This window comes from Mus musculus, chromosome 4, assembly GCF_000001635.26.
Source record: "Mus musculus strain C57BL/6J chromosome 4, GRCm38.p6 C57BL/6J".
NCBI lineage: Eukaryota > Metazoa > Chordata > Mammalia > Rodentia > Muridae > Mus > Mus musculus.
This window is the reverse complement of record NC_000070.6, coordinates 33,597,434-33,669,522: the sequence shown is the minus strand read 5'-3', so window position 1 is coordinate 33,669,522 and position 72,089 is coordinate 33,597,434. Positions and strand designations below refer to the sequence as shown.

Genomic DNA, 72,089 nt, shown 5'->3' with positions numbered 1-72,089 from the left:
TTACACTTCATGTTACAGAGGATGGGAAAGAGACATTTTAGCTACTGACAAATAATTTTATCAAAATCGCAGCAAGTGCCAAGAACTCACTCTGAGGTAGACTTCTGTCAAATGTATAAAGCCATTGTGTCCCAATCTTTATCCTCAGCCCCCATCTCTGTCGTCTCTGAAGAGAGGCTGTATTATCTCCAGATGTGTTGCCAGCCGAACTTCATGTTCCTCTTGATCCTGTGTCTCACTCTGATCTTAGCTTTTGAAGAAACTTTAAGCAAATAGTGCTTTGGCCTGGTAGACACCTAGAATGAGTTAGCAGGCCCATGCATTTGTTTTCTTTAACGGATCCACCCCTTACAAACTACATTGCAGTGATATGTCTCCAGGTCTCCTGAAACACAAGGCTCCCATTCTAAGTTAATGATAAAACTCAGTACGAATAGAATGGCTCTACCAAAATCCTAAGCACAGGGGCCTAATTAGAGGTAGGAGTAGTGTGGTCCTCCAGTTTTTAACTGGAGCCTTTAGAAGTATGAGGATTCCAGAAGTTTCTTTTATGTGCAGAGCCCTGCGTGGGTCCTGAGAGGAGAACAGAATTTCCAATGGAAGCAGAAACCGTGTGACCACAGCAGAGCCCTGAAGATCCAGGAGTCAAAGCCCACAGCAGAAAAGGCACTCCAAAGGCAACGCAAAAGCTTAATCCAAGTCTCTGAATCCCCCAGTAGGGCTGAGAGAGTGGCTGCTTCCCTGAGCTTTGAAAACCCTTTTAATCCTCTTCTGAAAACTATTTAAATTTGCCTCAGTCCGTTGCCCAAGCTCCTCTCCCGGTGGGCACATGAGCAGTCAAGGATATCTTCCAGCTCCGAAGACTCCAGGCTCTGGAACTTGGCAGAGCAGCCTTTGCCACCAGGGATGTCTTGTTACAATTAGAATCCAGGTCACCAAGTTGGCATCCTACAGTTACCAACAGGAGTTTCCTACAGAAGTAACCTGGGTGGTTACATCAGACAAAGGCCTAGAAGGTTTCCTCTTGTTTGTTTGTTTGTTTGACTTCTGATTTTCACTGATCATAAACCCAGAAATGTGTACCAGAATACCAACTTAACTATGAATTTTATTAATGGCCTTTCTCCTAATTCTTTGGCTACAAGAAAAATTTTTTCTTCAGCTCCTGGTGCTATCAAACTGGGATGCTCCTACCAAGTTTGGTTCAAAGAAAAAGTTGGGTTTCATAATTTACCTGAAACAGTATTGGAAAATTTGTCTAGATTCACATACTAGAACAGGAAGAGAGATGACTTCTGGAAGAACTTCTACTCCTCCCCTATTTGGCCAGGTGAAGCTGTAGCAAAAGCAGAACAGAGCCCCCCACCCCCACCCCCTCTGGGGGGACCTGAAGGCTGAATAGAGAGTCCTCTGGCAGGACTTTGTGATGAGGGCACGTTCAGATTTCCCCTCGTAAAGCTCATTGATGTTGTGCTTAGACTTCACATACCCCTCCGTTTCCCTGGTCACATGAGCACTAATGCTGTAAAGATGCGAATGAGCAGAAGCAGGAGCCAAGCAACATTAACTGCAATGGCTCGCCTGTGCTGAGAAAGGAAGGACACGCCATTCGTCCACCGGCGTGATGAGACACAAACACCCCTGCTCCACTACTCTGGAAACTAAAAGCAGCCATGTATAACTGGAGCCTTCCTACTCAGAGGAAGTTTAAGGAGTGAGACCCCAGCTTACCTTGGGCAAGCAGCACCAGAACCAAGCCCCTTCCATCCCTTAGTCCGCAGCTCCACCCCCACCTCCACCCCAGAAGCTGAGAGGCAGAGAAAAAAGGCGCAGCCCTGCCTAGTCAACAGCTGTTTGCCTTCTAGAGGAAGGGGATGCTGTACCAATGGGAGACTAAAGAGAAAGTGAATTGGGACAAGAAATGCCAACTGTGGAAAAACTGTGTTTAACTGACTGGTCAGATTCAGGTCTGGGGGGGGAGCGGGGTGGAGGGCGGGGGACGGGGGGAGGGGGAGGCCTGCCAGGAACTTTTGTAATGATTTCTCTCAGAATGGTTAGGACTGGTGTGTAGTGTGAATATGAGTGCTTTCATATGTATGTGTTTGGAGACTTTCACACATTATACATATTTCATGTTCAGGAACATTTTTGGGAAGCATCCCAAACACATTATGTATGTACAAGCTTCCCCCACCCTCACCCCCCCACACACACACACACATACGCACCCCCAGACATGGAAGACACCACTTTGAGAAACAGTCCTTTAGAGATAAGGAAAACCAAGACGGTTGCCTATCACCAAGCTGAAGGAACTGGCTCAAAGCCGTGTGGAAGGGTTCTACAGCTGCATCCCAGCCAGGAGAGCAGGGGTACAGGCAGTGCAGAGGACTATGGGCTCAGACATCTGTGGAGACCGCACAGTGACTGCTGAAACGAGAGGACATGTGCTTTGGGTTGCTTGAGTTTCAATGGTGCCAACCTGAAAGTCTCTCTGCTCTCAGCAAAGCTCTGATGATTTAGGCTAGCACAGTTCCCTGCTGCAAGGCTCCACGGTGTTTCTACCCTGGAATCACAGGAGCTGGAAACCCAGCTAGGCAGCTTTCATACCTCAGTGCCTCTGGAGGTGGTTGTCATGAATGAAGTATGTTTTGTTCCCAGGCTTGAACACACAGGGGACACACAGGGGTCGCTGCTGTGGGCCCAAGTCCAGGGAGCAGAACTTCTGGGACAATGTGAAGAGACACAGAGTTGTACATGAGAGTGGGCTCTGCCACTATCTGGCTGCAGAACCTTGGGTTGTTCTCTGGTCCAAACAGGGCTCAGATCTTCCACTCCCAGCCCAATGTGACCATGATCTTGTAGTATTATTCTCTGGGTGACCTCAACCCGCCCTAAGCCTCTGCTCAGCATAGCCATGTTTGCTCAGTTAATATGCAGAGCACCTTTATGTTATTCCTGACCTCATCCAGTTAGTCCAAAGTGTCCCATTGAATGTTCTGTGGATAGAAGAGGTGGTGATCAGTCACATCAACCCCTGGTGCCTCTTCCTGGGTCCCTGCAGGGAGAACCAGCAATGGGAAGCACAAGGAGGAGGAAGCAGACATGCTGACCACAGGACCTTGACACGGACCCCGAGACAGCTCTGTTCCCTGACACTGATACGAGGCCATTAGCAGCCTCCAGTCAGCGTAAATCCCCTGTCTATGGCAAAGTCAACAATGGTCACCAAACGCTCTGTTTGCTCTTCTACACTTGGCAGCCATTTCCAGGAAGCCCATCTCTGTCATCAGTGTTCCATTGGACTGTGAAAAGACGCTGTGTGTCACTGGGTAGACAGTGGCAAGCCCTGAGTGGACCTCATTCTCTCTGCCTCAGTCTCCAGGGTCATTCTAACCTTCCAGAGCCAAAGTGGCAATGATAAGCAGAACCCACTAACCAGCACCACCCTAGTTCACAGTGGATAAGTAATACATACAAGAATGACCCCTGCCAGTTTGGAGTCATTTAGTGACACAGCCTGTCTTCGGCACAATTAGCCTCAGTGGTCAACCTCACACATCTGGGAAGAAATAACCTCAACTGAGAGATTGGCTCCATCAGATCGGCTTGTGGGCATGTCCGTGGGGATATTTTCTTGATTGCCCAATGATACAGGAGGGCCCAGCCTGCTGTCGGACAGTGCCATCCCTGGGGGAGGTGGGGCTGGGCCACATAAAGAAGCTAGCTGAACAATTGCCGGGGAGTGAGCAGTGAGCAGCAGTGAGCAGCAGTGAACAGCAGTGAGCAGCAGCGAGCAGCTTCCTCTGGTTCTCTGGCTCTGCTCCACCGTGAGCTCCTATCCTAACTTCCCTGATGACTGACTGGACTCGAGACATGTCAGCTGACGAAGCCCCTTCCTCCCCAGTTGGCTTCTGGTCAGTGTTTTATCACAGCAACACAAAGCAAACTAGAACACGCCCTAAAACTCTGTCTCATCTTCTCAATCCAAACGCAGAGAATTTCCTTATTCTCACAAGTCTAAGCCACCCACCCATAAATATGAGATGACAGTCACAACAACACAAAGGGAACATTTGACCAAAATGTAGTCTGCCTCCGTCTTCACATCGCCTCCCCCGTGCCGTGTCTGTCTCAAAGCTCCCTCTGCCTCTCTTGGATGCAAACCATGATATTTAGGGTCCACCCGATAAACTCCCCCTCTGAAGAATCCTAACTCCATCACATCTCGGTCACATAAAGAACTCTTTACAGGTTCTGCAGATTAGGATGTGGGCACCATCCTGGCCCAACATCTCAGAGAAAATGAAATCTCCATTCTGTAATATTTGTTAAATAGATCAGGAAACCATGAGTGAGTCCCTTAAAGGCTTGACCACATCTGTAATCTCTAGCTCTGCCCCAGGCTCCCTATCACACCCACTGGCTGAATGTAGGTTCCTCTGCTACACCTCTAGGTCCCACCCATCACCTCCGTCACTCCTCAGTACCAACTGTGAGCAAAACATCCTGACTGCGCTGCTCCCAGGCCTCCGCTAACTCTCTGGCACAAAATTCAATGTTCCTGGAATAAATATGTGAGTTCATCCCAAATTAACGACAGGAAGTAAGAAAAGCACGGAATTACTGCAGTGTGTACCCCTGTACATTTTCCTGGATTGCAAGCACTACACTGGGTTGGTTGTAGTGCAGAAAGATGTTCCTCCATGTCTAGGAAAAGCTGCACTTGGCCCCGAGCCTGTGGCTGCTGGCTCAAATATGGACAATATGATTTCTTTCCCCTTTGTCCAGCCATATTCTTGAAGCCTGTGGGGTCCAAGACCTTGCTCAGGCAGAGAGGAGGAGTAACTGACACTCAGGAGGCTTCTTTTCCTTCCACGGTCAACAAAAGCTGGGGCTCAGAGTGAGGCTTACCAGATGGAAGGAAGGCTGGGATCCAGGCGCCACCCCACACAGAATCAACACTTAATTATTATTCACATTAAGAATGAGCATAACTGAGCAGAGAGGCCAGCTCTGAGATCGGTGTGGCAGTAACGGAGGATGCAATCTCTGAGTTGACCCCTACAGATGCATCTGAGATGCCCCGTTCTGCTCTTATAGGTGAATCCTGCAGAACCCATCTTCCTCTGATACATACGTGAGGGCTAAGTCTCGCGCATTATTCGAGGTCTGCATTCTTAGTCAAGCAGGCCCCTGGTTGCTGCTAATGTTAGGACAGACTGGCTTAAAGAGCAATCAGCTCTCGGCTTCTGATTGCTGTGGGCTCTTCCCATTACCAAGACATTTGCTGCCAGCCAAGAATGTTCGGGAAATGCACAGAATTGGGAGCCCACTCCTTGAGCAATCTTCAGTGGAGATTGCCCAAAGTGGCATGCTGACACCAACAGTTCTGCCAGCGCTCTGCTTAACCAGACAGTCCTGACACAAGTAAGTATTCACTACCAATGCCTGGGCTCCCTGCAGAGCCCTGGGCTTGTAGATCAAAGCTGAGACCAGCATGTCAGGGGGACCAGAATGGCCATAAGAGAAACGAGACAAAATGACCTTTTAGCAAGAAGGCAGCTAGAAAGAGCTGGGGCTCTTCTTGTAAGGTGTGGAGGCCAGGCCTGCAGACAAAGGGATGTTCATGTTCCTACACACCCTGGCCTTGCCACCCACTGTCAGGGTGGAGCCATGAAAGCACTCCATGTCTGTAAACACGAGCGTGCACACCCCTCCCCCCTCCCCAGTCATTTTACAGTGCCTCTCCTGGCTTTCACACACTCTGTTGTTTAAAGCTGCTGCAGCTTCTCTGACTAGCTGCTTCTTACTTCACCCATCACAGCAGCAAACCTGGAGCTGCCAAGAGGAAGAAAGCAGCCTCCATTAACCCTGTCTTCACACCAGTCAAGTGCATTAGCCTGGAGTCTTAAACATGAAGGCAAGTATCCTTTTGTGTACAAACAGAAAACTTCTGGGGAATGTATAACAAAATCTATAAGACGGTGCTCTGATGTGGAAGAGAGGGAGAAAGAAAACAGGCTTTCACTCCTTTTTTTGTTTTGTTTTGTTTTGTTGGATTTTTTTTTTCTGCAGTGATCTCACACATACACACACACACACACACACACACACATTGTGGTCAGAGGAAATCAATGTGGATATTTTCTATTTTAAAGAGGAGGAGAATGAGTTCATCTTTTGCTTCTTCCTTTGCCAGAGAAATGCAGGAAGATCGTTGTGCAGTTTACAGAGACATAGGCGTGTCTGGGAGGGGTGTGCTTGCACTCGAACATCTAATAACGGCGAAGCGTGCATACGTGTGACTGAGAGCAAGGGGAACAGCGACAATCTCCGACAATCTCCGCTCTGCCTTCCATCTGCATCCTCCTACTGAGTGAAGGCGCCATCTGCATTCTCCTGACTGCTGAGAAATACTCAGCACCTCACCCTCCTCTCACAGCCAGTAGAGTAGCAGGGACCTGTCTGCCACCCAGGACTAAGCTCCTCTAGGTCTTCCTGGAAAAGCTGCTGCATGGTGCTTGAGTAGCCAGTACCATCAAACTGGCAGGAACACGAAAACACAGTCAATGAACCAAGCAAATGGAAAACATTTGGGCAAATGAACAAGAAAGCAAAGGAAACCTGGAAAGAGGCAAATAGGAGTGTTAACTGCTTATCACTGAACTGAGAAGGGGAGGGCCTTTCAATTCTGGATATTTACCTGTGGCAACGACTTCACCGTGGATGGTGGCACAGACACAGGAATCCATGGGGGATAAGAATTCTTAGCTAGGTCTCTGGGCTATTCAGCATCAGGTTCCTGGCCCTCCAGGCAGTGCCAGGCATGGGCCCCCTCTCATGGCATGGGTCTCAAGCTGGACCAGTCATTGGTGGGCCACTCCCACAAGTTCTGTGCCACCTTTACCCCAACTGGTCTTGCAGACGGGACAAATTGTAGGTCAAAGGTTTTGTGACTGGGTTGGTGTCCCAGTTCCTCCCCTGAAAGCCTTGCCTGGATACAGAAGATGGCCAGTGTTGTGTTTATAAAAAGATAAAGAGAGGAGGGGATATGTCCTATGGAGGTGTGGGGCAAGGGGGTGTCTCAGCGGGCCCATGCTGAGGCATCCCTTCCCCCTGAGGGACCAGCCACATGATGATACAGTATAGAAGTATAGTATAGAATAGAATTTATTCAGGGCATGGGGAGGGGAGTTAAGAGAGTAGCAGAGGCAGAGAAAGGCAGAGAGAGAGAGAGAGAGAGAGAGAGAGAGAGAGAGAGAGAGAGAGAGGTAGAGGCCATCCACGAGCCGGAGAGAGGGGGAAAGGGAATGGGGAAGGGGTGAGGGGACAGAGCGGAAGCAAGAAGGGAAGAGCAAGAAAGGAACAAGAGAGAGAGAGAGAGAGAGAGAGCACCTTTTATAGTGGGTCAAGCCTATCTAGCTGTTGCCAGGTAACTGTGGGGTGGAGTTTATCTGGCTGTTGCAGGGTAACTGTGGGGTGGAGCTTAGACAGAATGCAACAGCCAGTTCTGGTTCCATATCCCCTGTTACTAGGAGTCTTACTTAGGGGGTCACCCTCTTAGATTCCTAGGAATTTCCATTGCATTAGATTGCTACCTTACCCCCAAATTGGCCCCCAATTCCAATCATCTCTTCCAGGATTCTCTCCCTCTATCTCCCCACCTGACCCCTCTGTTCCTGTTCCCACACACCCCAGTCCACGGGTGACATTTACTCTACTTCCCCTTCCCAGGGAGATGTATGTCTCCGCCCTATCCCCATTGAGACCCCCTTGTTACCTCTCTGGTCTGTGGATTGTTGCATAGTTGTCATTAACTTTGCAGCTAGTGTCCACTTACGAGTGAGACCAGAGTATGTTTGTCTTCTGTTCTGGGTCTAAGTTGCCTCACTCAGGATGATTTTTTTTCTAGTTCTATCCATTTTGCCTGAATTTTTCATGATGTTATTTTTTTTAACAGCTGAGTAATACTCCATTGTGTAAATGCACAGCATTTTCTTTATCCATTTTTCAGTTGAGGAACATCTAGGTTGTTTCCAGATAGAACCAAACACTACCAGAGGGGGGCCAGGGGTGGGGGGGAATGGTAAATGAAATGACTCCTAATGATACCTTGCTATACTCGAGACAGAAGCCTGGCAGAATCATCATCAGAGAGACTTCATCCAGCAACTGATGAGAGGGAATGCAGAGACCCATATCCAAATATTAGGCAGTGCTCAGGGAATCCTGCAGAAAGGGAGGAAAGATTGTAGGAGCCAGAGGGGGTCAAGGATACCACAAGAAAATTAACCAGGGCTCATAAGGTCTCATGGAGAGTCTGTGTGGGTCTGACCTAGGCCCTCTGCATGTGTCATATGGTTGTGTAGCTTGCTCTTCTTGTAGGACTCCTAACAGTGGAAGCAGAGGTGTCTCTGACTCTTTTGTCTGCTGTTGGGACCCTTTTCCTCCTACTGGGTTGCCTTGTCCAGCTTACTATGAGAGAAGGTACTTAGTGTTATTCCAACTTGATATACCATGTGTGGTTAATAGCCCTGGGAGGACTGCCTTTTTCCAAAGGTGGAATGGATCTTGGAGAGTAGGTAAGTTGTGGGGAGGTAAGTGGAGGGAAAGGGGGGAGGGAAAACTGCCGATTTAATTAATTAATTCTTAGCTAGGCAGGAAGCATGAGAGGGTAGGAGGAACAGGGTTCAAGTCCGTGAGTGTTAACCTAGGTCCAGGAAGAACTGCCCAAGTTCAGTCCTGCCTGTAGTATTGACAACGACCTAATGACCAGGCCCCACCCAACCTCCAACACGAGGGCCTGTGGGAGTTTATGACATCTAAACCATAACTGTGGAAATTGCAAAATACCTGGGGGAACAGAGCTAATTAAAGGTTCCTTTGCACTGAGAAACATGAGCCCACAAGGAAAAGGTGATACAGGCAATCCCAGCTTAGAAACAAACTATCAAAGAAGAACGCATATTCACCTATTTCTGTTCCCCCTCTAAAGGAGAGGACACTGTGGCCACACATACAGCAGGAAAACTGCAACAAAATACAGGTTATCTACTTTCAGACACCTAGACTCACCAGACAAACATCTGACAGAAAATAAAGAGAATGAGGCACATGTGGTGGGGTGGGACAGCCACACGCACATTTGGCAAATGGTGTCAAATACCAGTCCAATGATTCGGTTTCATTTGAGTCTTAAAGAGTTAAAGGCTGGTGTGACTCCTGCTTCCCACAGACATGTGGGCAGGATCTGCCCTGAGCTTCACTCTACAAACCCAGCCAGATACTTACTGGGAAAATCAGAGAAGAAATCCCTAGAAGTCCATGGAGCAGCAGAGACATTGCTACAACTCCATCAGACCCATCTTCCTGAATTTCACATGGAGGGCTTCTCTTCCCAGGGAGAGATCTACTGTGCCAGCGAGATGGAAGCAGACTTTGTTAGACCTCGACCTCGACCCACTGAGAAAGGTGGGGTCATACTCGAGGACAACCAATACTCCAGAAATCAGGAGCACTTGTGAGAGCCACAGCTCCAAGACCCGGGCTTCCAAGGCCTGCCTAAGACTGAAGCTAAATCAGAACACCTGAGAACGGCACCCCCAACAGCCACGCATAGACGAATATCCTGTCATCAGACCGTGGAAGAAGACATGATGTTGGGAGAGGCTTATGGGAGGAGTCCGAGAAATGACAGAAAGAAACGGGATACTAAGGTCGAACCAGAGTCTTCTCCGCTTATCATGCACTCGGTCTAAAAGAATCAACATAAAGGTTAAAGCAAAATAGAAAATAAAGCTTGTGAGAATTTCTCCCTAGGGAGAATCAAACTTGAGGATCATGAGGCGAAAGGATGAAATCCGTGATTGTCTAATTGAAGCAGCCCCTGCTGGCCTCTTGAAGTCCCTTTAATATGAGAAATAAGATGTGCACAGTAGCTAAAGAGTCAGCAGTTATCTATTATTAGAAAGATACAATGAAAGGGAAGGGACAGGGGTAAGGATTACATCATGTGAATGGGGTCACTAGTATAGGTTGAAAAACATATTTTTCAGTTTATATCAGATCTAAGAAACAAGAACTTACTCTTAATTACAAATAGAAATCTTAACTTGTAAGGACGTCACAAATCAAACAGAAACTTTTTTGTTGTTTTTGTTTTTTGTTTGTTTTTGTTTTGTTTCGTTTTTTGAGACAAGGTTTCTCTGTGTAGCCTTGGCTGTCCTGGAACTCTGTAGACCATGCTGGTTTTGAACTCAGTGATCTGCCTATCTCTATCTCTGCCTCCCAAGGTTTGGGACTAAAAGTAGGAACCTACTCTTAACTGTCTTAACTGCAAACTGAACCCTTAACCTGTAAGGTATATATTTTCTTGTTTTAGTATATTGTTCTTGTTTTGATCTCACAGAAGGAAAAGCAGAAATCCTCTGGTAGAGTAGTGACCACATCCTCCAAGTGGGGAATCATTGAAGAAATCCAAAGCCTGCGGTACACTCTCGGTGACTCAAGATGATGAGAAATTTCACTCAGCCCACCACCTCCTGCTTAGACCTGTAATACCTGACACTCAAGCCTGAGAGAAAAAGGTGGGGAGAGGGGGGGGGAGAGAAAGGCTCATCTCCACGCATTAAAAACATTACTTGAGTATCTTTTGTGTTCGAAGCATTCAGATATGTATACTGAAACACACATACACACACACAAGCACACACACACTCACATTTACTACACAGCAGTAGAGAAGGATGGGTATATTCTAAGGAGATAAAATGATCACCAGCCATGGATCTGGACTTCCTAAAAGAAGAGAACAGAACAAGACAGATGAGAGTCTTCAAAGAATGATGGCTAAGAATTCTCTAAAAACTAATGAGATTCACGAAACACAAATCAAAACCACAGAAAACATGTGGCAAAGCAAATGCAAACACCCATGAGGTACATACGCATATCTGAAAACCAAAGGAAAACAAGTAAAATAAACAGCCAGGCAGAAGGTGACATCAGTGACAAGAGAAACAGAAGAAAACCATGTGAAATGTCACCATGCACCCGGTAGGGTCACTCATCAGCGTGGCACGGTCGAGTGTTGGTGAAGATGTGAAGAAACTGAGAACACAGGGTTTTGTGACACAACATGAAGTGGCTACACGAGAGCAAGTGTCTGGTTATATACGAAGATGAATAGGCTCTGACTGTGACCCAGCAATCCTAAACCTAGATATTTATCCTAGAGAACTGAAATGCATCTGTATAAATGTTTGCTGTGAGCCTATTCCAATTTCCAAAACCTGCCAACGATTCAAGCATCCTTCAGTGGGAAATGAGCAGCCAAATGTGGAATTGCTCAGCCACGAGGAAGGAATAATCTATCAGTGCACAGAGTAGAGACACGTCCCTCTCCGAGTGTGCTGACTAAGAAACAATCTCAAATGACCAGGTGCTCTTTGATGACAGTTATATGTTACTCGGTACAAGGCAAAGCTATGGAAAGGCGCCATGTCTCATTGGTCATCTGGCTTTGATGAGGACGGATGAGATGCGGTATGCGTGTTGGGATCCAGCTTCTCACTCCTGTGTCCAGATGCCTCTGCACACTGGGCTGAAGGATGAATCAGAGAATGTAGAACAGTTGGGGTCTGCAGGACGCTGGTCCAGCCGGGATTGAGTGCAGTGGAGGGCAGGGAAGGAGGCCTTCTCCAAGGACCTTAGTGGTCCAGCTCTTTTAGACGGTCTTAGCTTATACGCATACCTTTATTTGGGATAGGCTTGTATTCATATACTCTATTCAGGGTGAATTGGGGCTATATATGGACCTTGGAGAATGGGAAGGAGTTTTCAGGGTAAATGAAAATCATTGGCTAGACTCTAACATTCTGTGAATGCCTCATTTGTAGGGAGAGACATTCCAGGAACCTCAGGGCCTTGCTGGGCAGGTTCTTACTGGGGAAGAAGAAGTTGTAGGTTTGCCAAGAACTACTCAACCTTTCCCAGGTACAGGTTGTAGGAGGGTCAGGATCCCCAAACAAGGTCTGAGAAGGGGAAACCCTTCGAGAAAAGGGAGCCCTTCATTTTGAGCCTAGCTCAGAGGAGCTATCATGGTAGCTTAATTAGCAGGGTTTCCCCACAAGCAGGTACCCAACTGGCAGCATGAAGAATTTTTGGATAATAAAACACTTTTGTTTCCAAAATATGGTTTTTATCCAAAGAGATATGCATTTAAATTTATACAACTGTATCTTCTGAGGACTGGTCTTACAGTGTGTCTACTTTTGAAAAGGCTTTAAGACAAAGGAACCAGAAGACGGAGATTGATTTTATAACCAGGAACCTTGTAGTCTAGCTAATGAGCTTGCTCTTCGGTGACCTTTGGATTAATTAATTCAAGTCCTGACTTTTTAATTATGTGAGACTACCTTGAGTCTTAGCAGGCTTCTATTTACATGGCAGCATAGTCCCCTTTGCCTAGAAACCAGGAGCTATGCAGTTTGCAGCCATTTGGGGTTTGCCCAGCAAAAGGACTGACAATGAAAGGTGTGAGGGGATTAACAGCAACTTGCCGAATGTATATAACACAAAGCTACAATGTCTGGTTCATCCTGGTTTCACTGCAGAATCGCTGTTGAGTTTCTGTTTTAGTCTTTTGATAATTTTTTTTCCTCCTGCCTCCAAGCGAAAATGGTATCTGGCCTTTTATTAGCCTTCCCTTCAGAGGACCTTGGAGAGGTAGATTCAAGTCAGCGATTCTTTTTGGCTTTCCTTTATGAAAATCTGAACTAACAAAAGGTACGATATTTAGGATTAAGGATGATGGGGAGTCACTAGAAAACCTCTCAGGGTAGGTCCATAACTCAGAGGCAGGGAAGGGAGAAACTTTCCAGATTCTAACAACTGACCACACATAGCCAAGTGCTTTTTCCAGTGCTCTGAGTAAATCTGGGGCTGGAGAAAGCACATTGTGCGGAAAGAGACGAAGCCTTGGTGCTTAAACTCTCAGGCATAGTGTGAACAAGTGCGCTTGCATGGAGGAAAAGGGGGGTTGGGAGAATGGGATAGTGGAACATATGGGGGGTGTGGGACGGGGACAATGGCAGGATGGCTGGACCTGGCAGGCTCATGCCAAGGTATCCCCATGAGAAATCACACCGTGCAACACACCTGGTATAAAGGTTTATTTGCGGGAAGGGGAAGAAGTAGGGGTCTGGAGAAGGAATAGAGGCAGACAGACGGGAACAGAGCCACGAAGTGAGAAGGTGGGACAGAGGAGGACAGAAAGAAAGACTGAAAGGAGGAAAGAGACCGGCTAGGCATGTGTGGGAACAGAGAGGGAACTGGGGTGGCAAGCATTCCTTTTATAAGCCACCCACACCTGGTGGCAGCAAGTAACGGCTGCAGGTGATGAGAAAAGCCATTGCTAGGTCCCTGGGAGGAGCCTAGTGGGATCGCGTGTAAGCTAACACCCTATCCCTACACCTACAGGACTCACCAGTTTCTAACTGCTGAAACCTCCCAGAGGGTGCATGCCTAAGGGAGATCAGGCTCCTGGCTAGGTTCCACCTATAGAAAGGCTAGCCAAGAACTTCCTGCCATTGCCTTCCTTTCCTTCATCTCACTTCAACAGTGACTTCCTAGTCCTGATGTCATTTCCTGCGTCAGTTTCTCATCACTTTGACAAAATACCTGACATAGAAATTTAAAGGAGGAAACACTTCTTTTGGCTCATGGTTTCAGAGGCCTCAGCCTTGGTGGGCTGGACCCATTGCTGTAAGCCTGAGACAGCTTGAGCATCATGGCAGGGAGCAGATAATGAGGCAGAGCAACTCACTCATCATGAACAGGAAAACAGGACAAAGGGTGAAAGACAAGATACAGCTCTTCACACACAGATCTTCTACTTCTAACTAGCCCCACCTCCTACTCTCATAGCCTATGACTAATGCCATCATTTTATGATTCCATCAACAGATTAATTCATTGATGAGGTTAGAGACCTCAAGATCCAGTCACTTTCCCAAAGTGCATCAGCTCTCAGTTAAGTTCCCAAACCACAGATGTCACTGGACATCTCAGGTCTAACAGTAAGGCGTCTATATAAACTGCTTAGACCTAAATCCCTGACCCCCGCTCTGCTTTTGAACAAAGTGAGCATCCCAAGGTCTTGGCTGCAAAATAGAATCTACTATACGCTGTGTTTTTAAATAATTTTACTGACTGCTCTTGGAGAAACCATAATTTCCCCCATAATTCCACTATCCCTGGGGGGAAGGATATTTAATCACTTTCAGATTTTCATTGTTCAGTTACTTCTCCATCAGAAAAGTTAATTATCTTTCCTGACCTTATCTAGGTTCCAGAAAATGAGTTGAGAACATTTTGCTCAGCTCAGCCTATCTGGGCTCATATTCAATTCAGACCTGTGAGGAGAAAGAGAGAGAGAGAGAGAGAGAGAGAGAGAGAGAGAGAGAGAGAGAGAGAGAGAGAGAGAGAGAGAGAGAGAAGAGAGAGCCTTCTGCCTCCAACCCTGTGCCCTGTGGCAGGACCAAGATGAGGTATATCTATTACTGTTCAAGTAGATTGTCTCACTCAGAGGTTCATGGTTCCTCTTAACCCAATGAAATCAGTGGTCTAAGCAAGTTTCCAATTCTTTAATCAACTTCATCAATAGTAGACTACTATTGATCTGTTTCTCATAGGTTATTTCTTAATTGATTCCAAATTTAGAAGGAAAAGAAGAAGGGAAATTGATCCTAGTTTTGATATTACTCATATCTTCTCAAGATCAAGCTCATGTGTTGTTTGCTGATTAGCAACTTCTCACTCAACATGGTGTGTTCTTTAAGCTCTTCAGCAACGTCTTTTTACCATCTTGTTTCTGGGGAGAGGATTCTGATATTGTTTTTTCTTTTGCATCTGACACACGTTCTCTTCTGCCCACTTTCAGCATTTTCTTTATCACTGGCTCTGAACATTTAGAGAACCACAGGCCTTTATTAGATTTTTTTCTCACATTTATATGGTTGGCATTTGCTGGCTGGAGCTACAGGTTTACAGTTGTGGAGCATAAACACTTTTCAACCATGATGTATTCAAATGTCTTCTGTTCTCAACTCCCCTCCAGCACTATACACACACACACACACACACACACACACACACACACACACACACACACACACACATTTGGCGTTTGGTGTTTGGTGCTGTCTCACAGCTCCCTTGCAATCTCATATTTTCATAAGTATTCTTGATCAGCTTTGCTCAGAAATACAGTTAAGTTCACTGAAAAGTGTATCAACTTTTTGGCTCCAGCCAGCAAATAAGACTTGTTTTTAGACTTCTTAAGTGGATAGAGCACCATGTTTAATCTAGAGCTAATAAATGTTCATGGATACAGCTAGACCTTCTGAGGACTTTTTCCAATCCTCAAAGAACTATAAGATCTTAAAATCCAGTTTATAGACACAAGATTGTTCACACAATTACTCTAGACATTTTTGGGGGGTGGGGGTGTGAGACAGGGTTTCTCTGTGTAGCCCTGGCTGTTCTGGAACTCACTCTGTTGACCAGGCTGGCCTCAAACTTAGAAATCCCCTTGCCTCTGCCTCCCAAGTGCTGGGATTAAAGGCATGCACCACCACTGCCCGGCTACTCTGGACTTTAATTCTTAAGTTTCTTCAAATACATGTGCTGATCAGTGATTTGATGAAGACTGAATGGAATCTTTATGCTTCTTTAGGATCCCTCCACAAGCTGGGTGTGGTATCATATGCCTTTAATCCCAGCACTTGGTAACTAGAGACAGGCAGATCTCACACTGACTTGAAGGTCAGCTTGATCTACAAATTAAGTTCCAGGATAACCAGGGCTACACAGACAAACCCTGTCTAGAAAAACCAAAGGAGGAGGAGGAGAAGAAAGAGAGAGAAAGAAAGAGAGAGAGAGAGAGAGAGAGAGAGAGAGAGAGAGAGAGAGAGAGAGGGAGGGGGAGGGAAGGAGGGAGGGGGAGGGAAGGAGAGAGAGAGAGAGAGAGAGAGAGAGAGAGAGAAAACACTGACTCCCTGGGCTTTATCTTAAGGACTCCATACATGCTGATCCCACTTGGCTTCAACTGGAAAATCTTCAGTAGCTATACATCTGACTGAGAATTAATGTATAGACCAGCAGCTCTCAACCTTTGAGATCGTATATCAGAATGTTTACATTGTGATTCCAAAGAGCAAAAAATTTTCACTTATGAGGTAGCAATCGAATAACTTTGTAATTGGGGGTCACCACAACATGAGGAACTGTACTAAAGGGTTGCAGCATTAGGAAAGTTGAGAACCACTGATATACAATAAACAGAGCTAAAAAAAAATAAAAAATTAAAAAAATTAAAAATAAAAAATAAAAAACCTAAACAAGAACTCAAATAACCCAATCTATAACTGGACTAATGAAATTAATATACAATTCTCCAAGGAAGAAATGGCCACTAAACATAGCCACTTAACTTCACTAGCCACTAGAGAGATATAACTAAAACCATAGTGACATATCTCCCCCCAGTCAGAAGTATAGTCACTGAGAGACCTATACTGTCTGGGACATGCACTAATCAGTGTACCCTTATATGCTGCTGGTGCAAGTGTAAACTAGTTCAGCCACAGTGGAAGTCAGCATGGAGGTTTCTCATTCCTGTGACACAGCTACATCAGTCCTAGGTGTTTACTCAAAGGAGTCTAAGCCTACATATCACAGAGACACGCTGCAGCACATTTCACATATCACAAAGGAATGACTCAAGAAACTGTATTATACAATCGATTTTTTTCAGCCATTCAGATGAAGCTGTGTAATTTGCAAGAAAATAGATGCATCTGCAGATAATCACGTTAAACAAGTCAGTCTTAAAGAGTCAGATGTTTGCTTTTTAAATGTTTTTGGTCCCTAGAGCTTAAGATTTAATGCGTACTTTATTTATGTGTGTGTATGATGCATGTATGTGGGTACATGTGGAGCCCAGAAGAGAGTGTTAGTTGAATCCCTTACAGGTGGTTATAACTCACTCAGTATACTGGAACTAAACCCAGGTCCTCTGGAAGAGCCACAAATGATTTTAATCTCTGGGCTGTCTCTCCAGCCCCACTTAGATTCTATATAGGTACATAAAACCATGCATGTCTATATAAGGAAGGTGTCAATAGGAACACAGAGGACTGGCAAGAGGGGGAGCAGAAGAAAAGGCAAGAATATCTAGAGTTATATACTTGGGATGGTTTGTATATGCTTGGCCCAGGGAGTGGCACTGTTGGGAGGTGTGGCCTTGTTGGAGTAGGTGTGGCCTTGTTAAAGTAGGTGTGTTACTATGGACATGGACTTTAAGATTCTCCTCCTAGCTGCCTGGAAGCTGGTCTTCTATCAGCCTTCAGATGAAGATCAGAACTCTCAGCTCCTCCTGCACCATACCTTCGTGGATGCTGCCATGTCCCTGTCTTGATGATAATAGACTGAACCTCTGAGCCTGTAAGTCAACCCCAATTAAATGTTGTCCATTTTAAGAGTTGCCTTGGTCATGGTGTCTGTTCATAGCAGTCAACCCTAAGACAGATACATGATCGGTTCTTATGTAACAGAAATGTCCTTTATGCGATAATATCATGTACGATGAATATACATAATGAAAAACTCAATAGCTTTAATGTTTTTATTTAAAATATATTTGACAGGGCTAAAACAACACAATTACTATCAAGAAATGTCATAAAATTAAATAATTGCCTTATTATTGATGAAAATAAAAGGGAACGTACAAGAAAACAACATTTCCCTCTGAATTTTCCCATGTTTAGTTTACACTTTAATCTTAAAAGTTAATGTGTCTGTTACCTCATGAAAAAACATGAGTTTCTGTTGGGATTCTGACTAACATGGTAATACCAACATAGAACTGTAAGCTCCCTGTTTAACAGTTAACCGGCAGCGTGTTTCCATGACATACATGGCTCGCTAACAAAAGAGCTGAGAGGCACAGGAGGTTCTGGGAACCAGCCGAGACACTGGCAGCTCCTGACATTACTCAGCAAGTGCCTTGTTGGACTCTGATTGGTGGGAAGACTCTACTGAAGGGGGAGCACCCGATATCAGCTGAGGGGAGGGGAGGGAAGAAGAATACAGGTACAGAACAATAAATCTGGCTTACCTGACTTGGGACTCTCTCCTGAAAAGGCATAGCTCCTTTTGGAGAGTGACTTCATTTTCAAAAGCTCATCAAAGGGAGAACTGGGAGGAGAGTTGGTGTAGCTGAAGTAGTGTACACATACAGGCAGCTGGTGAGAAGTCTTCAGCCTTGCAGGGCACTGGCCCGCCCGGGGCTCCGCCCTTCTTTTGTGCATGCCACTTAGCATTCTCAAAGTAAAGGTAAAAGAAGAATGTCACCATACTTTTCAAATGACATAAAAATACAAAAGTGTCAAGGAAGCTTGAAAATAATAGGTAAAATATTACAGAGTCTGAGGGATAATTTTCGCTCAGGGGAGGCTTTTTGAGTGGGCTCTGTTGCAGTAAACCCATAGGGTAGGCTACCTCCCATCTTCTCACGAGTGGGAGTTTACTGTAAGGGTGAGATCTAGGTGGGAGGCAAGAACTGCTGGGCTCTGATCTGCCCAAGGCCAGCTGTAGCTGTGCTCCCCACTAATGGCAAGGGAGTCCCTGGAAACACATACACCTCCCTTATTCTTAAATCTACTGAGAGCTCGCGGTTCTCTGCCCTAAAATGGTTGTACTTCGCAGTCGAAGGTCTACACTGTGAAGTCTCTGAGATAAAAGCTCATAGCACTCAAATATAAATGTGCTCACATTTTGCTCAAACCCTTTCATATAAGAATTTCAGAACAGTGTAAAACTATATGTCACGGTCCTCACATCCCGGTCTCTCACATGTGAGGCACAGAGGGGTGGAGAGAGTACTGAGGGCTTTTTGAACTGGAGGGTGGCTGGAAGTACAGTGGAAGTGGTGGGTACCCTTAGAGTACTTCACTGACTGGGTCAGAGGTCATTCCAGTTCAGGACTATGCCTGGGAGAGAGTCTGTTAACCACGGATGTGACACACTTAGCAATGATTTCTTCAACTAAGTCCTCATCCTTACAGCATCTACCAGGCAGGTTCAAAGGAAGGATGAGAGAAGTCTTTGATGCCAAGGGGCTATTATCAGCTCAGAAGGAAAAACAGATAGACTCGATGTAGGCAAAAGCATGAAATCCTTGCAGATAAAGGCCTGATTTCATCAATTTTGTGTTCCCCAAGCCTGACTATTGAAAAGAGAAAAGGCTAAGCTAAACGTTTACACAAAGGGCAGTGTGGGTTATCAGCATGAGACAGTGGCTCAGGACAGAGTGGTTTTGATGGGCAAAGTGGAGTGGGAATATATCCTGCCAGAAGGATTTGGCCTGGGTGCCAAATCCCTTGAGATTGAGTCTCTAAATGACACTTGACCTCAATGACTTCTTTCTCACTCTATGCCATGTAACCTAAGAAGGAACAAAAAAAAGATAATCAAATAATCCAAGCAGTTGTTGTCTTTATGCAGTAAGGACTAGCTCAGCCATCCCGTGCTTCTCAGCCCATGGCAGTCTTTATAACCCAAGGACCCGGGGTCATAAAGGTGAAGAAGTTAAGGAGTCCTTGCCCTGTTAGTCCAGAAAGTTCTGAAGGACATCTTCTCTTGCCTCTACCTCTCATTTGGGTTCTAAGATATTTTCTGTGTCAGAAGCTAATATGTGTTTCCCTCTCCCTTTTGACCTGAAGAAAACAGGCAAACATTCACCTCATTCTATCACTGTGAAGGGAAAGTTAGCAGTGACTGTGAGCAGGTTACTCCCAAGCCCTCAGGCAATCGTGGATGAAAAAAAAAATCTATCGCACTCAAATTCTCCTGGGACGGTTGCTTTGGGATATTCCCTTGGGGAACATTGACCAGAAGCAATGCACTTCTGTGCTGATCATAGCTCATCACTCTTGGGGTAAGAGTGAGATTGGAAATGGTTCTCCTGTATGCCATGGTTAGCGACAGGGTTCAGTTCTCATAGCACAGCGGAAATCAGAGAGGGAATCTGATCCCTGCAACCTGCCCCATGTCTCATGCCTTCCTACTTTTAGACTTTAGTGCCATTTCTTTTAATTTACTTAATTTTATTTTATGTACATTGGTGTTTTGCCTGTGTGTATGTGAGAGGGTGTCAAATCTTGAAGTTACAGACAATTGTGAGTCGCCACATGATTGCTGGGATCTGAACCTGGGTCCTCTGAAAGAGTAGTCAGTGCTCTTAGCAGCTGAGCCATCTCTCCAACCCCTTTAGTTCTATTTTTAAAGTTCCTCTCTGAGGCAAAATACAGACTGCCTCCCACAGATATCCGCTCTAGCAGACTTGATGTGCCCTGGTGACATTTCTGGCATTATTGCTTGTGTACCTGTTCTCTGGCATTATCTGAGAATCTTTACTCTTTAGCAGAAATTGGGGATCCACTGCCCACATACTCAAGCTAGCCCACTACCTGTTTTTGTAAATAAAGTATTAACGAGTCAGAGCTCTACCCATGCACTTACATTACCCCCAGGACTGCCTCCCTAATACAACAAAAACATTGAGTAATTATTACAGAGACTGTGCTGCCATCAAAGCCTACTAGATAGATAGATGATGATGATGATGATGATGATGATGATAGATAGATAGATATAGATAGATAGATAGATAGATAGATAGATAGATGATAGGTAGATGATAGATAGATAGATAGATAGATAGATAGATAGATAGATAGATGATAGGTAGATGATAGATAGATAGATAGATAGATAGATAGATAGATAGATAGATGATGGGTAGATGATAGATAGATAGATAGATAGATAGATAGATAGATAGATGATGGGTAGATGATAGATAGATAGATAGATAGATAGATAGATAGATAGATAGATAGATAGATAGTAGATAGATTACACACACACACACACACACAATCTAGCCTCTCACAGAAAGCCTGCTCACTTTCAATACAAAATAAAAGAAATTGTGTGCATTTCTATTTTTAAGATTTATTTGTTTATTTGTATTTCATGTATCCTGGCATTTTGCCTGCATGTATATCTGTGTACTACATGCATGCAGTATCTACAGAAGCAAGAAGAGGGCATCAGATCCGTGGGAACCAAAGTTACACACAGTTGCTAACCCATACACCATGCAGGTGATGGGAATGAAACCTGGGTCCTCTGAAATAGCCGGTAGTGCTCTTAACCACAAAGCCATCTTTCTAGACCTCAAATCTGTGGTTTTTTCATAGTACCCAAAGTGCAATTATATGTGTAAATAAAATTTATTAATACCTATTGTCTTCATATAACATACATTTTATATGTTTATAGGTCGTTTGTCTTTGCTCTAAAGAATCCAATAGGATATTGTCCCTGTTTCTGATTTATTGGCTCCCTGTGTGGCTATGGCTTCAAAGCATGGTTGATAAATGTAGAAGTAGAAAACTGTGGGATACCCTGATGTGAAGTTTCTCAAGACAAGATGATAACACTAGAATTTGGTGACATGTCTCGTTTTGACATGTATCATTCTTCCTTGAATCAAACTATTATGCAAAATAGGTGGTGGCAAATAACCTCGGTGTCATGTTTAGTTAGGGGGAAAGAAGGTAATCTCAAAAGATTTGAAAGAGAACTAAGGCCTGCCTAGAAAGCTGGGGTTGGAGATTCATGACAATCTTTCCCACTTAAACTCTTAGCTTTAACAGGTGCGATCTGGAGTGATGGATGGTTCAGTGGTTAAGAGCACTGACTGCTCTTCCGAAGGTCCTGAGTTCAAATCCCAGCAACCACATGGTGGCTCACAACCATCCGTAATGAGATCTGACACCCTCTTCTGGAGTGTCTGAAGACAGCTACAGTGTGCTTACATATAATAATAAACAAATCTTTGGGCCAGAGGGAGCAGGGCCAGAGCGTACAGACGTCCTGAGTTCAATTCCCAGCAACCACATGATGGCTCAGAGAGACAGAGACAGAGACAGACAGAGAGAGAGAGATGCACTGAGGAACTGCACACAAACAAGTGGCCACTTTGGCTCCTCAAATAGGAGCAACCTGTATCCTCTCAGCTAGTTGATGGCTTCTACATTTTCTGAAACGTACTAGTTTATTTTTTTTAGTTAGGAGGAAGGTTTGCTCAATTACCAAACATCTCACAGAGCAGCAGAGTACTGAATAAAAGATCTGCTTCTTAGAAGACCCAATGGGGCTATAGAGAGCGCCAGGAGGAGATCCCACACAGGCAGCCTCCGTTGGCGGCAGCTATGTGGAAAGTATGAAACTTACTTACAAGTACTATAATTTACTTAACTAACTAAATAAATAAATAAATAAATAAGCTGTCAAACGTTTTCAAATAAAGAAAGGAACCTGTCAATGCAGTTGAAAAGAAGATGATACCCAAGTATGGCAGGCCTTTCTTTATAGTCAGAGATTTTACTGAAAATGAAGAATAGCTCCATTCACATTTGCTGTGAAAATGTATGGGGGTAAAGGGGGTCCTCTTCTCCAAGATCACGAATCTGACAGCTTCATGTCAGATTCCCACTCTTGTGGGACTCTCAAGACTAAGCTGTCCCATGTACCTATTCGGTTCCTATCAGCAGTTTGTGTGGGGCAATTCAGACTGCACTGAACATGGTCTAAATACGTCTACTTGTCCGCCTCGCCCTCCTCCCTAATTCTTTCACTGAGCTCTTTACATTCTCGCCCTGAGATCAGAAATCCTAATCTCTGAACAGTTACTCACAGAAAATGCCTCCCCTCCAGGCCCTCAGACAAGCAAGCTACTTTCATTTCCTTCCACAGGTCATGTTTCTCAGGACCAGGAAAGGTAAACACTGGTGATGTACCATCTACCACCGCTACTTCTGACTCAGAGACCAGTACGGCCTTCTCTTTCTTCAAAATTCTTACTCCTTACCCCCAAACTCCCATTTGATTATGTTATCTTATTGTCAACTGACAGAATAAAAGCAATCACTGAAGAGCCCTCCTTTCTAGTGTAAATATATGGATTGACGACTCTCAGGCAAGGGATAGTTTGACCTTCAGCTGATGTCTGGCTATGTCTATAGACATTTAAGGATCACATCGTAGGTAGAGGGCAGGGATACGAGAAGCAGAACAAATACACTCCCGAATGCCAGTGGTGTCAAGATCTAAATCAGCTTGTACAAATATCTCTTCCTTCTGTTGTTCTGATGGAATAGCTCAGCTCCCACCAATTATCTAGGTCCAGAGAGAGAGCTAAAGGCACTCACTGTACAAGCCTGGAAACCTGAGTTCAGTACCCAGAACCCATGTTAAAAAGTGGAAGAAAAGAAAGAATTCCACAAAGTCGCCTTCTGAGCTCGGTATACACACCATGTTATACACACAAACACACATACACACACACATACACACACATATGCACACACACATAGACATGCACATGCACAAACATTGGCAAGCATGCATATGCATACACAGGCACACAGCATGTGGATACATACTAATATAAATCAAATTGGGCCAGTGAGATACTTCAGTGAGTAATGCCACCTGATGCTGAGTCTGACAACCTGAGTTTGAATCTCTCAGTTTTAATCCACAGGATCTAATACAAGGACCCACTCTTACAAGTTGCTCTCTGAAGCCGGGCGTGGTGGCGCACGCCTTTAATCCCAGCACTTGGAAGGCAGAGGCAGGTGGATTTCTGAGTTCGAGGCCAGCCTGGTCTACAGAGTGAGTTCCAGGACAGCTAAGGCTACACAGAGAAACCCTGTCTCGAAAAAACCAAAAAAACAAAAAACAAAAAACAAAAACAAAAAACAAGTTGCTCTCTGACATCCACACATATATGCACCCACACACATTCATGCAAAATGGATAAATGTAATAACATATTTGAATTTTCAAAACCAATTCTTTCTCACATTCAAGGACTTTCCTCCAAGAACATCTTCCACTGTACATAGCCAATGTTCCAGGAGCTAAATAAACTCTCAGAGAAAACTGACTCTCCTCCTCCTCCCAGCAGCTGACTGTTGCCAAGAGCTCCTATGATGATGCTGAAACTTCTTCCCCAACTCCACCCTCACTGATGGGAGTTGGTCTGATGTAGACACGGACAGGTCTTATGCACTCTGTCCTAACCTCTGTGCACTCATATGTGTAGCTGTCCTGCTCACACCAGAGTCAGCTTCCTACTCATCCCTGCCTCCAGCCGTCACATTTGTTCTCCCCTCTCCTCTGCTGTGATCCCTGGGACTTTGAGAGGAGTGCAGTACCCATGCTCAATTTAGGGATAAACAGTCTTCAGTCTTTTCCTCTCTACCTTGGCTACGTATGGGTCTCTATATTGATCACCAGCTACTGCAAACAGAAGCTTCTCTAATGACAGTTAAGAGGTGCCTTGATCTGTGGGTATAATGGTAACTTACTGGGAGTTGGTTTAATCTGATGTCCATTTAGCAGAATAATAGTAATAGACTCTCTCCTAGGATCTGTGATTTGTCTGGCTAGTGGTTCTTGTCCTAACAATGGTCCCAGGTATGGATTTCATCTTGTGGAGCAGGCCTTAAATTGAATCAGAAAGCGATTGGCTAGTCCCACAGAATTCATGCAGCTATTGCACTGGTGGCCACATCTTGCCAGGTCGGCCATTATTCAGTGCGCGGGATTCATAGCTGGGGAAGACTGATGATCGCTTTTCTCCTTTGCTAGTGTGCACAGCACCTTCAAGTGCTATGAAAGCTAGCCAGGGGGGATGAAGCTTCCAGGTCACTGCCAGCTTGATTGGTCCATGTTCTGGACTCAGGCATATGGTGTCCTCACTGTGAATCTCTGAAGGGTAACTAAGAGCATTGACAATAGCCTGTAATGTTTGGGAGACTGTGGTTCCTCACTGGCCAACAGTTCCAAGAAATGTAACCCATTCCTGGAAGTATGTTTTTATTTGTCTGTCTCTGGCATGTAGTGGGAGCATTACTATCCCATTTAGAATAATCCGTTTTAACTACTTTATACGTGCATATAGACTTAGAATGTTTCTACAGTGAACTTTTCATGTGACTTTGTGGGAAAGTCCTGAGTGTTGTTTACCCCTACCAGTTTCTGCCTTCTACCCTGCCTTCCCCTCCCCCCATCACAATTATCCCTTCTTTGTCCTGTAACTCCTTTTGAACCCTTCTATACGATGAATCCCAAATGCTCTTGGTGATGAGGGCACAAGACAGACGAAAATCCCTGCCTCTGAACAACTCACATTTTGGGAGGGAAAATGAGCACAGCACTGGGATAAGTTAGAGAGGGAGGAAATGGGCGAGTGGAGTAAAAGAGTGGCGGGGTCAAAGAGGGTGGCCGAGGGAAGCCTACTACTATGCCAAGAGTGAAGGAAGATGTGGAAGGAAGACAGAACAATGGGACCTACACAAAAGTGGGGGAAGAAAATCTTAGGTTAAGATAGACCCAACCACAAGGAGTCTAACACATGGAGCAAACCCAAGACTGTGAGATGAAGCATGAACATAGGTTATCTTGGTGGGTGGAGATGGCTCTAAAGAGGAGTAGAGAGAGATGTTTCAAAGTCTTTTTTTTTAATGTGTATATTGTAATCAAGGAGCATTACTTAAACATTTTTAATAGGCTAGTGCAGAAAAGGACGAGAAACCCACGAGGGATGGACTGGGAGTGACCTTTCTCTTTGTTATTCCCTACGGTGTGTTTGGGTACAGGTAGAAGTGAGCTCAGTGGCACAAATAAATTCTCTCCCAGATCACTAGTCTCCACCGTCTCTTCTCCCACATCCACACATGCTGCCCTTCAGCAGCCCTTCATAGCCCACTGAAGTCGGGCACACTGGCTTCCTGTGCCTATGTGTGGATCTTGCTGCCCATGGATCTCCTTGTTTTCCTTTGTCCATTGATAGTCACCATAGAAGGTTCTGATGGTCACCACTATCCTACCACTGCTTAATTACCACACAGGGCCTTCCCATCTGTGAAACCCACATCATATCAGCCTTCATCCTGAAGCCCCGAGGAAGGTCTCATGGATTCTTTTTCATCCCTGAACAAAGATGTACTCTGCAAAGTCTAGCCACCAATTAAGAGGGTGTCTCTCTCTAAATCTGACCATTAGCTACAGCTCTAAAGTTTAAGTTTCAATCCTCACTGTCTTCCAGTGGGTAAAGTAATACTTAAAGTCCAGGTGATAGTCTCCGTAGACAAGAATAAGCAAGGTGGGGCTCATCATCCCATCTGGGCTGACCCCATGGTGCCAGGTTGACTATTGTTGTTGAATGGCTAAAGGTCCAGGAGGTTCTAGGGAACAGAGAAGTAGGGGATACTAAATGCATAGGGAAATAGGTACCTCATAACCAATCCAGAGACATGGAGTCTAACAGCAGCCTAGGCCATTCCTTGCCCAACAGCTGAATACGGACCCTGTCTACTGCTATTTATCACTTTACAGAAACCACTCTGCTCTCTGTCTAACCTCTTAGCCTTACAGTTACAGCCATGGGCTCCTCTAGCAGCCCATGAAGAACAGCTAACCCATCCTCTTTTGTCGGTGATTCAACACGCGCTATCAGCACAGCCCTCACGGAAAGAGCAGGAGTCTCCCTCAAATCATCAGGCTGTACAGGAAGTCGAGCAAGTCGATGAGCTTCATCCTCCTCCAGTTGTTTGGTGATGACTTGCCTGAGTGGACCACAGGCAGTAGCTGTTCCTTACGCATCAGGCATTCAAGGCACGTCCACAGTCACTGAACCGACAGCATGCAGGCCTACGGAGAGCTTGCACGCCCAGCAACATCACGGACACTAACACAAGCTCATTTGTGACCCTGACAAGTGAACTTGAAGGAGACTGCCTCCATGTTCTCCTGCCTCACACTCGTTGCATATAAAACTGCAGCCACTTCCTGGACTATGCCTTTGCCAGGCAGTTGTCTCTAAAGCCTTGGCCTCTGCTAAAGATTTTGTATTTTGCTAGCATCTAGCACAAAGGCTGAGTAAAGAGAGTGGTAAAAAGCGAACCCTCAAAAAAGGGGGTTGCAGGGAGATGGGGTCTGTGTGAGAACACCTCATATTAACTTTCTGGTGTTCTGTTCTGCTCTGCTGCCACGAGAGAATTCATTCAATTCTCCTTGTCTGGGAGGCACCATCACTGGACATGTGTGGAGGTTTCCATCTGTCTGTCATGCTACCCTGTCAGCTGAAAATGCTGGCAGAGACTCTTGACTCGTGGTGGCAAGACAGGCAGGCGTATCTGCCTGCTGTGAATGTCGAGACCTCTCTCCGCCAAAATGTAAATGTGGCGTGCCCCTTTTCAGAAGCCCTCAGCCCTGTGCCCTGCGAAATAGACAGAGCAAGGGCAGAGTCTAGTGCTGAAGGGCACTTAGTTAGAGAGCATGGTGGGAGGAAGGGGGGAGGGTAGTGAAATGGGCTGGGGACTTAGGGATATGAGAGTGTGCAGAGGCTCACAGAAGATACAGCAGCTAGCACTAAAGTATCCAGAGCTTTAGCCTAAGTTTCCTGTCATGGATTTGGTTTAGTTCATCTATTGTTCAAGTTATGAAGCTACCATTCATTTTTAAAAGAAAAATATTAAGATTTATTCATTTAATTTGTATATGAAGGCCAGAGGACACTTGTGGGAATCAGTTCTCTCCACCATGTGGGAATCCAACTGAAGACATCAGTGGAGGTAGGCACCCTTACCAATGGACACACACACACACACACACACACACCAGCTCCATGGTTACTGCTTTTCAAATATAAAGATAAATGAACCACATCAAGAGAGAGTACAGAAATGTGGATTCATCCGTGAACAAGAAATGAAAGCAAGTTTCTAAAAAGCAAAATGCCAATAAAACTGTCTGATAGATGAATAGACAGAAAGAGATAACCTAGAATATCCTGGGAGAGAGTTCTAAGAAGGGGCTACCTTTGTATGAGAGGCCAAGCACACAACGTTGACAGTTATGGGCCTATGTGCTTCCACCCTAGGAATGCGACTCCCGACAGCATCTCATTTAGCATCCTCATGATGGCAGATGCTAAGAGAATGCATGAAAACGCATGTGAAGAGGGAGAAGGTACAAGGAGGTAGACGAACAATTCCAGCCGCCCACATCCAAACAGCACACCACATTACCTCCGCTGGACTCTAAAGTGGCACACAAGGCTGGCAGCAGGCTAGGCAACATGTCCATAAATACAAGTTAAAGCTCGAGGGATTCAGAGAGCCTGGACCACAGAAGAACAAACTCAGAGAGAGAGGAGGGCAGCAGAGGCATGGAGCACATGGCATTGCTGTCAGGCAGTAAAAGGTTGGGAACCAGGCCGAAGCAACGAGCCAATGATGACAAGACTCCCTGATCAGAGGGAGTGGCGCCAAGACAGTGCAAGGACGGAGCCTCCGTTACAGCTCTGACTGAACCAAAAAGCCAAGCAGTGGAGCGTGACCTGGACCCAGAGGCTCAGTGGGCCAGGTGTGTACTATATTTACTTGCGTATTTATATTCGGCTTGGTTCTAAGAAGAGCAGAAGGCCCCTTACAAGGACACAGAGAGAACAAAGAAATAAAAGCTGTGTGTGAGAAAAGGAAAGTCAGATTCTAGGGAGAGAGAGAGCTCCAACACACCAGGCAAAGCAGGCACATGGCCCTCTAAGCTCTCTAGAAGCCAGCTTTAAATTACCCACACCCTGGTGAGTATGTGCCTGCACACACACACACACACACACACACACACACACACACACAGAAAAAAAAAAAAAAAAAAAAAAACTGGTACTAAAGCCAGAAAAGAATACATCCTTTTGTTCTTCCTCATAGAGACGACAGCGTATGCATCCTTGGAAACAGCCTTGTGAAGCACTCACCACAAGCCACCTCTACCCCAAGCCCAATTCTGGTCTCTGAGCTTAGGGATCTGTCTTGATTGCAAGAACAAGGCCAGATCCCAGGCCTTCCTGACAGAGCCTCCAGGGAAAGTCAAGCCCCGTACACTCTCCAAGGCCCAGTCCAGACTAGACCAAATTCAATTTTCCCAATTTATTTTTGCATGTAGTTACTGCCATCCATTGGTGGAGGAGGCAAGTAGAAGAAAAAACAAAACAAAACAAAACAAACCAGGCAAGAACTCGGAAGAGGAAACTGAGCCCCGCTGCTTACAAGAACATGCCCCACTCCTGTGTCTATGCATAGAGACACCACTGGGGTCCTCCAGTCTCCTCCCACACCCCTTTCTGTCACTCTTCATGGCAGAGGTGCCCTGACTGCCAGGTGACACCACAGTGAGGGTCTCCAGATTGTAGAGATCTCACCTTGTAGAGATGGCAAAGAGACCATGTTGGTATAGACTCTGACTTCTTTCCGTCCCTTGTCACCCTGAGCCCTCTTGGGAAAGTGCCTCTGGCTGCCCACTGCAACCTTCCCCAGGCAAGGCAATCCAAAGGGCTGAACTTGCACCAGTGAGAAGCCAGGACCAGCCCACCCCCCACCCCCCCAGCTGCGCTGCAAATTCAGGCCATACATCAGACCTTGCTGTTGTCATTTGAACTTGCAGGTGCCTGGTTCCCATGCCTCCATCTTAACACTATACTTGAGCAAGGAAGAGAGCAGCTGCTGTGACTTTAGAAAAGTCCTGTGGAAAGATACATTGGACCTCTGCATCTGAAGGAGGCTACAAACTAGAACACACCATTTGCTCTGACTTGAGCGGTCATGTCTCTATGAAATGCATATGGAATTTAAGCCTCATTACCATAGGTTGCTGCCCTCTCTGGTGGGAAGTAACACCATTACAAGAGATTTCAGACAGCACAGAGCTCAGTGATAGACAATTACATAGTGTGCATGAAGTCCTGGGTTTGACATCCAAAGTACATGCACACAGGGGCCTGGCAAGCAGGTAGTCCAGAGAGCATCCTGGTTCATGTACCATGTAAAGATGCAGCAAGACACACCATATAAGCTGATACCAAATCTGCCAGCACTTTCACATTAAACTTCCCAGCCTCTGTAACTTTAAGGATAGAAGACTCATGTTTCTAAGTAATTCAGACTAAGGTAATAACAAATAGTAGCAGGAACAGTCTGTCTTAGTTAGGGTTTTACTGCTGTGAACAGACACCATGACCAAGGCGAGTCTTATAAAAAACAACATTTAATTGGGGCTGCCTTACAGGTTCAGAGGTTCAGTCCATTATCATCAAGGTGGGAGCATGGCAGCATCCAGGCAGGCATGGCACAGGCAGAGGTGAGAGTTCTATGTCTCCATCCAAAGGATGCTAGTGAAAAACTGACTTCCAGGCAGCTAGGGTGAGGGTCTTAAGCCCCCACCCACAGTAACACACCTACTCCAACCAAATCACACCTATTCCAACAAGGCCACACCTCAAAATGGTGCCACTCCCTGGTCCAAGAATATACAAACCATACATCACACAGACTTAGATATCGTTCAAGGGCAGGGCAAGCCACATGTTCTAACTTTGTATCAATAGTGGTTATCACAAGCCCTCGTAACGAGTGGTCTTTCAATTTTTGTTTATTTAAAATTTTCTGTGATTTTTTTAATGAAAAAATGTTCAGTTTTCATCAGCAAAATCTTTTTTTGTTGTTAAGTTTTATTCCTGATTATTTCTAGTAAAAGTGTTAGAGAAAGATGCAGTGGGCAGTGAGGAGCTGGTCCTGAGGCTATGGTCAGATCCTAAACTACAAGGCTCCCACTATGCTGACAATTTTCTCTGAGGTCTGACTCAGTGGTTTGAGCATTTCCTGGAGCATGTGGGCCCTGTGCTGATGATCTGCAGGGAAAGGACTCTGTAGCTCCTAAGAATGAAGGGAGTCCTCTCTCCCACTGCTTTCCTTGAGGGAACTCGGAGGTCCTTATGTGACCCGAGTTTCAATCTATTTCTGGCTCTATGTAGAACAGCAAACCTGCTAATGGGAGCATTATCATCATGATATTTTTAATGTTATTCCCTGACTAATCAATTATTTCCAGCTCAGCTAAGCCTTCCACCTCAGGCTGTCCTGCCTCTCCCAGCTCCTCCTAACTCAGAGCCTCGGGGCCTACAGAAGCAGCAGGGGTGGTGGGAAGCTCTGAAGGAGTCTAACAAACCCGAGAGCGGAGGTGAATCCTGGAGGACATTTTAGGACACTTAGGCACAGCTTTCTTCAAGTTTGTTTCTTAGCTAGCACCTCTCTCAAAAGGTTTATGGTGGCACAGGCCTTTAATCCCAGCACTTGGAAGGCAGAGGCAGGCGGATTTCTGAGTTCAAGGCCAGCCTGGTCTACAGAGTAAGCTCCAGGATAGCCAGGGCTATACAGAGAAACCCTGTTTTGAAAAACAAAACAAAACAAACAAAAAAAACAGGTTTCCAAAGTGAAGCCACTTTAATGAATTGCTGTGGTTATTATTCAGGAAAACTGCCAGATGCTGAAGTCTAGTCCCTCTGTCCATGTTTCCATGAACATAACAAACACATGTACTCTGCTCAGTGGTTGAGTTAGCCAGCTTTCATGAAGGAGACATGTGAAGATAGAAGTGCTTATCCCAGTAACAATGAAGAAAATGCCTGGTTAAATAATCTTGGGTTATCATTGCACGTGGATTTAAACAGCTGCCAGGCACTGCAGGCATGTCTGCTCATGAGAATTTCTTACATACTTCAGGAGAGTGAACCATCATCATATACAGAAGTATGATGTTCTGGTGCAATCTAATGCCACCTTATGGGTTTCCTATAAGCAAAAAATAATAATAATGTATATGAATGCTCACTGTACTGCTGTTTGTAGTAATAAGAATTCTCAAAACCTTATTCTTGGCAATGGGAGAGTGTCTGTTGATCTTGGGTCCCGGGTCCCTTGGAGACCAGTCTGCGCAGGTCAGGGTGAGCAAGCAGACTGAAGAAGTGACACAGCTTCTGGGACAGACCCCATTTTGGGCTCCAGACATCCAGGCACCTTCCCCGCTAGAGGAGAGGTGTCCACCCGGGAGGGCTCTACCAGAGCACCTGGGGGAGCCATCTTGGGTCCCGGATCCCTCAGAGACTAGTCTGCTCAGGTGAGAGTGCGCTACAGAAACTTCACAGCTTCTGGGACAGGCAGAAGTGACACAGCTTCTGGGACAGACCCCGTTTTGGGCTCCAGACATCTGGGCACCTTCCCCGCCAGAAGAGAGGTGTCTGCCTGGGAGGGCTCTGACCACCAGAGCAGGTGAGAGAGCCATCTTGTGTCCCACGTCCCTCAGAGACCAGTCTCTGCAGGTGGGCGTGCAGACTGCAGAGGCAACACATCTTCTGGGACAGGCCCTGTTTCAGGGCTTCATCTTCAGTCAGGAGGCAGGTCTGAACACCAGATATCTGTGCACCTTCCCTGCAAGACGAGAGCTTGCCTGAAGAGAGTACTCTGACCACTGAGACTCAGGAGAGAGCTAGACTCCCAGGACTGCTGAGAGAGGCTAACAGAATCACAGGAGGAACAAGCTCCAACCAGAGACAACTATACCAACTAACTCCAGAGATTACCAGATGGCAAAGGCAAACGTAAGAATCTTACTAACAGAAACCAAGACCACTCACCATCATCAGAACCCAGCACTCCCACCTCAGTCAGTCCTGGATACCCCAACACACCAGAAAAGCAAGACTCAGATTTAAAATCATATCTCATGATGCTGGTAGAGGACATCAAGAAGGGCATTAATAACTCACTTAAAGAAATACAGGAGAACACTGCTAAACAGGTAGAAGTCCTTAAAGAATTACAGGAAAACACAACCAAACAGGTGATGGAATTGAACAAAACCATCCAAGACCTAAAAAGGGAAGTAGAAACAATAAAGAAAACCCAAAGTGAGACAACTCTGAAGATAGAAAACCTAGGAAAGAAATCTGGAACCATAGATGTGAGCATCAGAAACAGAAGAAACCTTCCCAAACCTAAAGAAAGAGATGCCCATGGACATACAAGAAGCCTACAGAACTCCAAATAGTCTGGACCAGAAAAGAAATTCCTCCTGACACATAGTAATCAGAACAACAAATGCACTAAATATAGAATATTAAAAGCAGTAAGGGAAAAAGGTCAAGTAACATACAAAGGAAGGCCTATTAGAATTACACCAGACTTCTCACCATAGACTATGAAAGCCAGAAGATCCTGGGCAGGTATTATGCAGACCCTAAGAGAACACAAATGCCAGCCCAGACTACTATACCGAGCAAAACTCTCAATTACCATAGATGGAGAAACCAAAGTATTCCATGATAAAACCAAATTCACACAATATCTTTCCATGAATCCAATCCTTCAAGGGATAATAAAGGGAAAACACTAACACAAGGACAGAAACTACACCCTAGAAAATGCAAGAAAGTAATCTTTCAGCAAACCTAAAAGAAGACAGCTGCAAGAACAAAATCCCAAATTTAACAACAAATAATAACAGGAAGCAACAATTACTTTTCTTTCATTTCTCTTAACATCAATGGACTCAATTCCCCAATAAAAAGACATAGACTAATAGACTGGCTACACAAACAGGACCCAACATTTTGTTGCTTACAGGAAACCCACCTCAGGGAAAAGGACAGACACTACCTTAGAGTGAAAGGCTGGAAAACAATTTTCCAAGCAAATGGTCCGAAGAAACAAGCTGGAGTAGCCATTCTAATATCGAATAAAATTGACTTCCAACCCAAAGTTATCAAAAAAGACAAGGAGGGGCACTTCATACTCAACAAATGTAAAATCTACCAAGATGAACTCTCAATTCTGAATATCTATGCTCCAAACACAAGGGCAGCCACATTTGCTACATCCACTCCAGTAGTGACAAGCGCGACAGGCCCCAAAAACCTGGGCACTGTCCCGAGGCAAAAAGTTCACAGAAACTTAGTCTCCAGGAATTGTGGCATCCTGTATAAAGAATGCTCCAATGTCCTTGCTTTAGTTGGTAAATGCATCTGTGTGCTTTCCCTTAATACTGCTTTATTACAAGTGCTCCTAAGAATTGATATTTTGACATATAGCTAAGTTAGATTCTAGGCAGCCCTTGATCTGCAGTCCTTGATCCCACCTTGGGCATGGATAGCTAAGTCACTACCCTACACAGAAATTTACCGTTATCTAGGAAGAAGGAAGTTTGTGACCTAAAGAGGAACGAGAGTAGATACTTAGAACTATAGATTGCTGAGTTACACCCATACACAAGTATTTACAATGGCCTAGGGGGAAGGTGGACTATACAATAGACTAGAGTAGGAACTATGGCAAGGGCATGAAGCCCTTGCCCCTGACTTCTAAGATTAAGTGGACCTTAGGTGGAGCTGTTTTTGATCCCAGTTGTTAACACTGAATTTAATCCCAGTTGGTTCCTGCCAGTTCTTCCGTGTTTGCATTCCTCTGTTTTGTATAAGAATCCAGTAACCTCTTTGTACCTTGCTGGTGTGTCACCCAACTTCCCTATTTTCTTCTGTATTAAAAGTTTGATGCTCGATTTGACAAATTACATTCAGATCCAGCACACTCTCTCATGTCTGAGTCTGTCAATTCCTACCAACTCCTTGTCCACCTGTGACCAGAGACCCGTGCCATGCAGACTAGGGACCAAGAGGGTCTGCGGCGCACATTCATCAAATAAACTTTAACAAAGCTCAAAGCACACATTGCACCTCACACAATAACAGTGGGAAACTTCAACACCCCACTCTCGCCAATGGACAGATCCTGGAAACAAAAACTAAAGAGAGACACATGGACACTAATAGTAGTTATGAAACAAATGGATTTAATAGATATCTACAGAACATTTTATCCTAAAAGAAAAGGATATACATTTTTCTCAGTGCCACATGGTACCTCCTCCAAAATTGACCATATAATTGGTCAGAAAACAGGCCTCCACAGATACAAAAATATTGAAATTATCCCATATATCCTATTTGATCACCATAGATTAAGGCTGATCTTCTATAACAACATAAATAATAGAAAGCCAACATTCACATGGACACTGAACAACAATCTCCTCAATGATACCTTGGTCAAGAATGAAATAAAGACTTTTTAGAGTTTAATGAAAATGAAGCCACAACATACCCAAACTTATGGGACACAGTGAAGGCATTCCTAAGAGGAAAACTCATAGCCCTGAGTGCCTCCAAAAAGAAACTAGAGAGAGTATACACTAGCAGCCTGACAGCACACCTAGAAGCTTTAGAACTAAAGGAAGCAAATTCACCCAAGAGGAGTAGAGGGCAGGAAATATTCAAACTCAGGGCTGAAATCAACCAATGGAAACAAAAAGAACTATTCAAAGAATCAACCAAACCAGGAGCTGGTTCTTTGAGAAAATCAACAAGATAGATAAAACCTTAGCCAGACTAACTAGAGGGCACAGGGACAGTATCCTAATTAACAAAATCAGAAATGAAAGAGGAGACATAGCAACAGAACCTGAGGAAATCCAAAACTTCATCAGATCCTACTACAAAAGACTATACTCAACAAACCTAGAAAACCTGGATGAAATGGACAACTTCCTAGACAGACACCAGGTACCAAAGTTAAATCAGGATCAGATTAACGATCTAAACAATCCCATTTCCCCTAAAGAAATAGAAGCAGTCATCAATAGTCTCCCAACCAAAAAAAGCCCAGGACCAGATGGGTTTAGTGAAGAGTTCTAGCAGACCTTCAAAGAAGACCTAATTCCAACTCTTCTCTTTGTGGAAACAAAATAGAAACAGAAGGTACAGAAGGTACTCTACCCAATTCATTCTCTGAAGCCACAATTACTCTGATACCTAAACCACACAAAGATCCAACAAAGAAAGAGAACTTCAGACCAATTTCCCTTATGAATATCGATGCAAAAATTCTCAATAAAATCCTCGCAAACCAAATCCAAGAACACATCAAAACGATTTCCAGTTTGCATGTTCTTAAAAGATGGGTGACTAAGCCCAGCTATGGTCACTTGATCTTTGACAAGGGAGCTAAAACCATCCAGTGGAAAAAAGACAGCATTTTCAACAAATGGTGCTGGCTTAACTGGAGGTTATCATGTAGAAGAATGCGAATTGATCCATTCTTATCTCCTTGTACAAATCTCAACTCTAAGTGGATCAAAGAACTCCACATAAAATCAAAGACACTGAAACTTATAGAGGAGAAAGTGGGGAAAAGTCTCAAAGCTATGGGCACTGGGGAAAAATTCCTAAACAGAACAGCAATGGCTTGTGCTGTAAAATCAAGAATTGACAAATGGTACCTCATGAAATAGCAAAGTTTCTGTAAGGCAAAGGACACTGTCAATAAGACAAAAAGGCCACCAACAAATTGGGAAAGGATTTTTACCAATCCTAAATCTAATAGGGGACTAATATCCAATATATACAAAGAGCTCAAGAAGCTGGACTCCAGAAAATCAAATAACCCTATTAAAAAATGGGGTACAGAGCTAAACAAAGAATTCTCAACTGAGGAATACTGAAGGGCTGAGAAGCACCTGAAAAAATGTTCAACATCCTTAATCATTAGGGAAATGCAAATCAAAACAACCTTGAGATTCTACCTCACTCCAGTCAGAATGGCTAAGATCAAAAATTCAGGTGACAGCAGATGCTGGCGAGGATGTGGAGAAAGAGGGACACTCCTCCATTGTTGGTGGGATTGCAAGCTTGTACAACCACTCTGGAATCAGTCTTGTGGTTCCTCAGAAAATTGGACATAGTACTACCAGAAGATCCAGCAATACCTCTCCTGAGCGTATATCCAGAAGATATTCCATCTGGTAATAAGAACACATGCTCCGCTATGTTCATAGCAGCCATATTTATAATAGCCAGAAGCTGGAAAGAACCCAGATGTCCCTCAACAGAGGAATGGATACAGAAAATGTGGTACATTTACACAATGGAGTACTACTCAGCTGTTACAAACAATGAATTTATGAAATTCTTGGTCAAATAGATGTATCTGGAGGATATCATCCTTAGTGAGGTAACCCAATCACAAAAGAAGTCATTAGATATGCACTCACTGATAAGTGGATTTTAGCCCAGAAAGTTAGAACACCCAAGATACAATTTGCAAAATACAAGAAAATCAAGAATAGGGAAGACCAACCTGTGGATACTTCATTCCTCCTTATTATCCTTAGTGAGGTAACCCAATCACAAAAGAAGTCATTAGATATGCATTCACTGATAAGTGGATTTTAGCCCAGAAAGTTAGAACACCCAAGATACAGTTTGCAAAACACAAGAAAATCAAGAAGAGGGAAGACCAATGGGTGGATACATCATTCCTCAGAATAGGGAACAAAATACCCATGAAAGAAGTCACAGAGACAAAGTTTGGAGCTAAGATGAAAGGATGGTCTATCCAGAGACTACTCCACCTGGGATCTATCCCATAATCAGCCACCAAACCCAGACACTATTGCATATGCCAGCAAGATTTTGATGAAGGGGCCCTGGTATAGCTGTCTCATATGAGGCTATGCCAGTGCCTGGCAAATACAGAAGTGGATGCTCATAGTCATCTATAAGATGGAACACAGGGCCCCCAATGGAGAAGCTAGAGAAAGCACCCAAGGAGCTGAAGGGGTCTGCAAGCATATAGGTGTAACAAAAAAATGAACTAACCAGTACCCCCTGAGCTCGTGTCTCTAGCTGCATATGTAGCAGAAGATGGCCTAGTCATCTAGAGAAGAGAGGCCCCTTGGTATTGCAAACTTTATATGCCCCAGTACAGGGGAATGTCAGGGCCAAGAAGTGGGAGTGGGTGGGTAGGGGAGCAGGGTGGGGGGAGGGTATAGGGAACTTTCGGGAAAGCATTTGAAATGTTTATAAAGAAAATATCTAATAAAAAATAAAGAAAGAAAGAAAGTCTGTTAACTTGGTGCTGTTTGGCTACCCAGTAGCTTCTCTTTAGAAATGAGTTCTTGTTCAATTCACACTTAACACTCTTATTGAAACAATCCCCCCATGCCCCAGGTCTTGCCATCTTTCTGTTCCTTTTACTGTCTCTCTTTATATTAAATAAACAAGTATGCCTTAGGGTTTAATTTTAATCCTTCTGTTGATTTTTGGTTATATATTTAAAGATATCTTCTCACAGGTTTCTCTAGGAACCACAATGTAAATATTTACTTTATCATATTAACCTCAGGTTTAGCTTCAGAAGAATACAGTTGTTCAATTCCAATGTAGCTCCATCCCCCAATATTGATGCTATTATAGCTATATGAATCCTGCATTGTAGATCGTATTTACTTGTGTGTCTTAGATGATCATAGAAACGGTAAGATTTCATATAACATACATAGTACACCATGTCAGACATCATATCTCCTACGTTGTACATCCAATAACACTGTGTCATTAATTCTCTTTTTGAAAAATTGAGGGGTCAAAACTAAAATATATAAACCTATTTTATAATCTGGTCACTTTCATTTCTTTCTGTAGACGAGTTACCATCTGCTGAGGCATCTCAGTTGAAGTAGCTACCTCACTTTAGTGCATTCTCTAAGGCAGCACTCTCTCATTTTCTGGTTCTGGGGATGTCTTTATTTCATCTTTATTTTTGAAGTACATTTCTGTTTGATGTAGAGTCCTTGGTGGACAGCCTTTTTCTTTCAGCACCTTGGCTATACCAGTCCACTGCCTTTGGGCTGCCGATCTTTTTGAAAAAGAATCTCTAATGCTTTCCATTTAATATTGTTTTTGTTTTCACCATATTCAAACGTGTTCATTCACTTCAGTATTACAAATTGTCTTATCTAGGTAAATTTGTTTGACCCATATATCAGCTAACATATGCACTTTGCTTTCAGATTTTGCAATGTTTTGGGGATGTTTTCTTTTGTTTTGTTTTTCTGCCCACTTACCTTTCCAGTTTGCATGTTCTTAAAAGATGGGTGACTGAGCCCAGGCTCATTCTCCTACAAAGATACGACTTTGTGTCAAGTCCCGATTAACTGAAGACAAAGATAAATCAGAGCCGGTGCACTGGAAACCGGCAGCACCTGGACAAGGAGAGACCCAGAGGAAGGTCTAGCAAGCATGATAGGGTGAGTGACGGGTAAAGCAGTCAACAGAGAGGAAGATATGCCATCAAGGGTGTCTGTGAAGAAGGTCACGATACCATTCAGGTGAATGGAATCAAAGAAAGACTCAGTGTGGCTCTAGGAGCACAGCTCACTCCTGCTTGTGTAACCTTGAGTGACATACCACCTTCTCTGAGCCTTATTTCCCATTGCTTCAATAGGGCTAAAGGCTCCACTGTTATAAGGTTAATGTGCTGCCTGGAATTATTATGCATACATTTTTCCACACAGTACATGGAACATAGCTGTTGTAATGATCTACATGGTTAGAAATGCAGGTGCTGATACTTTAACAGACTGTTGCACTTACAGGCCAGTCAAAGCTTAGGTCCAAAAGTCACCTACATAGACTGCTCTTATTTCTACCTCAAGTGTCCTGAGACAATGATATGACATGAACACTGTTCAACCGTCCATGGCGTTTCTTTATCAACAATGGATCCATGCTGTTCTCCAGTTCCCACGAATCAGTAACAAATAACATAATTAAAATAGTGAAAGCATTTCTTTTGCTTGGACTTCTTCCACATGGGTGGGTCTTAGCAAGATAGCTGATGCAGGTGGAAAGCTGGGGATAGAAGCCGGGCGTGGTGGCACATGCCTTTAATCCCAGCACTCGGGAGGCAGAGGCAGGTGGATTTCTGAGTTCGAGGCCAGCCTGGTCTACAAAGTGAGTTCCAGGACAGCCAGGGCTATAGAGAAACCCTGTCTCGAAAAACCAAAAAAAAAAAAGAAAAAGAAAGCTGGGGATAGCCATCATCAGAGGATTTGTCACTCACAGCTGGCTGCCAGCTAAGACCTCGGGAACTGTGGTCATCTAGCCATGGCATCTCAATCTCACAGGCTGGTTCCTCGCCTTTTCAAAGGGCAGCAGTTCTAAGGGAGAAGAAAGCATCAATCCATGTTTGAAGAAAGAAGGTCGAAATTTCCATTGAAAGCAGGCTTGTGTGGGATGTAATGTTGACTTCATCTCTAGAGAGAGAAAAAAATCTGTAACTAAGCAAGTTTTTAAAAAGCACGTAATCAAAATGAAAGGAAAACCCAGGCTTCTCGTGTCCTCCTCCAGGGTCTAGCCTGGGACTCTCCCTTACCTCCTGTAGTGGCTATTCCTGGTTGTCAACTTGACAATATTTGGAATGAACTACAATCCGGAATTGGAAGGCTCACCAGTGACCCTTATCTGGAGGCTTGGAGATCCTTATCTGGATCTTGGTTTGAAGATCTTGAGCCATAGTGGCTATGGATTCCACTATGAATCTCCGAGTTTAAGGAACACACCTTTAATCTGGGCTACGCCTTTCATCTGGGATTAAAGGTGTGGTGGAACACACCTTTAATCTGGGCTACACCTTCTGCTGGAGACAATATAAGGACATTGGAAGAAGGGAGTCTAGCTCTTGCTCCTTCGCCTGCTTGCTGCGTGAGACTGAGTAACTGCTAGATCCTTGGACTTCCATTCACAGCTGCGACTGAACAATTGTTGGGAATTGGGCTGCCGACTGTAAGTCATCAATAAATTCCTTTACTATCTAGAGACTATCCATAAGTTCTGTGACTCTAGAGAACCCTGACTAATACACCTCCCTATCCATACTTTCTCCACAGCCAGCAAATTTAGCCCTGGTCCCATGTTTCATTCCCTAGCCTGGTCTGACCATATCCACACACCTGCACTGTAGCCAACCTCCAAGCCAGCCCACCTGCAACCACCCACAGGTCGCTTTTGCTATACTTCCATCCACACCACCCACCCAGGCTTCTCAAAGGTTTCTCCAGGGTCTAGCCTGGGAAATTTCCTGACATCTACATGTATACCTCCTCCCCAACTTGCCAGGTCTAACCTGGAGCCCATATATACTGCCTTGGCCTAGAATGGCCTTTCCTACCAATACCACAAATGAGCTTTAGTCTTTATCCAGGATACTCCATACCTCTCTCCCAAGCAGTAGGTTGTCTCTGCCCCACCTCCCCCACCATATCCAATATTTCCACCCAGACAGATCTATTCCCATACTCCAGGCTTGAGCCAGGAAGCACATCCTGTATACCAGTCCAGTCCCTTCCATCCACCTGTCTTTTTTCCAACTTCTAGGCCCAAATTGTCCACACATCCTCTCTTCTGCCAAAGCTGTAGAGATAGCTATCTCTTTAATAGACTCCAAACTAACAAAATATGCCAAGATATCATGGCAAAAATACTGACAATATGAAAGATCAAACCAGTATATTCTTTCCAAAACCTATTGCCCTTTGTTGATCCCCAGAAGTGAATATCCCTACTGCAGAATGTTCTTCACACTCAGGGCTCAGAGTAGCCAGAGCTGGAACTGACCCAAATGCCTCCTCCCTAAGGACCGAGAAATGTTTGTCAATGAGAATTACCTACATGCAGCCCAGGAAATAGAATGTAGCAGAATAGCCATATGCGTCAGAGAAAAATCCAATGAGTTTAAAGAAGACACAAACTGCTCAGTGAAATGAAGAAGAAACACCTAAGTCATACCAAGGAGAAACAGACACAGGCTTTTAGGAACAATGGCAACAGCCCAGGGCTGGAGAACAGAATTCAATAAGGAAAGAGAAACACTGAAGAGGACTCAGGCTGAAAATGTAATTGAAAACCCCAATAATTTAACTCAAAGGAAAGCCTCACAAATAGAACAAACCAGGGCGACAATGGAATATGAGGACTTGAAAATGAGTGTCTAGATCAAATAAGCAAAACACACAGAAAAAAAAATAAACACAGAAAAAGCACATACAGAAAATGTGTGACATTGTGAAAACCAAACCATTAAATTATAGGCATAGATGAGGAGAAAAGAATCTTAAATAAATCCTAAATAAAGAATCTGGCATACATGAGATCTTCAACAAGATCCCCAAACTAAAAAAAGACACAGGTCATCTGGAAAAAATAAACAGAGGAATATCAGTACCAGTTGACATCCTATATCAGATGGAAATAATGCACATCTATAGGAAGTCTGTCCAAACGCCAAAGAATGCATATTATATTCAGCAACACATGGAAGCTTTTCTAAAGAATCCTGGGACATAAAACAAATCTCACAAATTCAAAAAGATTGAAAGCACTTCTTGTTTCTTATCTGACAGTGCTGTAAGTCTTAAAACTGACAGCAAAGAAATCTCTAGTAAAAACACAAACTCACAGAGTGTCTAAGTTAGGGTTTTACTGCTGTGAACAGACACCATGACCAAGGCAACTTATAATGGACAACATTTAATTTGGGCTGACTTATAGGTTCAGAGATTCAGTCCATTATCATCAAGGCAAGAGCATGGCAGCGTCCAGGCAGGCATGGTTCAGGAGGAGCTGAGAGTTCTACATCTTCATCTGAAGGCCTCTAGGAAAGACTGTCTCCCACATGGTTAGGAGGAGAGTCTCATTGACCACCCCCACAGTGACACACTTCCTCCAACAAGGCCACACTTCCTAATAGTGCCATTCCCTGGGCCAAACATATACAAACCACCACATGGAGATTAGGCAATTCCTTACTAAATGATGAATGAGTCCAAGAAGAAATCAGGAAAAACGTTTCTGGAAATAAATGAAAATAAAAACAAAGTACTACAAAACATCTGCCACACATTGGAAGCAGTTACATGGGAAAGACTAACAGCTTTAAGTGCCTATCCTAAAACATTAGAAAGAGCACAATAAATTGACTCAATGACCCAACTCAAAAACCTAGAAAAACAAGAAAACAAATTCAAACCTGGTTAACAGTAAGAAATTACAACTATCAAAGCCAAAAATCAGTGAAATAGAAACACAGAAAACACTGTAATCAAAAACAAAAACAAAAAACAAAACACAAAACAAAACAAAACAAACCCAAGAACTGATTCTTTAACAAAATAAATAGGAATGACAGACCTTTGGCCCAACTAATTGAAAGACAGAGAACCTGAATCATAAATAAATAGGGAAATATTACAACAGACACCAAAGAAATTCATAATATTAGAAGAAGATTAACAAATCAATACCACCTAAAACCTGTTCTCTATTATGCTGAAAAACCTAAAGAAAATAGATAAAACACTAAACCACCAAAATTAAGCCAAAAAGAAGTCAGCATATTCTCTTCTCAGAGGCATCTAGCTCCACATCTTCAAATGTAAGCCCATAGCCTGGAGTAACTGAAGCATCCAAAAAGCAAAATGGGACCACTGCAAAGATGAGAGTTGGGGAGCACTGAGAGGGGACTATCAGGATACAACTGATCTTACTGGGGAAATGGGAAAGAAGGGTTCTTTAGGGAGGTGGAGGAAGTTAAATACAAAAGAAGGTGAGAAGGGGGTAAAATAGCAGTAAGGATGCTTAAAAAGTCATAAGGAATAATGCTAATAATTATCTAAAAACTTACGACACACATAGTTCTGTATATAAGTATACATAAACAGTTTAAATGAAAATTTCTTATTTAATTTAGCAGTGCTTTCTCCAAGAGCCAAAACCACCTAACAAAAACATGGATAGCAGACATGAGAATCTCTCTTTTGAGTTGTTCAGGGCTGTCTGATAGACTTCCAAAACACACAGCCTATTGCTAGTGCCCTTCGTTGACCCCCCAGAGGTGGAAGTCCCTATTGCAGAAGACACCATGTACTTCACAATCAGGGCCCAGAGTACCCTGAACTGCAACTGGACTGAATGCTTCCTCCCTAAGGACTAGCTCTCATGGTACCAAAAGGCAACAAACAAACTTCCAAAGGAGGACCTATAATATCCATGAAACCCATCAACGCCCAGCAGGGCATGACAATCCTAAGGATATGTTAGTATGGCACACAGACCTCAGCAGTAGCCAGCAGCTCTCAATTCTTAATTCTTAATTGAACCTAAGAGCCACTCAACAAGAAGGATATTGTGTGCTAGAAACCTAGATAACTACTCAGTGCTAATAAGATCATGGTTATTGGAGGACACTCTATGATCACACATTTACTGAACCAGAATAATCCCTAAAGGCCATCTATAAACATTTGTCCTGATACCCACAGGCAAGTGTAGTTAGTCTTCACCCCTCCTCAAGGAAACCCCTCTTGCAACAGACAGAGACTATACAGCAAGCAACAACCAGCCAATAAGTACAGTTGTGGAGCCAAGTCCCAATGGATGCATCTATAAAATATTTCCACACCTAAAGCACAAGGAAACATTGAGAAAGTAGGGATGGAAAGACTGTAAGAGCCAGAAGGTCAGGAGGTTTGCTATGAGATTGTATCTCCTAGGAATGTCAGAAGCAACACCCATAAAGTCTCACCAACATGACTGCCTAAGCATGAGCTGAGTAAGGACAATGACAATAGCCATGTCAAAGTGGACAGAGGCAAAGCCCACAAGACCTAACCCCCACACAAGGAAATACAGGCATGGAAGGAATACTGAGAGTGGAAGAAACAGTCATCTCCAGGGAAGAGCACACGGAATGGTCGGTTACGGAATGGTAATCCAAAGATCAGCCCTGAAAATAATATCATACAGACTGAGCAGGTTATATTTAGGAATATACATGTATATAAACATATGCATGGAAAAATAATTTTTGAAAAAGAGCCCATCAATTTGAAAGATAGTAAAGATGGGTATGTGAGAGGGTTTTGATGGAAGAAAGGGAGAGAGAAAGATATTTTAAGTAAAAGAAATTGATTTAGTGCTAAGTAAAAGGTGGGGAGGTGGAATGTGTCCCTTCAGCTGTACACGGGAACTCCCTGTTTTCACAAACATTTTCCCCAAAAACAAATGCTGGGTTCTGCAGGAGATTCCAGCACTTCTTCAGAAAAGTTTTCTCCCATCTTCCTGTACTCAATTACATCAGGGAAGTCTCTCTTTTAAAAAAATTATTTATTTTTATTTATATGAGTACACTGTAGCTGTCTTTGGACACACCAGAAGAGGGCATCAGATCTCATTACAGATGGTTGTGAGCCACCATGTGGTTGCTGAGACTTGAACTCAGGATCTCTGGAAGAGGAGTCAGCGCTCTTAACCACTGAGCCATCTCTCCAGCCCCCAGGGCAGTCTCTTGTGGCAGATACTTACAGAAGTAATTTGATGTAAGTCACACACTCATCACCAGCATTCCGAAGATGCAAAAACTCGGTATTTCATGAAAAACAAACTTGCTTTTTGGTCTCATTGTCAGTGAAAGAGAGTATTAAAACATCAACAAGGAATCCCAAGTCATAAAATAAGTTGGATAATTCCACCCAATAGAATATTACTCTGCCTTAAAAGGGATGGAAAGTCTAACACACTACAGCATGGGTGGAATGTAGAACACTGCGGGTAGTACAGTAAGTCAGAGGTACAGGGTGAGCGTCCATGGCATACAGACCACCTAAAACAGTGACTGTGGAGGAAGCCAACGCTGGGAGTCTAGCGCTGGGGAAAAGAGGAGCGAGGAGTCAGTGTTGATTAGACTCAGTGTTTGACTTGGGGACGGCAACAAGGTCAGACAGTGGGGGATGACTCTGGATATTAACATGTTAACTGCCACGAAACTGTACACTGAAAATTGTTACGTGTGAAGCTTGTGTGTAATAGACATGGCATAATAAGAAAACTAAGAACAAATAATGGATGCGTTATTTGGATCTACCTGTTATCTACCAAGCCCATGACCGGGCAGTCTAGAGACTATTTTGTGAGCTGTACTGAAAGGCTGCTCTGTCTTCATAGCTTACTATGCAAACAATACTGCTTCCAATTGACCCTCACTGATCTCAACAGTGAGCAGCTTCAGCCAGATGGTTTGCCTAAGTAGTCAGTAGGTCACCCAGTCATCAGCTAGGAGGTGATAGCAATGACGTCATCTGAAAGGGAAAGATGTAGCTATTACAAAGCCTGGGTGAAGGCTCTCTCAAGAACATCTCCTCCTGCTCAGGGCATGTGGCTAGGGAGACGCATCCGCTCAGGGTGAAGGAGGAAAGAGGTCCATATTTGAAATCCTAAAGCAAGAACTATGCTCACTGCACGTGTGCACAGACCAATGCAGAGACAGGAAGGACTCTGTGGGTGTGCATTAACCATCCCATACTGTTTTAGCGCAATCATTAATAATGCTGTCATTCAAACTGAAAACATCTAGGAGAGAGAAATAGAAAAGGTGAGCCCTGGGGCAATAGCAGAAAGAAAGACTGCCTGGGTATATGAGCCGTTATAGGAGTGGGGCCTGTGTCCTCACAAAGCAGAGTCTTACAAGAAGAGTCATTGCAAGCATTAGATGATATGATTATGAAAGCATTTCATATGATCTAGTGTTGTAGAAATAGATTTGTATATCGATCCGTACATGACTCCTTGGCCACAGATTATTTCCAAATGAGTTTCACTATTCTAAATTTCCATAAAGTATCTTGCTGTGATCTTAATAGGCATTGCAGTAAATTGATACACTCATCTGGGGAGTCTTCCCCACTATTTTTAGTCTTCCAGATAAATAGTATGGTGTGGCTCCCTTAATGGTTCTCATTAAAGTGTTATAGATTCTTTTAATAAATCCCTTTGTCCTGAATTATATTAGTAGCCAAGGAGTTAATGTTCCATTGCTGTTTTAGCACAGTTGTGCTTTGATCACGTCACCCGGCCTTATATCTCCATGTGCCTGGAGACTGTCTGTGTACCAAGGTAAGCGTACACCCTCTCTCCACACATTTGTCCCATTTCACCCCCTTGCCTCCCGGCTTCCATTCCAAATTGTGTACCCCGAGAATTCCACCCCACGAAGGGTCATGCTTGTCTACAGAGGCACCTCAAAGTCAACATAACAAGAGGAAACTCCCTCTTCCTCCAGGAACTTCTTCTCTGCTGTACAACAGATATGTGGAGGCAGCCTCGAGCCTGCCTTTCCTCTCACTTGCAGCTCATCAGATTCCAAGTCACATACACACTCCTCTCCAACCCCATGGCTTTTCTAGCTTCAGCTTCTGGGCAAGAAATAGACAAGATTTTGGATTGGGTTTTGAATTTTTGACAGTTCTGTTTTACCTCCTGTCTTAGTCAGGATTTCTATTCCTGCACAAACATCATGACCAAGAAGCAAGTTGGGGAGGAAAGGGTTTATTTGGCTTACACTTCCATACTGCTGTTCATCACCAAAGGAAGTCAGGACTGGAGCTCAAGCAGGTCAGGAAGCAGGAGCTGATGCAGAGGCCATGGAGGGATGTCCTTTACTGGCTTGCTTCCTCTGGCTTGCTCAGTCTGCTCTCTTATAGAACCCAAGACTACCAGCCCAGAGATGGCCCCACCCACAAGGGGCCTTTCCCACCTTGATCACTAATTGAGAAAATGCCTTACAGTTGGATCTCATGGAGGCATTTCCCCAACTGAGGCTCCTTTCTCTGTGATAACTCCAGCTGTGTCAAGTTGACACAAAACTAGCCAATACACCTCCCCTCCCCCAATTCTTCCCCTATCCTTAAACACATGCAAGCTATTGTCATACTATACCCAAAAGGATCTTTCTTTTTGCTAATGCTCCTCCACTTAGAATCCTTCCAAAGCTACCCATAACTTTTAGAATAAAAATAAGCTTCATCCTCTATGAGGATATGCTCAGAGCCCATGACTCAGTCTACCTACATCCACAGCCCCGTGTCTCAACATTGAGCCACCTGCCTACCCTTTACCCCCTTTATTGCAGATGTGCTGACACGTCTGTTGCTATCTAAACCAGCTGCCTTGGCCTCTGAACTCTGTATTACCCTTTTTTTTCCCACTCAGGATTATGCTAAATTCTTTCACCTGTAACAGATTCTTAGCTCCCCCAAAGCCTTCTCTCACCTCCTTGGAGTTTGATTGACAGATGGAAGTTCATATACGTCAGAGGTGGGCATCCTTGTAGTAACTGGTTTCTCCTGAGGACAATATAAAGCATTTCTTGTTCTCGGAGTCTCAATGTCCCATAAAAAAAAATAAAAAAAATAAAAAAAAGTAGGTAGGAACTTGAAACAGAGCAGTACTGGAGGCTTGGTGGTACATGAAAACAGCTGCCTGAAGTGAGAAGGAAAACTTCTATTTGTTCATCATGAGTGTTAAACACATCAAAATCATAGTCACAACCGACTCATATCCAGGACATTCACAGAGATAACTGTTACTCTGTCCAGGTGATGGTTTGCAGCTTGTGCTAGGACTGCTGACAAAGGACACAGGTGGTCATTAAAACAAGGTTGTAAGGTAGGAAATTCATGGGGCTGAGCCACTGCCTTACTTACAAGGGAAACCCTTGTTTGCTGCTTATATCACATTTTAAATTACCAGTTATAAATAAAGGGCACACTGTTTACGTGCTAAAGCCCCAAGAAATAGAATGACCAGGGATGGTGCCATAGCCCAGGAAATGGCCTGCTAGGTTCTGGACAAATCTATAGCAAAAGGGGGGAGTAGTAAACAGATATCAGTAGATATTTACTATTTAATTTTGTAGTTAATATCTATCATTTAGTTTGTTTAAAATGCCATGTACAACAACTTAGATGTCCCTCAACCAAAGAATGGATACAGAAAATGTGGTACATTGACACAATGGGGCATTAATCAGCCATTTAAAAAATAAAATCATGAAATTCACAAATGGAACTAAAAGAAAAAAATTCATCCTGTGTGAGGTAATCCAATCCCCGAGAGAAAAATTTGGTATGGATTTGATTGTATGTGGATATTTGTTGTTAAATCAATGATAACAAAGATGCATTCCCTGGAAACACAGAGGTTAGGTATAGAGGAAGGAATGAGGGATGAGGGAGGCAGAGAAGTCTCCATAGGGAAAAGAAACAGAATAGATAGTGTTCTATCTGGACAGAGTAGCAGTTATCTCTGTGAATGTCCTGAATATGAGGCGATTGTGACAATGATTTTGATGTGTTTAACACACATGCTGAACAAATAGAAGTTTTCATGGATAGATGGGGAGTGTACTGAAATGAGAGGATCTGGTGGAGAAGGGGAGAAGGGAAGAAATACAGAGAGAGAGAGCACACTAAAATTTGAAGGGTAGTGTAGAAACCTAACAGAGTAGAAGCTTCCTAACATATACACATATACGAAGGCAATCTAAATGAAATCACCAAATAACGGGGAAAGCAAAGCCCCAACTGCCATCACTTGTCAATAAACGAAGCTTCCTGTGTGGACACTGGGTAGCATCTAATTAAGTTATTGACCATAGGAGTCCCATGGGAATCTCCAAACAACCCAGCCTGTTGCCAAGACTATAGATTGCTCTCTGCAAACTGACGGTAAAACCCCATTGCAGAAGACAACACCTACACAACTCCCTGGAGAAGCGTTGCTGATACACATGTAGATCCTGCACCACTATATGCTAGCACTTTGCTTTCCTATACCAAAGGGAAATGTAAACACCAAGCCATCCACAAGCCCTTTGATCTACAATGCTGTCCTGATTGCAAGATATGTTATGGCAAATGGTGGCACAGAACTTGTGGGACTAACTGACCAATACCTGATTTGACAATTAATATCTGATTTGACTTAAGGCCTAATCCATGAGATGAAACCTATACCCAACACTGCTTGAGTCACCAAAAACCTGAGACTAGATAGCTCAGGGACTTAGAGTCAAGCCACATACTAATGTTCTTACAACAGCAGTGCAATAAAATGAATCCTAATGACAATCTGCTATACTTATAGATCAGTGCCTTGCTCAGCCATCATCAGAGAAGCTTCCTTCTGCTGCAGATGGAAACAAACACAGAGACTTACAGCAAGAAATTATGCAGGAACTCAGCCCTGAACAAGATGTTTCTATCAAATCCCTCCCCCCACCCCAGGGTTCAGGAACCCCAAGGAAGAAGAGACAGAGTGTAAATGCCACAGGAGGAGAAGGGCCCAAGAAAACACACCCCCTAAACCAACAAGATCAGCACGCATGAACTCACAGAGATGGAGAGCACACACAGAACCTACATGGGTCCGCACCAGATGTGGTCTTAGAGATGAAAGGAGAAGTGGGCACATGCCTGCATCCCTAACTCAGAAGCTCTTTCCCCTGGATAACAACTTGCAAATGAAAATTAAGAATAAATTTTCATAGAAAACAAACTACTCTTAAGAGTAGGCTGCACGCCCAGTGGTAGATGGCAGAATGAACTCAATGGCATCTTGGGAGGTTCCCGTCTCATAATGTTGTGTCAGGGCTTTTTCTGTGTGTGTGTGTGTGTGTGTGTGTGTGTGTGTCTGGTTCTTGTGCCTTCTCTTGGGCTCCTTCTGTTTGTTTGTTTTATCCAATTACAATGTGTCAGCTTTTGTTTAATCTTATATCATATCATGTCATATCATGTCATATCATACTATACTTTTGTATCATATTCCCTTAGAAACCTTTTCATTTTCTAAAGAGAGACAGAAAGGGTGTGGATGAGGAGGGGAGGAACAAGGAAGAGTAGGGAGAAGGGAAACTGTAACCAGAATCTATTATGTAAGAAAAAAATCTATTTTCAATAAAAAAAAGAAATAAAATAAAGAAATAACTTCACTTTTGGATGAAGTTTTTTTTTTTTTTTTTAATGAGGCACCAGTATTCAATGTATCACTGCTGCTGTAAGGTTCACTACAACTTTAAAACTGTTTACCATGTAACCTCAAAGCACAGAAAATATATTGGACTTTGTTTATTCTGAAACAAAAGTGAGTAGCACCAACTGCACCTGTAGTCTAGGAAATCAACAGTCAGGCTTTGTGGCTATTGTTTATTTTAAACCACATAATTCTAAATAACCTATAATGAAAAGGTTAAAAGAAGCCATGTAGGTACAACCTTTAGCTTGACTCATTACTGATCTGCTTTCTATATGTTTTTACATGCTATGAGGGAAGAACACCCCTGGACACTATGTTCCCAGAAGACCACTTCTTTCTCTTTGTCACCAACCTCTGCTAGGCTAACCCATGGTCACCTTGGTGCTGCTACACTGTCTTCACCCCAGAATTTGTACCCACTGAAACTTCATGCTAACCTCTCTCTTTAGCTGTTGTTTTCAAAATTTTCATGTAACTGCATGTCTGATTCTGAGTCATTATTTTCCTATTGCTTAAAGCAAAATCAACACTTCTTTTATTAAACTAATAAAATTTATTTTTAAATATACAACTCAGTATTGACATTTATTTAAGTCATCAAAATAATTTATATTAGTTAAATGTCTCTTAAATATACATGATATCTTCTGAAGCTAAAAGTGATATGCACTCAACCAGTTTTTAAAATCTATTTGGAATTTTAAACATGATAGAAGTAGGAAAAAAATCTCATATGAAGTCCTCTATGAAAGAAAATTGTGACAAGTTTCTGATTAGACAAAAACCATTCCATGTCCAAGGGAAAATATGCAGAATTGGGTAGAGTTCCTTCTGTTTCTATTTTGTAGAATAGTTTGAAGAGCATTGGTATTAGGTCTTCTTTGAAGGTCAGATAGAATTCTGCACCCTGGGCTTTTGGGTTGTTTGTTTGTTTGTTTGTTTTCGGTTTTTGTTTGTTTGTTTGTTTTGGGTTTTTGTTTGTTTGTTTGTTTGTTTTGGGTTTTTGTTTGTTTGTTTGTTTGTTTTGGGTTTTTTCTTTTTCTTTTTTTCTTTTTTTTTTTTTTTTGGTTGGGATACTTTTAATGACTGCTTCTATTTCTTTAGGGGTTATGGGACTGTGTAGAGGGTTTATCTGATCCTGATTTAACTTTGGTACCTGGTATCTGTCTAGAAAATTGTCAAGTTCACCCAGGTTTTCCAGTTTTGTTGAGTATAAGCTTTTGTAGTAGGATCTGATGATATTTTTAATTTACTCGGTTTCTGTTGTTATATCTCCCTTTTCATTTCTGATTTTGTTAATTTCAATGCAGTCTCTGTGCCCTCTGGTTACACTGGCTAAGGATTTACTTATCTTGTTGATTTTCTCTAAGAACCAGCTCCTGGTTTGATTGATTCTTTGTATAGTTCTTTTCGTTTTTACTTGATTGATTTGAACCATGAGTGTGATTATTTCCTGTCTTTTACTCCTATTGGGTGTATTTGCTTCTTTTTGTTCTAGAGCTTTCAGGTGTGCTGTTAAGATGCTAGTGTGTGCTCTCTCCAGTTTCTTTTTGGAGGCACTCAGAGCTATGAGGTTTCCTCTTAGCACAGTTTTCATTGTGTCCCATAAGTTTGGGTATGTTGTGCCTTCATTTTTGTTAAATTCTAAAGTCTTTAATTTCTTTATTTCTTCCTTGACCAAGTTATCATTGAGTAGTTCAGCTTCCATGTATATTGGGCTTTCTGTTGCTTTTGTTGTTATTGAAGAGCAAGCAGCCTTAGTCTGTGGTGATCTGGTAGGATGCATGGGGTTATTTCAATCTTCTACCTGTTGAGACCTTTTTTGTAACCGATTATATGGTCAGTTTTGGAGAAGGTACCAGGAGGTGCTGAGAATAAGGTATATTTTTTTGTTTTAGGATGAAATGTTCTATAGATATCTGTTAATCCATTTGGTCCATAACTTCTGTTAGTTTCACTGTGTCTCTGTCTAGTTTGTGTTTCCGTGATCTGTCCATTGATGAGAGTGGGGTGTTGAAGTCTCCCACTGCTACTGGGTGAGGTACAATGTGTGCTTTGAGCTTTAGTAAAGTTTCTTTTATGAATGGGGGTGTCCTTGAATTTTGAGAATAGATGTTCAGAATTAAGAGTTCTTCTTGGTAGATTTTTCCTTTGATGAGAATGAAGTGTCCTTCCTTATCCTTTTTGTAAACTTTTGATTAAAAGTTGATCCAATATCAGAATGGCTACTCCAGCTTGTTTCTTGGGACCATTTGCTTGGAAATTTGTTTTCCAGCCCTTTACACTGAGGTAGTGTCTGTCTTTGTAACTGAGGTGCGTTTCCTGTATGCAGCAAAATGCTGAGTCCTGTTTACATATCCAGTCTGTTAGTCTTTGTCTTTTTATTGGAGAATTGAGTCCATTGGTGTTAAAAGATATTAAGGAATAGTGATTGTTGCTTCCTGTTATTTTTTATTTTACGTTTATGTTTGTGTGACTATCTTCTTTTGGGTTTGTTGAAAGAAGATTACTTTCTTGGTTTTTGTAGTGTGTAGTTTCCCTCCTTGTGTTGGCATTTTCCATCTATTATCCTTTGTAGGGCTGGATTTGTGGAAAGATATTGTGTAAATTTGGTTTTGTCATGGAATACCTTGGTTTCTCCATCTATGGTAATTGAGAGTTTTGCTGGGTATAGTAGTCTGGGCTGGCATTTGTGTTCGCTGAGGATTTGTATGAGATCTGCCCAGGATCTTCTGGCTTTCAAAGTCTCTGGTGAGAAGTCTGGTTATAATTCTGATAGGTCTGTCTTTATATGTTACTTGACCTTTTCCCCTTACTGCTTTTAATATTTTTTCTTTGTTTAATGCATTTGGTGTTTTGACTATTATGTGACAGGAGGAATTTCTTTCTGGTCCAGTCTATTTGGAGTTCTCTAGGCTTCTTATATGTTTATGGGAATCTCTTTCTTTAGGTTTGGGAAGTTTTCTTCTATAATCTTGTTGAAGATATTTACTGGCCTTCTAAGTTGGAAATCTTCTCTCTCTTCTATACCTATTATCCTTAGGTTTGGTCTTCTCATTGTGTCCTGGATTTCCTAGATGTTTTGGGTTAGGAGCTTTTTGCGTTTTGCATTTTCTTTGACTGTTGTGTCAATGTTTTCTATGGTATCTTCTGCACCTGAGACTCTCTCTTCTATTTCTTGTATTCTGTTGGTGATGCTTGCATCTATGACTCCTGATCTCTTTCCTAGGCTTTCTAACTTCAGGGTTGTCTCCCTTTATGGTTTCTTTATTGTTTCTATTTCCATTTTTAGATCCTGGATTGTTTTGTTCAGTTCCTTCATCTGTTTGGTTGTTTTTTCCTGTAATTCTTTAGCTGATTTTGTGTTTCCTCTTTAAGGGCTTCTACCTGTGTTCTCTTGTATTTCTTTAAGGGAGATATTTATGTCCTTCTAAAAGTCCTCTATCAGCATCATGAGGTATAATTTTAAATAAGAGTCTTGCTTTTCTAGTGTTGGGGTATCCAGGGCAGAACTGGGTTCTGATGATGCCAAGTAGCCTTGGTTTTTGTTGCTTATGTTCTTGCCCTTGCCCTTCGCCATCTGGTTATCTGTAGGGTTAGCTAGTCTTGCTGTCTCTGACTGTGGCTTTTCTGTCCTGCAAGCCTCTGTGTCAGTACTCCTAGAAGACCAGTTCTTTCTGGGAAGAATTTAGGTATGGAGAGCTGTGGTACAAGGTCAGTTCTGGGGTGCAGAGAGAAACCAGAAGGCTCCTTCCCAGGCTGCTCCTCCAGTTCCTGTGTCCTCAGAGTTCCAGGAGGGTCCCTCTGAGCAGCAGTGGTGGTTTTACCTGTGCTCACAGGCTTGTCAGCACTCCTGGGAGGCCAGCTGTCTCTCAGCACTATTTGGGTCTGGAGCACTGTGACAAAGAATCAGCTCCCAGCCAGACAGAAACTGGACAAAATCAACACTTCTTTCTCTTTAATGAACCTCATCAAGCTTACTTAATAATTTATATACTGTTCTCTAAACCGCTGTTTTTCTTTGCTTTTTATTAAACAATGAGCATGGAAATAAGGTAAATTCTGTTTTGTTCTAACAACTAAGTTGTAATGTACAGATTGAGCATCTGTCATCCAAAAATATGAAATCCAAAATGCCCCAAAATCAGCAGCTTTTTGAGTAGCTAACATGTGTCATGAGTAGAAAGTCCACCTGTGATCCCACGTGATGGGCTACAATCAAAACACAGGTGCACTGAAAACGCCGTAGGAGACTCTCTCCAAAGTCTAGGTATGCAGTACCCCTGCTACATAAATGAATGTCATGCTTCAACGCGGTTCTCACCCCCCCAAATATCTCATGTTTATGCAAATACTCTGAGACCCCCAAATCAGAAATGTTCTGCTCCCAAACATTTCTGAAAATGAATATGCAACCATAATCTGTTTTTCTAGCCTAATCTTGCTCCCTTTATTCTTACCGGTGAGAACGCATCCAGCAGAAACGGTAACTGTTAGGGCTCTTCCTGTTTTTTACTTTGCTTAATTGGTGCTGTGAGGCTGTCATTTTTTGGAAATTCTATCTTCACACCTGCTAGTTTTCAGAGCATATAAACTAATCCACTGATTTTTGGACTCAATCAGGTAGCAGATCTTCATAAGGAGAGATAATATTTTTATATTCATTATAGCACCATAAATATTCATTCAGCAAATATTTTTGGATTGTGTGTGTGCGTGTGCTCAGATTTGATGGTGCAATGACATATTGGGTCATTTTTTTTGTTTGCTTTTTGGGACTTGAGGGTTTTGTTTATTTGCTGTCTATTTGTTTTTGGTTTTTGTTTATGTAAGACTGGGACTCTGTGTACCTCTGGCTGGTCAAAATCTCAGAGATTTGCCTGCCTCTGCCTAGGATTAAAGGTTTCTTAACTACACCTAACCTCAAGCCACTTTTGATGCATATGTGGAGACGGGGCAGGTCTTTTGTCTGTGCCAATTGAAAGGAGTTCTCTGCTAAACTTTCTCTCCTGTGTTTATGATCATCTGACAAAGGCCTGGGGACTGGTAAGCTAAAGAAGATCTCGCCTTCATGTTGAGCAATTGGTCAGTGTTAGTTGAGGGCTCTAAGTTCCTCTTCACAAGCCAACTCATCCTCCCAGGTTCCCTTTGCTTACCCACCTCACAGTCTCGGTGATACAGATACAGCAAGACCCATTATACCTAAGTCTACAGCATGTTTGCAAATGCCCTGATAATCGAATCAAATTTCTCGGATGGACGGTCTAGAACAGAGGTCCTCAACCTGTGGGGTCGCATATCAGATATTTGCATGATGATTCTCAAGAGTAGCAAAATTACAGTTATGACATAGCAACAAAATATCTTTAAGGCTGGGAGTCACCACACCATGAGGAACTGTGTTGAGAACCACTGGTCTAGATGAGAGTCTGGAGAGACAGGCTTTACCTCTGATGAAAGAGCCTCAGAGTCAACGCTGCAGGAGAGTGGAGGCAAGGCAGAAAGATCGTGTGGCTGTTCTTGCATTCTTCTGTGGTTCCTCACACCCATGAACCGTTCACGTTCTTTTCATGTGAAAGGGCTCTTCTTCCAAGCTAAAAATAAAAATCCTACTGTGAGAAACGTTTGTTTGTTTGTTTTGTTTTGCTTTTTGCTTTTCTGTCAAAGATGACTATCGTGCCAGAGGCCAGTATAAACCTTCCCCGTTTTATGAAACTGCTGTGTCCAAGCCTGCTTACCCAGGTCTGGACTCTATCACACCCTTCTCCTTCACACAGATTATGAATTATCCAATCAAGCCAGGCTTTGAAGTTCAGCTCCTAACAACGGCATCTGTTAGAAGAAGAGTTGAATGAGCTTCCTGCCCTGTTCCCTGTGTGTGCTTCACAGTCCACTTATATTTTGGAGCATCCTTTTTAACAACAACAGTGCCTGGCCAGGTTACTTTCACTTTGTTCTTGCTTGCTTTGTTCCTTCGTTATTTGATATCCATACTCTTACTTGGAGGCTTACCCAAAATTTCAAATCCATCTGGGAAAATGTCCGTTCCCCTCCTTTGAGAAGCCACCACAGCCCATGACTGTGGCTGCTAGGGTCTAAAACAAATGAACTCTCTTGGATCTGTAATAATCCCAGGATGGAAAGTTTCTCCGAATTGCAATGAAGGACCAAGGACAGCATCATGATGACCAGGCAACTCTGCACAGAGCAAGTAAAAGATGCCATGGACGATGGCAAAGTATGCCTTGGTAATTAGGGGGGTTTTATTGTTGTTTTGTTCTGTTTTGTTTGTTTGTTTGGGGAGTTTTTGCACATTGTTTTGCAAGAGGTATTTATTGGTTTATAGTGAGGACTTAATGTCTTCCCAGCCATGTGCCTTCATCACTAGCTAGCTATCAATAGAAGCTAGCTAGCACTGTGAGATTAGACCTGAAAAGTATCTATGAATTTACAAGGGTCTGGAGTCAAGTCTTGAGAAAGCACAGATTCAAACTAGGACCAGAAGAATAGATTGCTAGGTGGCCAGCAAGCCACTGCCAATGGGTAGCTGCAATCACTGGTGACAAAGAGGGATGGATCAGCATGCTAGGCTGGACTCTGGAAATGAGGAGTCTGCTGGGTCTTAATGCCTGATCTTTCTACCCAGTGTCTCGAAGCCTGTTTTCCTCTAACTTAAACAGAAAATACTTGTCCTTCTTGAAGTTCCTTTGGGACAACATGATTGTTGTCCGCTCTTGTTTCTGTCCCGCTGAGCCAGAGTACCCTTGCTTTTGCTTTTATGCTCCAATTCCAGTGAGACAGACAGGCTAAGGAATAAGAACAGGCTGATGCCACCCCTTCACGGGGTCTCTAGATGTTATTATATTCTATGTTCTGTGTTTTCTAGACAATGGGTACCAAATCTAAAATAACAACAATAGTAATGGGATGACAGTGCATAGAGAGGAGAGGAGAGGGCAGGGCCATGGAAGGTGAGGCTGTGGAGGGCAGGGCCAGAGCCAAGGCTGGGGGAGGGGGGGCAGGGCCGGGGAGGAGGGGGAAATCACATATGCTCATATAGTGTTAACAGGCCTTCCTTAGCTGAGTTCTGCTGGGTGTTGAAAGATCAATTCAGTGGTGTTTTACTATGTATGGCTGCTTCTGTCTGCTAGTCACACTAATTTAAAACCAAAACCCACGGCAGACCATTCTCCAGACTGTACAAAGCATAAAAAAAAATTTTTAAAAAAGGTTGTTTTACTCTCTTGTTTATTCTATATGATTTACCTGGAAACTGGCAAAATCCCATAGCTTAAAAATATGTATACAGGTAATATTGGTATGTGTTATGTATGTAGTTTGGATTCAGTTTTCCCTCATTAACAACAGACCAGCTGTTGTCTGCTCCTAAAAGATCCCAGCTGGGCTTATAGATGCTCCTTTGTGGAAAGAGGGGGAAGGAGGATCATCGGACCCCCACCTGAGTATCCAGACACCCATTCTAACCAGTTGTATGCAATTCTCTAGTTACATGGGGTCGCATGATCTTGGGGAGGAACTTGAGCATATAGGCTGGGGAAGACTGGAGGAACGTACTCAGCTATGAAGCTACAAGGAAGTCATCGTTCATATTAGGTGAAGACTTTCCTGGACAGCTGCTTTCAGGTCATCTACACACTTCTCAGTGACCCTCCTCTGTACTCTGTGAGTAAACCCAATAAACTCACTGGTTCCCCAGGGCACACTTAGTGAAATCCAACTTCTTTGATTTGTCACTGGTACCTTATAAGGAGGGTACATCATACATTTCCTAGTGTTCCCCCACCAGGGGAGAAAATTCTCACGACAGATGGCAAGTTTATTTGTTAATGTTCCTATATCTCATGGCATTAAAAAAGAAAGCCAGTATGTAAAAATTCTAAAAATGGAAATCATTTCAGTAAGTAATGACTTACATATAAAGACTCAATGGGTGGATTTTTTTCCAGATTTGGAAAAAAAAAAAAAGCCGGAAATCTTAGCAAATTATAAAGGTTTGAGCATGTTGCACAAGGCATATAAAAGATGAGAGGATATATATATATACATATATATATGATATTAAAACTCCTGAGGTCAAAGTTCAATAAATCAAGATCAAACCTCTGCTCAAGTCAACAAAATTATTGGTCTTTTCTCCATAACAATTACAAGGAGTTGCTTAAAGAACAAAAGTGGATATATAATTAAAGTTTACTTAAAAGTGTTTGAGTTTTCTTGACCAACATTGATCTAAGTATTACATAATAGCTAAAAGTACCAGACTAGCGTAACTGACCTTCTGGTTTGAGAACCTTTTGACATGTCCTGTAACTATGGAGAGATACTGTTCTCTTGCTCAATTTCTCACTAGTAGCTTTTCTTAAAAGAAAAGTTCTGCCCATAAATAGGACTTCAGATCTTAGCTCGCTGCAGCACCCAGCTACAGGCAAGAGAGACAGCCCCGCTGCTGTTTTAGCCTAACCCTTTAACAGTGGCTGCATCTCATTTTTTCCCCTTCTCTAGAAGTCATCTTGGATGAACTTAATACTGATTCCAGCCATTCCAACAGCTAGCAAAGCACCTGAACACAGATCCTTGGTGCATTACTCTGAATACAAGCCTTGGAGGCCAGAGAAAAAGCAGGAGGGAGCCATTAGATGGATGTTAGTCAAGAGAATGGACTTTGATTTGGCCATTTAAAAAATGTCATCTGTTCTGATTTCTCCTGGTTCCCTGCCTAGAACTTGTAATGCTGACAGCCTCGCCTTTATTTCCTCCTCACATTTCTTTACAAGCATCAGTAAAAGACTTCCTTCCTCCGGCTGTCTGTCATACAAAAGGACCTATGTACCTGGGAGTCTTAAATAACCCCACTGGATAGAAGGGATACCCTGATTTCCATATCCAGCAACTCATTTCTGGTAGAATCCAGACTAGCTGTCACCCAATTCCATAATGACTTTTAGAATTACCTCATGTGGGAGAGGGGATGGTAGAAACAGGAGGTGAAATTTGGCTAGGAAATTTAAGGAGGAGGAGGAGGAGGCAGAGGGGGAGAAGGAGGAGGAAAAAGATGATGAGGAAGTAAAGGAGGAGGAGGAGGAAGAAGAAGAAGAACAAGAAGAACAAGAACAAGAAGAACAAGAACAAGAACAAGAAGAAGAAGAAGAAGAAGAAGAAGAAGAAGAAGAAGAAGAAGAAGAAGAACAAGAACAAGAAGAACAAGAACAAGAAGAACAAGAACAAGAAGAACAAGAAGAAAAGGAAGAAACAGCAAAACAAAGTGAACCAATGTAACCAGCTTTTTTCTTTACTGAAAGCCAGGAATATTTCTTGGACCTCTTGGCAGCCTCATTCTTGCCAAAGGCAAAAGTTCCTAAATGATTTTTAAGTTGACTCTAAAGGAAGGGAGTTGTGAGAATAGCAATAAAGTCGAGTTATTCCTTTTCATCAAGAGAATCGTTTCTGGCCTGGGTTGAGAAATAGATTTTCCAGGTGGACCTATCAGTCACTCAGCCAAGGAACTACCCCTAGGACGGCAGACTCACCTTAAAACCAAGGTAAAGAAAGAGATAGGCAGAAAATGAATACTCCCTCCTGTCAGAGGCTTCATCCAGAGGCTCATCAAGACCAGCCTCACAAAACAATCCCCAATCCCTTACTGCTACTAGAATTTAAAAAGCTATCACATGGTGGCTAAGTTTTAAGAAAAAGATGTAAATTACCTTACAAAGAGGGCTCACTGTGAGACTTAAAAGATTTTCTTTTTCTGTCGTGGTGGCAGACAGTCCATAAACCTTCCCCATCTTGTAAAACTCTTGGGTACTGCCCAACCCCTGAACACTCCTGCCCTTTCTTCCCCTTTATATGGATTATGACCAATGGGATGCTTTAGAATTGAGACTAAGTGAACCACCTTTGCCAGTGTATGCTTGCTAGCCTTGTCTGGGTGATGGAACGGCCTTTTATCAATATAAATCTCCTCACCAGGTTACTTTCATTTTGTTCATGTGTTTCTTTGTAGAGCACTAAGAATATTTTTTCCAGCACTGCCTAATGACAAGAATTTAGTGACATAAATCAAGCTTACATGTAGGTCCACTTGACACAAAGGCTGATGAGCTTAAAAGACAAGCTGTTTGTCTTCACACATACAATCCACCATAGTAAGGCAAGGACAGGATAACTGTGGTAGGCACTTTCTCCTTCGAAAAGAGAATAAGAGGCACCAGTCCAAAGTGCTGGGAATTCTGAGTATGTGTTGCCTGGATCCCGTTTGAGACATGGGGTATCTATTAATCAGCGACAAGTTTTTGTTTTTCAAAACAGGTTCTCTATGTGTAGCCCAAACCAGCCTAGAAATCATTATCCTCCTTCCTCAGCCTTCCAAGAGCTGAGATTACAAATCTGAGCCACCACACCTAGCAGAACTTAGTTTTATTCCCCGGAAATAGCTACAGAGACATGGTCTCTGTTTCTTCCTGAGAGTGGGTCCTTCATCCATTGCCCTTCAAAGCCTAAGAACTCACCCTGTGGGCTCTTGACTAGCACTACAAACCTAGCCAAGTACCTGGGGCCATTTCATTAAACATGTTTAATTCCCAATTGAATTCTAAATACTTATCCTTGTACTCACAGATAAGTGCAACTCTCAGCACTCCCCAAAGAAACCCCTCTTTGCAATATAAGGTCAGAAAGCTACAACTGGCCAATATGCAAAAAAAAAAAAAAAACAACCCAATTGACTATGGGGTGTCCAGCACCAACTGGGACATCTACAGTACAATTCCTGCACCTAAGACCCAGGGGACATGGCAGAAGATGGGATGGGAAAAGAGCCAGAGGACTAGGGAATCTGCTGTGAGAATATGTCTTCTAGAGATGAAAGGGAAGCTTCACCCATAATGTGGCTGCCTAAAGAAGACCTGAGGAAGTATGGCACCAATAGACTTGTTAATGTAGAAGGGGTAAAGCTTACATGGCTCTATCCAGGGGGACAGAGAGGGACAATAACAACAATAACTACAGGCAACTAAGGATGCTACGAATGGAAGTCTTCTCCAGGATGAGCCCCCTAACTGGTTATTCAGTACCAAGTGTTCACTTGAAACCATAAACATTCAAGTAAAATTATATAGAGTGAACAGTGCATGTGTATATATACATGTATATGTATGTATTGGTACATATATATGTATGTATAATTTTAAAAGAATGGCTCATGTTTGTTGTTGGGAGACAATTCTTCTTGACTGTTTTGCATGTGTACACATCTTGAAACAGAGGAGTTGGCTGCTATTGTTCAAACTCTTTTTCAAAGATCCTGAGAGAGTTTGTGTTGTGTTTTACAAAAAAAGAAAAGGAAGAACCAGGAGATGGGGGATGGTGAAGTGAAAGGGGATTCTTCTGTGGGCCCATGATGAGGCATGAGCCCCCTGAGGTACCAGCCATATGACAGATATGGTATGGAATAGGTTTTACTTAGGGCATGGGGAGGGGAACTGAGAAGGGAATAGAGACAAAGAGAGGCAGAGAGGGGGTGAGTAGAGGCTGGCTATGAACAGGGGGAGAGAGACAGAGTGGAGGAGAATGAGGAGAGGGACACAGAGGGAAGAGAGTAAGAGGGTAAGAGAATAAGACAGTGAGGAGGGGGCAAGTAGCCCCTTTTACATAGTCAGGCATACCGGGCTGTTGCCAGGTAGCTGTGGGGCAGAGCCTAGAAGGAATGCTAACACTTTGTCCTTTTGGAGCAATTGGCAGGCAGTCTTATTATACTCCTCCTATAGCGATTAGGTTTCTGTCTTAGTCAGGGTTTCTATTCCTGCACAAACATCATGACCAAGAAGCAAGTTGGGGAGGAAAGGGTTTATTCGGCTTACACTTCCATACTGCTGTTCATCACCAAAGGAAGTCAGGACTGGAACTCAAGCAGGTCAGAAAGCAGGAGCTGATGCAGAGGCCATGGAGGGATGTTCTTTACTGGCTTGCCTCACCTGGCTTGCTCAGCCTGCTCTCTTATAGAACCTAAGACTACCAGTCCAGGGATGGTCCCACCCACAAGGGGCCTTTCCCCCTTGATCACTAATTGAGAAAATGCCTTACAGTTGGATCTCATGGAGGCATTTCCTCCACTGAAGCTCCTTTCTTTGTGATAACTCCAGCTGTGTCAAGTTGACACAAAACTAGCCAGTACAGTTTCCAAACTTCAGAGTCCTGTGCAATGCAGGTTCCTGCATTTACAAGATGTTCACAGGGTTGTTTTGATTTGTTTTCCAAAGGGATTTTTTTCCTTCAGTGTTTGATAGTCAAACTCACGACCTTGTGCATGCCAGGCAAGCATATTACAAATGATATAAATTCCTATCCCAGAGGTCCAAGTTTTTTTAACCCATGAAAATTACAGTAGGTGAATTGGATAGCTTGTAAGAAAGATAAAATATCAGACTTTTTACAGTTCTTGAAACTTAGTTTAACCACAGAAATCTGAGAGACCAGAAACCACTTGGCAACTGAACAATTTCTTTTTTTTTTTTTTTTAGAGTAAACTTGTGAGTGACCCTTGGTGGTATGACCCCCTTAAACAATTGGTGGAAATTTTGTTTCTCAGATTATAGTCCTCTCCCTTTGACAAAAGCTACTTCTTTCTGCATTTCTACTTGAGCAGCATGTTCAGCTTATTAACTTAATATCTAAAGATGCTTCAAAGCCTCTTATTTACCTGGGATAGCTCATAGATGCTACTGTGACTCTTTCAGACATTTAAATCAAGAATGGTGTCAATCTATCCTTCGTTTGACCTTTGGCGTTGGGGCTACGTTCACTTGCACAATCTTTGTCTGGAGTTGAGATGACAGTTCATTTTCCAACCGAGCACTTCACAAGCACTCTAATTCCCTCAAAATTCTGCTTGCAAAATGAAGTTCCTTTCCCTGGCTCATCTGTCTTGCAATAGCTTATTGTATACATTCAGGAGACACTCAGTATTCAGCTTGATCTGCTTAGCCAGATTTGAGTGTGTGTGTGCATGTGCGTGTGTGCATGTGTGTGTGTGTGTGTTCAGATTCACCTGTACATAAATGTGAAGGCCAGAGATCAACTTGGTGTCTTCCTTAATTCCACCTGTTTGTTAATATATATATATATATATATATATATATATATATATATATATATATATATTGGGGAATTTCATACACTGAAATATCATTATATCTACTCCCATCACCCACCCTTCTTCAAGTCCCTTATGCCCTCCAACTCATCTCCAAACTTTATGCCCACTAAATCCAGTTAGTGCTCATAGATGTGGGGCCTATCACTGGAGCATGGGAAACCTATCAGCAGACACATCCTTAATAAAAAAAAAATTAAGATTAAAATAAAAAGAGTCTCCCTTGCCCCAGCAGCTATGCATCGCCAGCCATTCCTCAGGGTGGGGTGGGACCTAGAGATCATCTGCTTCATCTATATCAGGGTTTTGATGCTTGGTCTTGTATAGGAATTAATGAAGCTAATGACAGCAATACGATTTAAAAAAAAAAAAAAAGTCTCTTGGTGAACTTGGAGCTCACTGATTGGCTTGTCCCAGAAAGCCTCAGGGATGTCTCTGTCCCTGGCTTGCCAGCACTAAGACTATGGGCCCAGTCAGATTTTTATGCAAGTGTTTTAGAGTCAGACTTGGGCTTGCCTGCTTGAACAGCAAGCACTTTACTAACTGATCCATCGCTTTAGCCCTAGGTCTGAATTGTATTAGGTACATCCTTCTAATTTGCCCTCGATTCCTGTGATAAAACACCATGACCACAATCAACGTGGAGAGGAAGAAACTTGCTTAGCTGACTGTCCAAGGTCAGTGTCATGGTTTGAATATGCCTGACCCAGGGAACGGCACGATTAGGAGGTGTGGCCTTGTTGGAGTATGTTTGTTACTGGGTGTGGGCTTTAATTTCCTAGTCCTAGCTGCCTGGAAGTGAGTTTTCTGCTAGCATCCTCCAGATGAAGATGTAGAACTCTCAGCTCTGCCTGCACCATGCCTGCCTGGATGCTGCCATGTTTCCTGACTTGATGATGATGGACTGAACCTCTGAACCTGCAAGCCAGCCCCGATTAAATGTTGAGCCTTGGTCATGGTGTCTGTTCACAGCAGTGAAACCCTAACTCAAACAGGAAGGGAAATCAGATTTTGACCTCACAGCAGGAACTGAAGCAGAGACCATGGAGGAGTGTTGCTTAATGGCTTGCTCTCCGTGGCTTGCTCAGCCTGCTTTTTTCATTCCCAGTGCCACCTCCCCAAAGGTGGCACTGTATATTGTGCCTCCCATATCAATGATTAACCAAGAAAATGTCCCTCAGTCTTCTCTACTGTCAATTTGATGGAGGCATTTTCTCAACTGATCTTCCTCTTTCCAGATGATTTCAGCTATGTCAAACTGACAGACACTAACCAGTACATGCAGCTTCCTATGGTCCAAGATCCCATGAGCATTGTTTTTACTACCACGTAGCATGTGCCCATTTTTCCATTATCCAAAACCAGTTCTAACCATCTTCCCAGCAGTCACCTACATGTCCTTGTCATGTTCCTCTGCCCATCTGATTCACTGACTGAAAACTTAGCACATACATTTTGAGTTTTGCACCTTTCCTCTAGGAAACAGAGATTTGGGTTGTTTGTATTGGATTTTTCTACTATGTCAGTTTTATTTCACTACATAAAACCCTCTAGAGCTGTTGCTATGTAACAATTTCCCCTAAAATAAAACCTCCATCTTGGATGGAAGCTCTGCAGGGAAATGCTTTCGTCCTGCAGGGAAACTCTTTAAGTTTGGTAAATAAACAACTCAAAGGAAGTCCCTGAAACTGAGTAGAGTTACTAAACCCTGATTTCCCAAGGCATACACAAGCAGTAAGAACTGCTGAGAAACCTCTCAGAGGAGCCAGCTGCCTGGAAGAAGCAGAAGCCAGCCAGGCTGCTCAGACCACCTGAAATGCCTGAAAGAGACCCTCTCTAACTTGTCCAGCTACCTGATGGTTGTATAAAGTGCTCCAGATTTCCAGTGACACAGCTATCATATCTGCCCCTGAAAGTCCTCACGTATACCCCTCTAAGAAACCCCAGTAGGATTCATTTGGTTCACCAAGTTGTACTTCAGCGGTATCTTTTCTTTGATATGTTGTCGGTTCTCTATCTGGAGTCAGGAGATGGTTATTCACATCTCCTCAGGAGCAGTGTCTCATAACAGTTAGCAATTTTAGTCCTTCAGATTTGAGGGCTTATCAGTTTGGTCAGTTTGCCTTCAGATGTGGTCTCTAGAAGTTTGGCTGTGGTGGGATGGTTTGGGATGGCCTCATGTACAAGTCTGCTGATTTTCCTGGCCATGGGTTTCACAGAGCCTCTCATCCTGAGGGAGACTAGCCCAGGCTTCTTTATACTATGAAATCAAAGTTCAAGGCTTTACAATTGTATTTCCACCACATTCTAATGATTAGAGCAAGCCACAAGGTTAGCACAGAAATAAACACATTCTTTGGACGAAGGAAGTATTACTATAGGATGCTGGGTTGTACTACCAAAGAATTCTTTCCCTATCCTCCTACATTATAGCCAAGTCCCTCCCCACCAACCACCTCTGAGAAAAGAAACCTCCAACTCTAAGTTCATTCTCTCCCCAGGGGCCACTCCAACCTGTCACTCAGACCCATTACCTCCAAGAAGGAGCCTCTGTTTCCTTCTAGACACTGCATTCTCCAAGGCCATTGTTGACTGTGGCCACTCAGAATTATGTTCAAGTTCACATTTTCCCAATGCCTAACCTGTTTCTTCTAAGCATGTTTAAAATGGCCTTGGCAGTCCTTAGTTTCAGAAGAGCTTAATGTGGGAAAACCTGCAAGCAAAAAGACATAGGGTTACTGGAAGAGTGGAGTTTGTAGAGAGTTGAAAGAATGGAAACCCAGAGAGACTTCAACAACAAGAGTAGACTCTATTAGTCTGAAAGAGGCATCAAGACTTAGGAGTGCTTGACAGGGTATTCAGGAGAGTGCACAGTGTGGGGTCTGAACTGTGGATTTTTTTTTTGGAGCTAAGATTAGGGAAATAAAAGGACGGGATGTAGTTTGGGATAGAATAGGGAAGTCTGGATATTTTGTTTTTTAAAACTGTGGAGCAAGAGAAAGGTCATTGCCTGGTGGGGACCTCTGGGCATTCTTGTGGGCAGCAGACTTCATGGAACTTTGCATCTGTTTTGTGACCTTGTCTTTGGAGGAATTTTCTGTACTTATTGCTATAATTATTGTATCTGTGTAAGAAGAGTTTATTTCCTTAAAGCAGAAGTAGATGGTTTTGAAGAGTAGAGAAGTTCTCTCTTGCAAACCAAGTCCACCAAGTCATTCCTCAACCTATTGTATACACTCAAATTTTCCTCATATATGTGTGTGTTATTTTATATATGTATGTGTATATATATATGCATATATATATATACATATGCATATATATACATATATGTGTGTATATGTGTGTATATGTGTGTGTATATATGTGTGTATATATGTATATATATCATAGCACGGTTACATGACAGCCCACCAATAAGCCATTCCAAAATGCAGTGGCTTATGACAGCAGCCATGTATTGCCTCCCAGTGTTCTGTGTTGGCTGAGTAGCCGGTGATCTCAGAGCCTCATTCACATTCATTCATGTGTAGTCTGCCCCTTTAACTCTCACAAGCCAGTTCATATTGCAGCACAAACTTAAAAAACATGACCACAAATTTCTCTCTCCCCCTAGCCATGCTCTTTCAGTAGGACATTCCAAATCTCACTGAACCCAGATTCATGAGTTGAACTCAATAGAGGTCAGCTAAGACAACCCAGACTGACCCACAGAATCATAAGAAATAATGAATGTTTGCTATTGTGAAGCTCTGAGTTTAGTCTACCTGAAAAGCCACAGATATTAACATGCTATGTGATGGAAAGCAAAACAGCTGTGTGCTCAAGCAAGAATCACTAAATTAGCAAAGCAAAGACATGTGCAGTACAAAAATCACAGGAAGAAAAAGCAGGCATCCCATCCAGATCAAACCAGTTAGCTGACAGGTCTGTCCTTTCCTGAAACATCCAATAAGATTTCACTCCTGTCTGTTTCACATAGCAGATGTGGATTTTTTTCATCGATAAAGCAAAGGAAGGGAGTATAGAGGAAGCTTTGTTCTGCAGCTCATTTGGTGTTTTGCACATTAAAAGCATACTATAATCATTTTATTGGGAGAGCCATTGAGGATGGCATGACTAATGTATCAATTCCATTTTATAGCATTAATCTTGCCCTTTGGAGATACTCTAATTCTAATTATTGGTGATTTTTGGAATGACTGTACCAGATGCAACACTGTCGGCAGCACATCTGGGCTTCTCTAGCCCTCAAAACCATCTACTACTTCAAAGAAATGCATCTGCTTACCCAGCCATAATAGTAATCAGAAGAAGAACATCCCTTCTCTTTGCTCGCAGATTTCTCACAACAGGTCAACAAAGTCACTCTCAGCATCCTTAGAAGTTTCCCCGCTTCCTGCCTAACAATCAGAAGCAGGCAGTAAATGTGTTTATTCTGTGACAAGAGCGTGCCAAGTGGAGCAGTCTGCCTCCCGTGAGACTTGAAAGGATTCTTTTTTTCAGTTTTGCTTTGTTTTTTTTTTCTGGTCTACTTGCTCAACATGACTATACTAAGCAGCTATGGTCTGACATCATCACGCTATTCAAGCAAGGGCTGTACTGTCAGAATAAGGCACACTCTGTCTGCTGGCCCCTAGATCCCTTCCTCTAGATACGCACAAGTTCCTCCTCCTTCATGGACATCCTCTTAATCAACGTTTTCTGGTAGACTTCACTGACCCAGGCTTTCCAGAGCTGAAGCCTCCAACATCATCAGTCAGTTTTCTGTAGGGTAGGACTTCTCTGCCTCTTCAAGAGGATTCTTTGTTTTCATTGAGCATAATTTGAATTGTAAATATCAGTTATGTTGGATCAAGATGGTAAAATGTTGACCACTCAATAGAACAGCTAAGCACTGAGATTTGGAAAGGCCAGAGGAAATCTGAAAAGTCCTAGAAGTAGAATGTTTCATCTACACATGGGCAGGAGTGTGAGGGAATTCACAAAAAAAAAAAAAAAAAAAAAAAAAATGGCTGTGTTTCTATTTAGTGATCTGGTTGATATCGTAGGTTGAACATAAGCTCCCTCTCTACCCAACTTCTACTCTTGTTTCTTGTTGGGATTTGCCATCTCTATGGTCTCTCCCTCTTCTTTTCTCTCTCCCTCTACTTCTCTTCTCTCCCTCTCTCTCCTTCTGTCCCTCCCTCTCCTTTCTGTCCCCATCCAATTGCTCCTCCCTACTTTTCCCCCTTCCCTCCTTCTTGGTCGTGATCTTAGAACCTCACCACTGAGCTAAATCCACCCCCAGATTTTTTCAATTCTTCATTTAGAAATATGGCTTGCTAAGTTTCAGAAGCTAGGCAAACCTTCCACCCCACTCTCCCAGCTTCCCAGCTTCCTAAGTAATAGGGGTACAAGTCTAGGCCCCAGGCCAATTTAGACACTCACTTTGTGCAAAATAGGGATTGGGAGATAATCCAATTATCAACTCTATGGAGGGGTGAATAATCCATGCAAATCACTTAACATCATTCCTGTTCTGGGGTAAAAGCTTGGGAAATGGTTGTTGTCATTACCATGTTCTACCCTTAGTAAACAAAAGCCATTTAATTTTTCACAAGTGTTTCTTCAAAGGTCATAAGTTTGGTCTTATTAGCTACTCTTATAACTTGTCATGACTTTGACCCTTCAGCTTTAATATTATAAATATAAACAAAATGCAAGAAACTTTGTTCCATTTATATTGTGAACATTAGCCAAGATTTACTCATCTGGCATAGGGATCTTTGAATGAATTCAAATAATATTCAAACAACAAACAAAACTACTCACTACTTGAAGTAGTTCTGGCATTTCATAATCATTAGAAATATAACTTCCTAAAAATTATATAATGAAATGGAACAAAATTCCAGCATTACTGATTTGCCTAGAGGTCTCTGGATGCCAGGCTGAAAAGAGCTCAGTTTCATAATTCACACAATAAAAATAATGTGATAGGAATATGTACTTTTAAAAGTTTACATTCAAACATGTCAATATAATTTACAGTCCTTTAAATAAAAACACTTTGTATACAGAAATAACGTTCTTATAAGACCATGATGGAATAGAATATTAATATAATAGGATTCCCAAACAACCAAATGGAAAATGCCAAGAGCAAATCTGTGGCGGGGCTTCTTATGCAAAGCAAAAGCTGCTCTGTTGCTGAAACATTTGGAAACTATAAGAAAGTTTTACACACACTGCTTATCACTTAAATTTGCCAAATACATCTCACAAATGTTGGGAAGGCAAAGAGACGAGAGTGAAGTTTGCCGAGAGATGGACTGCCCAGCCCAGAGACACTAAGCTTGCTTTCTGGAGCAACTTAACAATGCTTTCTGACATTGCAGGCTTCCATCTGGCCACGTGGCCTCTGGGAATCACTCCCCAGCCAAGTTTGATAAGGAAGCCTGATACGTGAAGACACTAAGAAAACTGAAGCAGTAGAATTTTTGTTCTAAGCTCTGAATACCACCTTCTGGATGGTTCTTGTTGTGAGAAGGGAGTTTGCTTGGTTTAATCTTGACCAAAAGACCAAAAGTAAGAATGAGTTCCAATGTGACAGGGAAGAAATCCACAGAAATCACAGAAAGTGATTCTCATAGAAGCAGACCCTCATTTTCACCCATCCCCTAGGGACCTTCATTTTCAACCTATCTTCCCATGGCTATAGCCTTGACAATGAAGGCACAGGCAGCCTCAGAGAAACCTTAGTGTTGGGGGTTCCCTGACCACTAGGAAGGATTGTGGCACCTGCCAAGCAGACTGTCCATGTGGTTCAGACAGCAGCCATACGAATCCCTCCCCTCTGCCTCTACTCTGTTGACGTTGGTCCAGATGGGGAGGATGTCTGAGGACTGGGCATTCTGTGGACTTGGAGTGGTCTCTACACAAGCACATGAGAATGAGCACGGTTTTCAGTTAACCAAAGAACACAAGGTAGGGCGTAAGTGAGGAAATTTTTATTAAAACTTTTGTGAACGTTTGCTAAAATGCCACCTTTTCTGAGATGTTAGCCAACAAAAGCAGCTCTACCCAATGCTCTGTGTTTGTTTGTTTGTTTGTTTGTTTGTTTGTTTGTTTAACTTGGCTTAATTTTTATCTGTAGTGCATATCACCCCAAGTTCTGTTTTACATTTCTTTTCTATATACGTTTGCGGATCATCCTCTGTACCAGGCCTATGCTACGCACTGATATTGCAAAACCAAGCTGAACAGACCAAGTGCCACTCGTGTGGCACCTAACCCCAATTAGGGTTGCTGACAAAGACTGACAGTGAGCATGTACAGTGTCTTTCTGATGGCAGTAATAGAAAACAATAGGACATGACTTTATGGACAATGGCGGTTTTCAACAAAGTCATCCACAAAGGCCTTGCTGAAAAGACAACCCATTCTGTTTGGTTTGGTTTGGTTTTTGTTTGGTTTTGTTGGGGGGGGGGTATTGTTTCTTGATTTTGGTTATTTGTTTTTGTTTTTTGTTTTTTAGTGATGCTGGGGATTGAACCCAGGGCCTTGATGCTCTCAACAAATGCTCTCCCACTGAGCCACCTTCCCAGTCCAAAGATAAGAATTGAATGGAGAGCTACAAAAAGTTATAGAGATGTGGATGGTTATCCAGAGGTAAGCTGTCCAGGCAGTACAAATAATGAGTGGTAAGGCCCTGATACAGGGTGTTCCCGGTGTTCTAATGGCAGTAGGAAGGCCTGTGGATTGAAGAAGGTAGGAAAAGAAGGATGGGTGAACTCACAATGATATGGAGTGCCAGCCTACATGGAGCCCTTGTAAGGAGTCTGCTGTGACTGTGAGGAGCAGACAGCGAGGTCCAGTACTGAAAGACCTCACTCCAGGATGGCCTCAAACAGAGACCAGGCATCACTAGACTTGCTCTGTTTGCTGATATGAGGACAGCAAGGAGCTGTAGGCTTATTTTTATTTTTCAAAACCTACTTTTTTAGGGTTCTTAAGTGCTTCAACCTCCCTTCTAACCCACTGACCAGAGGTAGGGAGAAAGGAAGGTTATGGATGAAAAGTATGCTATGGATGTTTAGAAGTAGTTCCTTAGGGCGAGTCCACTCTCCATTGTCAGGA

At 43.1% G+C, this 72,089-nt stretch overlaps 1 long non-coding RNA gene across 1 annotated transcript; it reads right to left on the bottom strand.

Moving 5' to 3' along the window:
* Window positions 1-39,932: 39,932 nt before the first annotated feature.
* Gm32955 lies at window positions 39,933-66,657 on the bottom strand. Its single transcript, XR_390457.2, has 4 exons — window positions 66,503-66,657; window positions 56,246-56,391; window positions 48,035-48,108; window positions 39,933-40,188 (listed from the first exon to the last, which is right to left on the bottom strand). It is a non-coding gene; the product is annotated as a predicted gene, 32955 (long non-coding RNA).
* Between the last annotated feature and the right edge of the window lie 5,432 nt (window positions 66,658-72,089).